Source organism: Hordeum vulgare, chromosome 7H (assembly GCF_904849725.1).
Source record: "Hordeum vulgare subsp. vulgare chromosome 7H, MorexV3_pseudomolecules_assembly, whole genome shotgun sequence".
NCBI classification, from domain to species: domain Eukaryota; kingdom Viridiplantae; phylum Streptophyta; class Magnoliopsida; order Poales; family Poaceae; genus Hordeum; species Hordeum vulgare.
The window spans coordinates 19,665,023-19,737,111 of record NC_058524.1 but is presented as its reverse complement, the minus strand read 5'-3'; the positions used below and the strand labels follow the sequence as shown (position 1 = coordinate 19,737,111).

General features: G+C 42.5%; 1 protein-coding gene and 3 long non-coding RNA genes across 4 annotated transcripts; all 4 read left to right on the top strand.

Moving 5' to 3' along the window:
- The first annotated feature begins 9,545 nt into the window (after positions 1 to 9,545).
- Positions 9,546 to 10,257, top strand: LOC123413394. The gene is made up of 3 exons (XR_006613745.1): positions 9,546 to 9,790; positions 9,871 to 9,939; positions 10,030 to 10,257. It is a non-coding gene; the product is annotated as an uncharacterized LOC123413394 (long non-coding RNA).
- Positions 10,258 to 31,714: 21,457 nt separating this feature from the next.
- Positions 31,715 to 32,397, top strand: LOC123413633. Its single transcript, XR_006613784.1, has 3 exons — positions 31,715 to 31,963; positions 32,043 to 32,111; positions 32,202 to 32,397. It is a non-coding gene; the product is annotated as an uncharacterized LOC123413633 (long non-coding RNA).
- A 4,908-nt stretch (positions 32,398 to 37,305) lies between these two features.
- Positions 37,306 to 38,102, top strand: LOC123412524 (leaf-specific thionin-like). Its single transcript, XM_045105475.1, has 3 exons — positions 37,306 to 37,558; positions 37,639 to 37,707; positions 37,798 to 38,102. The coding sequence occupies exons 1-3, from the start codon at positions 37,324 to 37,326 to the stop codon at positions 37,896 to 37,898; spliced, it is 405 nt and encodes a 134-aa protein (XP_044961410.1). The 5' UTR covers positions 37,306 to 37,323; the 3' UTR covers positions 37,899 to 38,102.
- A 26,132-nt stretch (positions 38,103 to 64,234) lies between these two features.
- Positions 64,235 to 65,047, top strand: LOC123412403. The gene is made up of 3 exons (XR_006613494.1): positions 64,235 to 64,491; positions 64,572 to 64,640; positions 64,731 to 65,047. It is a non-coding gene; the product is annotated as an uncharacterized LOC123412403 (long non-coding RNA).
- The last annotated feature ends 7,042 nt before the right edge of the window (positions 65,048 to 72,089 follow it).

Below are 72,089 nucleotides of genomic sequence, written 5' to 3'. Positions count from 1 at the left end.
GTCTGAAGTACTTGTTCACTCAACCGGAGCTGAACCTGCGTCAACAAAGATGGATGGAGCGTATAGCAGATTTTGACTGTAGTATATCATATACCCCTGGCAAGGCTAATGTAATGGCTGATGCCTTAAGTCGCAAGTCTTACTGCAACCACCTCCAGGTTCATGAGGTTCACGATCGTCTGCAAGAGGAATTCCGTAAGCTGAACCTCCACATTGTTCCTCAGGGTTACCTTGTTCCTCCCCCTGAAGAGTATCAAAAGATGAACCTTCGTGTTGTTAATTAGGGTTCCCTCAGTAACCTAGTGGTTGAACCAGATCTTGTGAGCTCCATAAAGAATATACAAAACTTTGACGATGATGTCGACAGGATTAAGAGCTATATTGCAAAGGGTAAACCCTCCTTTTTCACTGTTGATGAAGGTGGCGCCTTGTATTTCAAGGGTCGCCTATTCGTTCCAAATAAGAAGGAAAATCTCAGGATGACTGGGAAGGTGATGGAAGAAGCTCATGACACACCATTGTCTATTCACCCGGGTAGTACCAAGATGTACCAAGACATCCGGCAAAGATTCTGGTGGCCCAATATGAAACAAGACATTGCACGCTATGTGGCAGAATGTGATATATGCCGGCGTATCAAGGCAGAACACCAAAAGCCTGCGGGAACTCTGCAACCTATCTCTATTCCCGAGTGGAAATGGGATCACGTTGAAATGGACTTTGTCACTGGTTTTCCCAGGTCTCAGAAAGGTAATGATGCTATTCTTGTCGTCATTGATCGACTGTCCAAAGTTGCACATTTCCTGGCCGTCAAAGAAACGATTAATGCTAGTCAGCTGGCAGATCTTTATATGTCAAGAGTTGTTTCACTTCACGGTATTCCGTTGGTAATCAGTTCGGACCGTGGCAGCTTGTTTACTTCGAAGTTCTGGGAAAGTTTTCAGAAGGCTATGGGGACTCATCTGTCCTTCAGCACTGCATTTCATCCTCAATCCCAGGGACAAGTTGAACGAGTCAACCAAATTCTCGAGGACATGCTTCGAGCTTGTGTCATTTCTTTCGGTAAGAAATGGGAGGAATCTCTCCCGTATGCCGAGTTCTCTTACAACAATAGCTATCAAGCTAGCCTGAAGATGGCCCCTTTCGAAGTATTGTATGGGCGGAGGTGTCGGACTCCTATGAATTGGTCAGAAACTGGGGAACGATCACTCTTCGGTCCGGATATTATTCAACATGCCGAAGATCAAGTCCGCATTATTCATGAGAATCTGAAGGCTGCTCAGTCTCGTCAGAAGAGTCAGTATGACCGTCATCATCAAGATATGGTCTATCAACCTGGCGAAAAGGCTTATCTTCGTGTCACACCAATGAGAGGTGCACACCGTTTCGGAATCAAGGGCAAGTTAGCTCCTCGTTATATTGGTCCTTTCACTGTTCTCGAAAGGCGTGGAAGAGTGGCTTATCAATTGGAACTGCCGGCGAACCTTTCTCAGGTTCACGATGTCTTCCATGTTTCTCAGCTCCGTCGCTGCTTCAAGGACCCTATTCGAGCAGTGGATCACGATATGCTTGAGCTACAACAAGACCTCTCTTATAAAGAGCATCCGGTCCGCATTCTCGACCAAGCTGAACGTAAAACTCGTCGCAAGGTCACCAAGTTCCTTAAGGTGCAGTGGTCAAATCACTCTGAAGATGAAGCCACTTGGGAACGCGAGGATCATCTTCGTGATGAATACCCCGGGCTCTTTCCATCTACCTCTTAATTCTCGGGACGAGAATTCTTGTTAGTAGGGGAGAATTGTGACATCCTCGACTTTTGCTACAGTGATTATTGTAATTAAGCTACAGTGATCAATCGCTAACGATGCCACGTCATCGGATTCCCATCTCAGACCCGCGTAGATTCGCGTCTGTCCGGATCGATGATTTGAAAGAAAATGGAAGCACTTTATCGGTTCATTACAAGTGTTAAAAGGATATATATGTAAGGGGAAAGTATTAAAGAAATAATAATAAAATAAAGAAAAGAAAACTGAAAGAAAGGATTAATAAAAAGAAAAGGAAAAAGGTAAAACAAAATAAAAACAAATCAAAAAAAAAAAAGAAAAAAAGAGAAAGCCCCCCCCCAGCCGGCCCAAACTGGGCCAAGTGGCCCAGCCGGCCCCCCCCGCCAAACCCTAATCGCCCCCCTGGCGACCCCCCACTCCCCTCGCTCTCCCTCCCATTCCCACGCCGCCGCCGCCGCCAGCCCCCCTCGTGGGGGGGGCCCCACCCCCACGCCGCCACCTCACCCTCCCTCCCTCTCTCTCGGCCCCCCCACCCCCGAGATCCCGTCGCCCCCTCCACACCCCATCGCCCCATCTCCCTCCCACGACCGACACCTCCCCATCTCGCCCCTCCCTGGCCGCCCCTCATCCCACCGGCCGGCGGCCACCCCTCCCCGCCGGCAGCCCTCTACCCCGCCGGCCTCCTCCCTCCACCGCCTCCTCCTCCCCCACGGCCTCCTCCCCACCCCACGGCCCCCCTTCCTTCCCCGGTGGCCCCTCCCCTCGCCCCGCCGGCCGAGCCCCTCCTCCCCGCCGGCCGAGCCCCTCCCTCCTCGCCGGCGAGCCACCCACCCCGCCGGCAGGGGGCCCCGGTTGCCTCGGCCTCCACCTCGCCGGCCACCTCGGCCCCCCCCATCTCGGCGGCCGGCCCCTTCCGGGAGGTCCCTCTCCGGCGGCCCTCTCTACGGTGGCCGCCCCTCACCGCCGGCGGCTCCATCTCCGGGGGGCCCTCCTCACCGGCTCCTCCTCGCCGGCACACCCGTCTCCACCGTCTTCTACGTGCGAACTCCGGCTTCACCGGGCCGTCACGTCACCGTCGGTGAGCCCCTCCTCGGGCTCCTCCCACCTTGTCGTTCCCCTCGACGTCACGGTTCCGTTCCGGCAAACGGGGCCTCGATCCGTCGACGGTGGACTCCGGTAGAAGGATTCGAAGTTGGTGTTCTTCTAGGTGGAGTAGCAAAAGAACTTCTCTGTTAACAGAGAGATGAGAGATGAGTGTTGAGAGAAAAGATAAATGAAAAAGAATAAGTGGTGTATTAGATGCGTATGTATGTATGTATGTATGAGATGTGATGTATGTATTTGTGTATTTGGATAATTAGAGGAATACGGTATTTGAACGGTTAGGTATCTAATAAAAATAAATGAGGAAATAACGTTAGGCCACTTACCGGTGGGGCCAATGCACCGCTGTCAATGACAGGGAGGCCCCGCGCGATAATTAAAAATAATGTTTTTCTTAAATAAATAAATAAATAGATATATTAGTTAAAATAATTAATTAACATAATTAGAGTATGACACGTGGGTCCCTCGTTGAATTAATCTGATTAATAAATAATTAATCTTAAATAAAACTTGTGCCTATGACGTTCGGGACCCGCTGGTCAGTTGACCGGTCAAACGTTGATGTCAGCCTGACATCGCGATGATGTCATAATAGGATTTTACTAAATCTTTTAAATCTGTTTTTAATTCTTAAATAATTAATAAAACTTTAAAAATTAATATTAAATAATCCGTAAGTCAGATCGAAATAATTTCAACATGAAAGTTGATCAGCAAAGCGAGACGAACCCGGATACACGGCCCGTTCGTCTGTCACGCGTCCCTAGCATAGCAAACATGGAACTTTTCCATCGTTTCCAGTGTAACCGGTAGTAGCCCGAGACCCGGAAAATATCGTCAGATATTCTTCCGACCCGTCTATGACGGATGTTCCTGCGTTAGCTCATGCCTAGCCTGCATATTTCCATGTCATGCTTTGTGTTGCATCGGTGCTATTATTTATTGTTCTTCCCCCTCTTCTTACCGGTAGACCCCGAGACTGACGCTGCTGCCGGGTACATCTACGACCCTGCCGATCAGTCATTTGCCGCAGAGCAGCAAGGCAAGCAAACTCTCCTTGATCATTCCTATATCGCCTATGTCTTTCTTCCTACTGCTTGCATTAGTATTTTGCTACTGTTGTAGTTAGCTCCTATATCTGATGCATAGCCTGTTTTTGATGAACTGCTACTTTCAGTCCTGTACCTTTAATATGCTTAGTATAGGTGGAGCAGTCATCCCCTCTGACCCCGTAGATCAGTTGCCCCGCTTGTTTCCAAATCTCGATCTCTGATCGACGAGCCAGACCCGACACAGCACGTTCACCCCCCTTCGTTGTACGACGCTACAGGGATACTATCGGGTACCGAGGGTGACACCTCGCTAAGTACTCCTGATGATATCTCTGTAGTATAGCTAGTCGGTCGTGGTTATCGAGGGTGATTCCTCTTTCACCATTCCCGATGACGTCTCTGTCGTGCCACCCCGCGAGTGTGGGACCCCCGAGGGTGATTCCTCTAAGCCCACCTTGCCGGGTACGTCGTTCGGAATCCAACGAGGGTGATACCTCGGATTCCCCCCGATGTTACAACCACACAGTTACTCGACCATGTTACTGGGATCTTCGGTGATTAGTTGTAAGACGGGTGGATTCCCGCGAGACTGTGTTGTTGGCCTAATTAAAATGCTAATGGATTTGGGTATTTGATCTGGGTTGGTCGGAGACCTTTTCGCACTAACCGGCTATGCGGGAAGAATTATGGGTACTCGGCGTCGCGGTATCAGCCGAAGCTTTTCAGATGCCAGCAGTGTAGCGGCGCGCGCCCGAGTGGTCCCAAGATGCATCGCGCTTGTGATTAAGGGATGCTAGGACTGACGTCGGCCGCCCACGCCACGTGCAGGAGCGTGAAGGGGAACTGGGCCCATGAACCCTTTGTGCTTAGGATTTAGACCGGCGGGCTGGCCTCTCTGATTAGTCTTAGGTGGGGCTGCGACGTGTCGATATTCCGAGGCCGGGCAGGACCCAGAAAAGTATGTCCGGCCAGAGTGTTATCGAGCGTGACGGGACATGTGGTGCACCCCTGCAGGGATGAAAATTAACTATTCGGATAGCCGTGTCCACGGTTACAGGACGACTTGGAGTTGTGCCCCGATCTTATACAACTACAATTGTTACTTAACTGGAATTAGTTTGCCTCGGGATTGCTTCCTCGCAGGGAGTCGAGGGAGGATCTTTAGGCGTGACCTCACTTTAATATTGCTGCAACAATATGACTATTATTGTGTTACCCCTGTTCTACTCTCGTCTATTGCTGCAAGACCCTGAAGATGCTAGTCTTCGATAGGACTAGGCCTTCTCTCTCTATTCTCGCATTGCTGCAGTCAGTCCACATATAAACCCCCTTCTTTGATACTGGTGCATTATTAGAATAGTTCTGACGTAAGACTTGCGAGTACTTTGGATGAGTACTCACCGCTGCCTTGCTCCCCCCTTGTTCCCTTGTTCCGGTTGCTGCGACCAGATGATGAAGCCCAGGAGATGGAGGTCCCCGCCACCGACGACTGCTACCCCGACGGTGCCTACTACTACGTGGAGGCCGCTGATGATCAGGAGTAGTTAGGAGGTTCCCAGGCAGGAGGCCTCGCCTCGTTCGATCGTTGTATCTTTTGTGCTAGCCTTCTCTAAGGCACCCCCATGTTGTTTTATGTCTGTACTCAGATATTTGTTGCTTCCGCTGACTCGTGTGTTTATCGAGCTTTCGTATTCTAGCCCTCGAGGCCCCTGGCTTGTAATATGAAGCTGATGTTATTTTATTTGTGTCTAGAGTTGTGTTGTGATATCTCCCCGTGAGTCCTTGGGTTTGATCGTACGCATTTGCGTGTATGATTAGCGTACGATTAAGCCGAGGGAGTCACAACCACACAGTTACTCGACCATGTTACTGGGATCATTGGTGATTAGTTGTAAGACGGGTGGATTCCCGTGAGACTGTATTGATGGCCTAATTAAAATCCTAATGGATTTGGGAATTTGATCTGGGTTGGTCGGAGACCTTTTCGCACTAACCGGCTACGCGGGAAGAATTATGGGTACTCGGCGTCGCGGTATCAGCCGAAGCTTTTCAGATGCCAGCAATGTAGCGGCGCGCGCCCGAGTGGTCCCGAGATGCATCGTGCTTGTGATTAAGGGATGCTAGGACTGACGTCGGCCGCCCACGCCACGTGCAGGAGCGTGAAGGGGAACTGGGCCCACGAACCCTTTGTGCTTAGGATTTAGACCGGCGGACTGGCCTCTCTGATTAGTCTTAGGTGGGGCTGCGACGTGTCGATATTCCGAGGCCGGGCAGGACCCAGAAAAGTATGTCCGGCCAGAGTGTTATCGAGCGTGACGGGACATGTGGTGCACCCCTGCAGGGATGAAAATTAACTATTCGGATAGCCGTGTCCATGGTTACAGGACGACTTGGAGTTGTGCCCCGATCTTTTACAACTACAATTGTTACTTAAGTGGAATTAGTTTGCCTCGGGATTGCTTCCTCGCAGGGAGTCGAGGGAGGATCCTTAGGCGTGACCTCACTTTAATATTGCTGCAACAATATGACTATTAATGTGTTACCCCTGTTCTACTCTCGTCTATTGCTGCAAGACCCTGAAGATGCTAGTCTTCGATAGGACTAGGCCTTCTCTCTCTATTCTCGCATTGCTGCAGTCAGCCCACATATAACCCCCCTTCTTTGATACTGATGCATATTTAGAATAGTTCTGATGTAAGACTTGCGAGTACTTTGGATGAGTACTCACCGCTGCTTTGCTCCCCCCCCTTGTCCCCTTGATCCGTTTGGTAAGACCAGATGATGGAGCCCAGGAGATGGAGGTCCCCGCCGCCGACGACTGCTGCCCCGACGGTGCCTACTACTACGTGGAGGCCGCTGATGATCATGAGTAGATAGGAGGTTCCCAGGCAGGAGGCCTCGCCTCGTTCGATCGTTGTATTTTTTGTGCTAGCCTTCTCTAAGGCACCCCATGTTTTATGTCTGTACTCAGATATTTGTTGCTTCCGCTGACTCGTGTGTTTATCGAGCTTACGTATTCTAGCCCTCGAGGCCCCTGGCTTGTAATATGAAGCTGATGTTATTTTATTTGTGTCTAGTATTGTGTTGTGATATCTTCCCGTGAGTCCTTGGGTTTGATCGTACACATTTGCGTGTATGGTTAGCGTACGATTAAGCCGAGGGCGTCACATATGGATAGGAAAGAGTCCACAAAATTTTTGACAGAAAACACGAATGTAGAAATGACACTTCCTTCACAAAGTGTTGTTCATGGCAGTATAGGAAAAGGCATATACTAGAGAGAGTATTATGTGAAACCATTTGATGTTCATGATAGAAACGATATTATAACGTTTCTAGCCGGCCCCTTACATGCACGTATGTAGTACAACAAACAAGTGTTGCTTAATAAATGAAATATCATCCTTCGATCGGTAGGTACTATATGTCTATCATGTTACGACGCTATACAAGAGATGGTCCTAAACTAACTCAACACCCAAATGAAGTAATAAATTAATTGGTAGTATGCCAAAGAGGTCACACCAATCTGATTCATATTTTTCATGCGTACATTGATGGGGATGCTAGAAATATACAATTAATGAACGAAAACTTGTTATGTTGAATCATGTAGTTTTGAATATATGGAGTGGTATGTGTCAATAAGTTAGTGGAATAAAACATCTATACCTACTATGAAAATAAATACGTACGTACGCATCGTACCACTTGGTCCTACCGTCACGCTATAGTTATCAATATAGTTGCGCGTGGCTGGAAAAAAATTGCTTGCGTGGTACTCGAATACACGAGCCCCCATGAGGGATGCCAAAGTAATGCTCGAGTGACCAAGTGATACATGACATGTTTTTGATTACAAGACATGATTTCATTGATACTATTAGAAGTGTAGGACGTATATCGAGATAAAAAAGAAACACAAGGGACTCATTGAATTTTGCAGCTACAGTCCTATCTAGGTTGCATAGAGTGAATCCCACATATTCAAATATTCTTTGCAAGTTGTTTCGAACATCAAGAGGGCACTAAGGAAATCAAAGAACGGAAAAAAGAAATAAACTCTTGATTGAGGGATACTCGGGCTTCTGTGCATGGTGACTTGGCAATTAGATCGCAATAAAGGAGGGGGATTTGTAGGCTCTTGGACTTTCATAGATAGTTATTAAAGGGGAATATGTTCTACCCCATATAAAGGAAAAGAAAAAAAACATGGACAACGTGTCCACGACTAGTTACAAAATACCAAAAAAATGCAATATGGATTTCATTAGGACCATTTAGAGCTTTGCCTACATGCGTATATGTACAAGATGTTACATGCAAAATATTTTTGGATAATTACAATGGTATTATAATGTAATATATTTACGTATGTTGTAACTTTTGGGACAACTGATATTTTCTTGCGCTAAAATTTATATCCTTCTGATTCATATTAATCATTGCAGCTTTAGTACAACTTTAGTAATTAATATGTACTAGAGAGAGTATTATCTGAAACCATTTGATGTTCATGATAGAAAAGGTTAGGCATCTTGGGTCTCTTATGGTTATAATTTTTGTTTGTTTTATACATGTTGGTGATGATGTACGCGATAATAATGTACGACAGAATATTCTATGTGACTATGTGTAATTTCTTGGCTCTCAATTTTTTTCATTACTATTTTTTATTATCTAAGCACACAATTTATCGGCCCCAACACCTAAGCATGCATGTGCAGTTGTTAGACGACCCCTTTCATACACATATCTAGTAGAACAAACAAGTGGTGGTTAACAAATCAAATATCATCGTACGATTGTTGGATAATGTTTATCTCTATGTTGTTACGATTCTATATACGAGTTAGTCCTAAACAAACCCAACAACCCAAATGAAATAACAGATTAATAGGTAGTATGTTTCACAGGTTACACAAATCCAACTCATAATTTCTCGTGCATACATTGATGGGTATGCTCAAAAAATACAGTTAATGAGAAAAAACTTGTTATATTCGCTCATGCTGTTTTAAATATGTGCAGTCATATGTGTCGATAAGTCGGTTGAAGATTACATAAATAATAATCAAATTTGAGTCGATGGCAGAATCATAAAAATTATCTAGAGTACACCAAGTTTTAGGTGAAGTACTCGACATGGAACATATACTAGTAGTCACCCCAGATTCACTCAAACTTGTGCATTGATTCTATTCATTATGAATCTCATGAATCAAGGATAGAAGATAAGCACAAAGCTTCTTTAATCTACTTATTGATCCAACATGTACGATTGGTCATGCATTATAATAAGTGTAGTGACGTGATCACTCTTTCCTCTAGGCCAGCCTGGTGTATGAGTGTGACTGACATGCATTAAGGTCGTAAACAATGTTAATGACAATAATTGCACGTCCATATGAGATGCCTGCACTGCCATTACTAGTTAATTATTCGTGTTTGTGTGCTGGAAGTAAAACCAGACCACAATAATAAATAATTGTTCATTCAATAACTTCGGGCAATGTGTCTGGTGTCACCATGGAATACTTCCTATAAATAGAGATCATCCTAGACTAGATTCATCAGTTGGTTTTCTGATAAATACATACAAGGTCAATATGGAAACCATAAGTCTTAAGAGTATCATTATTGGAGTACTCATGCTAGGACTAGTCCTTCAACAGACCCATATAGAGGCCAAGAGTTGTTGTTGTTCCACCACGACAAGAAACTGCTATAATGTATGTCGTGTCACGGGTTCCTCTCGGCCTACGTGTGCAAGCTTATGTGGTTGCAAGATTTTGGAAAAATGTGTGCCTCCATGTGACCGCTTGAACCTTGTCACAGACGGAGGTAAATTCTGAATCCATCCTTCTCGTTATCGTTCATATCATGAGTAAAAATTTCCATTTACACACATATTTCTTTTATAGACGACGCAAAATCCATTGAGTACTGCAAGTTGGGATGCGTGTCCTCATTGTGCGGGAACATCAACGCTGGTAAGCTAAAGACGTTATAGACCATTCGTTGCATATTATTATTCACTTTGAGTTAGTGATTGTTTCTAATGGAAACAATTCTCCACTCAGTTGTTGCGAGTCAAGAAGTGAACGATGTCAAAGATCATTGCAAAACTGGATGCTACCATCTCTGCACTAAGGATTATGAATTTGGCGAAGTCCTTGCTTAAGAAAGTGTGAGAATCGACATTTCATGTTGAATATACGGGAGTGTCAATGTTATATTGAATAACTGGATAACATGTTCAATCCAGTGTGTCAATTTATTTCTACTTGTAAGTGTCTCGGTGATGCGATATTATTGATAATGTGCTCATCGTTTTGTAAGAAATCGTATGTCATATCCAATATAACGTGATGTATTATTATAATGTGTGGTTGTGTGGTAAATGATAATTTAATTATTTTCTCCTTTTCCATTTATATTACTAGTCATCAACCAGTGCGACTGCACGACCTCGTCATTTATGTTTCAAATCATTTGGAGGAGTGTTATTATTTGAGCATCAGAAGGTCATATCAAAATTTTAAATCATTAGGACATATCTAGATAGTACCTCCTTCATAAAGTTCCTTTCTGGACAAACACTTTGGAAATTAGCTGAGAAATACTTACTAGGCTAATGATGCTGAATTTTGACATGATGACCTAATATGGATAAGAAAGAGTCCACAAAATTTTTGACGGAAAACATGAATGTAGAAATGACACTTCCTTCACAAAGTGTTGTTCATGGCAGTATAGTGTCGGGACCCCGATCCTAAGCCATAGGAATCCAGCCTGTAACACATCGCATCCCTTTGTGGTCTCACGCACGGTTAACTCCACGGCTGCAGCCTTTCCTTAGCCGGGACCGTTTGCGTCTTTTGACTCACGTATGCGATAGTGTCGCTAGCAATCCAATGTCAAAGAACCTGGATCGACATGTGTAGTCATAAACCAAAGTGGCAGTTCCGCACAAGGACAGGCATACATGACCCAACAAAGCAGGTGTCGGTCATCAACGAACGTAGATGAGTCGTAGCAAGCTACAAGGACTCTATTACGTCGCGTGACATTTCTCCAAAGGGGACAGACACAGCAGCTAAGAAGGACACATGTCGGTCAACCAATGTGTCCAGAGCAGTAGCGAACTACCAAGGCTCGTTGGATCACAAAGGGGCATTTCCTTGTAAGGAGTGCTACGAAAGTTCACGACTAGGTAATCAACCCCATACATATCAAGTACGACACACGTACGCATGGCATATCGATATGTATAGATACATCGATGGCATCACAACATAACCATAAACATACAACCTTTATTTAAGAGGCTCGGAAGAGCCACACACATAATATTACACATTAAGGGTCTCTCGACCCATAATAGCAGTCATACAATTACAAGCCAGCGGAAGAGTTATAAACTGTCTGGGTACAGACAGAGCAACTAGAAGGCATATGGCCTGACTATACTACAGAGCCGACGTAGGGCCGGATCGTAGCTGGGACACCAGCTACTCGTCATCGTCGATGTCTACGAAGAACCCTCCATTAGGGTCATTAGCAACCTCTGCAACATTTATTAAACAAACATGAGTACGAAGATACTCAGCAAGACTTTAGGAGAACTAACTACTCATGCAAGGTATCAAAAGGTATTGTGGGGTTTCATGCGGGAAGCCAGCATTTGACTCGTGGCTAGACAACTTGCATTTTTAAATAATTTTGATAACTTGATTTCTCGCACACGAGTCCACTAACACCACAACAATACACTATCGTGGAATCATTCCGTCTCCGTACGGAAATGCCGTCCACGACACTCACGCTTATCTTGACAATTTTATGAGTAGCCATTGAAGTTATCTATGAACAACATATGTTTCCAAGTAGTCCATATCCGCGGACGCGGCTATTCGAATAGATCATACCCTACAGGGGTGTACTTCGTCACACACGCTCCCGCCACTTATCGCCATGTGCCCGTCATGCACCTCGGCAACCTTCAAACGGAAGCCCAGCGAGGGAGTCGGCCACGACCGTTAACCACATTAGTACCTAGTCCAGGTTTATCGCCTATCTGAGAGTAACCCGTACGGAAGTCCGGCCGAGGTTTCCGCCACGGCCTCAAACGATGTGCGCAGGGTTCCCAAGCTCACCATCCGGGTGCCACTTGGTACACCGTGCCACTGCCTACCGCATCACGGTCCACCTCTCAGGTCAGCACCATGCACAGCCTCCAGCATTACTATAAACACCAGAAACTACTTGCAACTCCTGGACCGAGTACTACGCGATTAATAGGCCCAGCGGGGTCATATTTCAGGGCCCAGCATGTGGTAGTATCTAGTCTTGGATTACATACACGGAACTCAGTTCCTAAGGACGGTTCCAATGAAACAACCCGCCATGTACTCCTACACAGCCTTTCACCGGTGCCTTTACCAAATCAAGTTCAACACACGACCTTTTCTCACCGAACACATTCCACATTTCTGTTCATCTCCCAGATGACAGACCATACACAACTCTAAGCATAGCATGCATAGCAGGATAAGGCACATCATAGCTCAAGCAACTACCAGGTATGCTAGGTTGCAAGGTTCGGCTATTTACTGTGACAAGGTTAAGTCATGCAAAGGAAGTGGGTCCAACTATCGTGGCAAAAGCAGTTGAAGCATTTGATCCTAATGCAATAATTAGGTGCAGGAGCAAGAACATAGGTGTTATCGGGATGATCAAAAGGGTTGCTTGCCTTGTTGCTCAGAGGAGGAACGATATCCGTCAGACGGATATTCGGTGGAATCCGGGGGTGCGGAGCCTACCGAAATGAATGGTAACATTCAATAACAATCACATGCAATCCAAATGATGCATGAGCATGGCATGAGAATGCAAGTGATAAGTTATTATAACCAAGATGTTTTAGGTTTGGAGTTGATTTGAATCACATTCGAATAGCAATTCAAACGGTATTCTCGGATACCGGTTTAATTGATTCGACCTGATGCTCAGATCAACCTAATGTTAACATGCATGAAATGTCATGTTATGGTACTGATTTATATCTAGGGCAGTGTGTGATCATTGCATTTATAATGAAATTTGGATATTTTTGCAAATTCCATTTATAAAGTGATTAAAAGAATTGAATTAATCCTTATTTCAAAATTTAGGGTCCTCTCACTTTTTCAAACATAGTGAAAATAGCATAATCAGAATCCTTGAATTTTTCTGACACTTTTTCATATATAATTTATTTTCATTGGAGTTACAGATTAATTTCTATGATTTTTGCCAATTTTAGCAATTTCCTGAATTAGTTTTAAACTGAAAATTCCATTTATTGCATCAGGCTGACGTCAGCAGGTCAGCCGACCTGTTCAGGTCAAACCTGACAGGGGGGCCCCACTGGTCAGCCTCTCTGGGACTAATCCCGCGCTGACCAGCCCCTAATTGGGGTTTGACCAGGCGTGGGGCCCTCTGTCAGCGACTGATTAAGTCACTAATCGGCTGGGTTAGCTTGCCACGTCGACCTCCACCGGCGGCGAGGTCGTCCTCGCCGGCGGGGAGCCTCCGGCGACCACCAGCACGGCGGAGGGGCTCGGAAACGGTGCACAGGGGGCCAAATGCTGCACGGAGAGCACCAGAGGAACGACACGTCTCCCGCAGCTTCGTTTCTGCGCCTAGCCGGGGCTGATCTGGCCGGAGATGACGCCGGCGACGAGCTTGGCGGCGGCCAAGGCTCGGGCGTCATCGGGCTCTTTGAATTAGAGGGATCTACGCTCGGTTCTTAGCTGCTACGGCATCTACACGTCGTCCTGGAGCTGTTGGTGCCCTCGGAAGGATGAGCTGGACATCGGAGGGCTATCGGCGACGAGCGGCAGCGGCGGTCCTCGTCGGGCTCAGGTGAAACTAGGGCTAGAGGAGGGGATCGAGGGGGAAAACTTAGGGAAAATGACCGCATGCTCACGGGGAGTGCAGAGCAGAGCTCAGACGGCTCGGGGAAGGCCTGGGGGCGACGAATTAATGGGAGAGGTTCGGCGGCCGGAGGTGGAAGACGACAGCGTTGCGGGCGTTGCAGGGCGCGAGGGAGCTTCGGCTTCTGCAGAGACGACCAGGGCGACGAGGCGGAGCTAATGGCGTGCTCTAGGAGGGGATCCTATGGCCAGGGGCACGGCCAGCTCGAGCTCGAGCTCGGCTCTAATGGCGGCAGCAGGGAGAAGGAGGAGATCCGGGAGGAGGGGAAGAACCGAGGCGGGGAATGGATAGGGGAAGCTCTGGGGAGCTTATCCCCGCCGTCGCCAGCGCGAACCGGCGGCCAGGCAGGCACGCAGGTGCGTGGCCGCGTCGGAGGAGGCGGCGGCCACCTCCTGCTGCCTACTGGCGCGAGGGAGGGGACGAGCGGCGAGATGGGCCGGGCCTGGCTTGGGCGACAGGTAAGATTTTTTCCATTTTCTCTTTTTTTTGTTTTTTCTGTTTTGCTATTTATTGCTTTTCTAATTATTTCAGCTCCAAAAAAAAAGTAAAACTATTTTAGACCTCCTGAAATATTTGTTATAACATCCCCACTCATTTCCAAGGTTTTCAACATTTTTGGAAAATTATAGTTTCTGATTTCAATTTTTTTAAATTTGAAACCAGTGGCTTTTGCATTTATTTAAAATGCTTAAAGTGTCAAGAAAATAGTTTTCTCCAATGCTCATTTACTTTCATGATTTATCAGAAAGTTTGAACATTTCTTGAGGCCATTTTGGGTTCATTGATTTTGAACTAGTTTGAGATTTCCTTTAATTGAAATGGTGGCTAGGGTTTTGAGTTTTTCCTTTGGCACTTTGTTGTTTTTGTTGAAACTTCTTAGATGCACATGCAAAGAAGACATGAGCACAATGCTATCTTGCTTAAGGGTTAGGGATGTGACATATAGGAAAAGGCATATCCTTGTATTATTTTTGAACTAGACAAGGAAATATTTTGACATACTTGAGGAATATATGACCCAAACAATTTATGAGAATTATTTGGGAATTTGGGACTGACAAAAATATTGTCTGCTTCAAAACTAAGAGAAAATAGGATTTATTCCTTTATTAGAAAAAGGAATATTACCACCAAAAAGAATTTAGCTATGGGAAAAGATGGAAATGAAATGATATTGGGAAGCATTTGAGAATGACAAGTCACTTTTGGAGACTAGGAAGAGATGATCTTCCCAAGATTCCAGGCCATAGAGCCACATAAAAGATAGTTCAACTAGATTCCAGGACTTAGTGGAAGCACAAGGAGGCATTTTATTCTACAACTAATTACCACACATACCAATTCATTTCAAATATACACGCAATATGCAAGATATGTGTAGATACAACATGACATCATAACATAACAGTACACCACAATATATATTTAGAAAGCTCTGAAGAGCCAATGTACTATAATGTTACAATGAGGGGGTTACATGGCCCAACATTCAGACGATAGAAACATCAAGCAGACGTTACATGTGTGGGTACAGAATCTACTATAAATGGATGGAAGAGCGTGGAAAGCTACAACGACCCAACCAAAGGAGCCAGACCACAATCTGGGTTACCAATCTAATCCTTCGATGTCAACATCAATATGAAAACATAAACTAAACAACGTCTATCTCTACAAAAATATAAATAACCAACAGTTGAATCATGTTGTCCTAATGCATTGAAATGAGAGGAAGAGCGAGATAGTGGGATTGTATCGAAATGTTCAAGGGGGTTGCTTTCTTGACAGTTCCAAAGATAACCATGAGTCATCGATAGTGTCAACGATCACAATGTCGGAACCATCACCTACCAATAGGGAACAACACCAGCAAACATTAAAAGAACAAAATTTACTTCAGGGAAATGCAACACTATGCCGTATGAACATGACATGGCAATATGATGTTGTTTGCGCTAATGCATCTAGCGACAAGATTAAATGAAGTTGGTTCGATCCAAAGGTTCAAAGTCAAAGTCCATATGTGATTATTTAAATGTCATTTATTTGAATGTCCTAAAAAGAGGACACACGTTGTTCTAACCTGCATGAAAATGCCATAAACAGATTCATTGGAATATTATGTTAATTCTTCATATATAATTTAATTTCTAGTGAGTTACGTTTTACTTTCTATGATTTTCCGAAATGCCATAAACAGATTCATTGGAATTTTCAAAGTTTATAACTTTTTCTGAAATGTAATATTGTGTTCATTTCTATTGTAATTTCTTAGACTCACATGTGACCCCGCTAGTCATTAAATCCATCCCAATTAACTTTCAACTGTAACAGGGTTGACTATTTGTGCCACATCATCCTCACATATGAACCCTCCTTCTCATAAGCGCATTTAAAATGCATGAACTAGTCACTAACGGGAAGCCGTAGCTATTTGTAACTACTTATTCCAAAAGCGATAGATTTTTATTAAGTCATGTGAAGCATATTTACAAACTAACAAGATCAACAAAGTACCATGAGAATCATCAAAATATATATCATAGTTCAAAATATAGGCCTAAGTTACATACGTAAAAATGAAATAGTAACTCACCTCGTAATAAACAGAAAGCAGTACTGAATTTTTGGCTTTTCTTTCAGCAGATAGTTATTAACATGCAATGGTACAAATGAGATCGAGTGAAAACTATAATATTTATACCATGAAAAGCATCAAAACAAAAATCTACTAAAAAGATAAGAAAACATAAGCTATCGACTGAAAGAGTGGCATGAGTCAGTGTTAATAATTGATCCGAAACATTTTGGTTATCACGATAGAAAAGGTTAAGCATCTTGGTTGTCTTATGCTTAGATTATTTGTTCTTTGTTTAGATGTTGATGACGATGTACAAATTAATATTGTTTTGGTTTTATGTACGCAAGAATAATCTATGCGTCTAAGTGTACTTTCTTGGATGTCACATTTTTTCATTATTATTTTCAATATTGTAAGGTCGTAAATAATTGGCCCCATCATCTAACCATACATGGGTGGTTTCTAGCCGGCCCCTTACATGCACGTATGTAGTACAACAAACAAGTGCTGGTTAATAAATGAAAAATCATCCTTCGATCGGTAGGTACTATATGTCTATCATGTTACGACGCTATACAAGAGATGGTCCTAAACTAACTCATCACCCAAATGAAGTAATAGATTAATTGGTAGTATGCCAAAGAGGTCACACCAATCTGATTCATATTTTTCATGCATACATTGATGGGGATGCTAGAAATATACAATTAATGAACGGAAACTTGTTATGTTGAATCATGTTGTTTTGAATATATGGAGTGGTATGTGTCAATAAGTTAGTGGAATAAAACATCTATACCTACTATGAAAATTAATACGTATGTACGCATCGTTCCACTTGGTCCTTCCGTCTAGGTTGCATATAGGGAATCCCACAGATTTAAATATTCTTTGCAAGTTCTTTCGAACATCAAGAGGCCACTAAGGAAATGAAAGAACGGAAAAAAGAAATAAACTCTTGATTGAGGGATACTCGGGCTTCTGTGCATGGTGACTTGGCAATTATATCGCAATAAAGGAGGGGGATTTGTAGGCTCTTGGACTTTCATAGATAGTTATTAAAGGGGAATATGTTCTACCCCATATAAATGAAAAGAAAAAAACATGGGCAACGTGTCCACGACTAGTTACAAAATACCAAAAAATGCAATATGGATTTGATTAGGACCATTTAGAGCTTTGTCTACATGCATATATGTACAAGATGTTACATGCAAAATATTTTTGGATAATTACAATGGTGTTATAATGTTAATATATTTAGGTATGTTGTAACTTTTGGGACAACTGATATTTTCTTGTGCTCAAATTTCTATCCTTGTGATTCATATTAATCATTGCAGCTTTAGTACAACTTCAGTAATTAATATGTACTAGAGAGAGTATTATATGAAACCATTTGGTGTTCATGATAGAAAAGGTTAGGCATCTTGGGTCTCTTATGGTTATATTTTTTGCTTGTTTTATACATGTTGGTGATGATGTACGCGATAAAAATGTACGACAGAATATTCTATGTGACTATGTGTAATTTCTTGGCTCTCAATTTTTTTTCATTAGTATTTTTTATTATCTAAGCACACAATTTATCGGCCCCAACACCTAAGCATGCATGTGCGGTTGTTAGACGACCCCTTATGTAGTAAAACAAACAAGTGGTGAAATAATAGATTAATAGGTAGTATGTTTCACAGGTCACACAAATCCAACTCATAATTTCTCGTGCATACATTGATGGGTATGTTCAAAAAATACAGTTAATGAGAAAAAACTTGTTATATTCGCTCATGCTGTTTTAAATATGTGCAGTCATATGTGTCGAAAATTCGGTTGAATATAACATAAATAATAATCAAATTTGAGTTGGTGGTAGAATCATAAAAATTATCTAGAGTACACCAAGTTTTAGGTGAAGTACTCTACATGGAACATATACTAGTAGTCATCCCAGATTCAATCAAACTTGTGCATTGATTCTATTCATTATGAATCTCATGAATCAAGGATATAATATAAGCACAAAGCTTCTTTAATCTACTTATTGATCCAACATGTATGATAGATCATGCATTATAATAAGAGTAGTGACGTGATCACTCTTTCCTCTAGGCCAGCCTGGTGTATGAGTGTGACGGGCATGCATTAAGGTTGTAAACAATGTTGATGACAATAATTGCACGTCCATATGAGATGCCTGCACCGCCATTACTAGTTAATTATTCGTGTTTGTGTGCTGGAAGTAAAACCAGACCACAATAATAAATAATTGTTCATTCAATACCTTCGTGCAATGTGGCATGTTTGGTGTCACCATGGAATACTTCCTATACTAGATTCATCAGTTGGTTTTCTGATAAATACATACAAGGTGAATATGGAAACCATAAGTCTTAAGAGTATCATTATTGGAGTACTCATGCTAGGACTAGTCCTTCAACAGACCCATATAGAGGCCAAGAGTTGTTGTTGTTCCACCACGACAAGAAACTGCTATAATGTATGTCGTGTCACGGGTTCCTCTAGGCCTACATGTGCAAGCTTATGTGGTTGCAATATTTTGGAAAAATGTGTGCCTCCATGTGACCACTTCAACCTTGTCACGTGTGACGCCCTCGGCTTAATCGTACACTAAACATTCACGCAAATGCGTACGATCAAACCCAAGGACTCACAGGGAGATATCACAACACAACTCTAGACACAAATAAAATAACATCAGCTTCATATTACAAGCCAGGGGCCTCGAGGGCTAGAATACGAAAGCTCGATAAACACACGAGTCAGCGGAAGCAACAATATCTGAGTACAGACATAAATCAACATGGGGTGCCTTAGAGAAGGCTAGCACAAAAGATACAACGATCGAACGAGGCGAGGCCTCCTGCCTGGGAACCTCCTAACTACTCCTGATCATCAGCGGCCTCCAGGTAGTAGTAGGCACCGTCGGGTAGCAGTCGTCGGTGGCGGGGACCTCCATCTCCTGGGCTTCATCATCTGGTCGCAGCAAACGGATCAAGGGGACAAGGGGGAAGCAAAGCAGCGGTGAGTACTCATCCAAAGTACTCGCAAGTCTTACATCAGAACTATTCTAATTATGCATCAGTATCAAAGAAGGGGGTTATATGTGGACTGACTGCAGCAATGCGAGAATAGAGAGAGAAGGCCTAGTCCTATCGAAGACTAGCATCTTCAGGGTCTTGCAGCAATAGACGAGAGTAGAACAGGGGTAACACATTACTAGTCATATTGTTGCAGCAATATTAAAGTGAGGTCACGCCTAAAGATCCTCCCTCGACTCCCTGCGAGGAAGCAATCCCGAGGCAAACTAATTCCAGTTAAGTAACAATTGTAGTTGTATAAGATCGGGGCACAACTCCAAGTCGTCCTGTAACCGTGGACACGGCTATCCGAATAGTTAATTTTCATCCCTGCAGGGGTGCACCACATGTCCCGTCACGCTCGATAAAACTCTGGCCGGACATACTTTTCTGGGTCCTGCCCGGCCTCGGAATATCGACACGTCGTAGCCCCACCTAAGACTAATCAGAGAGGCCAGCCCGCCGGTCTAAATCCTAAGCACAAAGGGTTCGTGGGCCCAGTTCCCCTTCACGCTCTTGCACGTGGCGTGGGCGGCCGAAGTCAGTCCTAGCATCCCTTAATCACAAGCGCGATGCATCTCGGGACCACTCGGGCGCGCACCGCTACACTGCTGCCATCTGAAAAGCTTCGGCTGATACCGCGACGCCGAGTACCCATAATTCTTCCCGCGTAGCCGGTTAGTGCGAAAAGGTCTCCGACCAACCCAGATCAAATACCCAAATCCATTAGCATTTTAATTAGGCCAGCAACACAGTCTCGCGGGAAATCCACCCGTCTTACAACTAGTCACCGAAGATCCCGGTAACATGGTCGAGTAACTGTGTGGTCGTAACATCGGGGGGAATCCGAGGTATCACCCTCGTTGGATCCCGAACGATGTACCCGTCAAGGTGGTCTTAGAGGAATCACCCTCGGGGGTCCCACACTCGCGGGGTTGCACGACAGAGGCGTCATCGGGAATTGTGAAAGAGGTATCACCCTCGATAACCACGACCGACTAGCTATACTACAGAGATATCATCAGGAGTACTTAGCAAGGTGTCACCCTCGGTACCCGATAGTATCTCTGTAGCGTCGTACAACGAAGGGAGGTGAATGTGCTGTGTCGGGTCTGGCTTGTCGATCAGAGATCGAGATTTGAAAACAAGCGGGGCAACTGATCTACGGGGTCAGAGGGGATGACTGCTCCACCTATACTAAGCATATTTAAAGTACAGGACTGAAAGTAGCAGTTCATCAAAAACAGGCTATGCATCAGATATAGGAGCTAACTACAACAGTAGCAAAATACTAATGCAAGCAGTAGGAAGAAAGACATAGGCGATATAGGAATGATCAAGGGGAGTTTGCTTGCCTTGCTGCTCTGGAGCAAAGGACTGATCGGCAGGGTCGTAGATGTACCCGGCAGCAGCGTCAGTCTCGGGGTCTACCAGTAAGAAGAGGGGGAAGAAACAATAAATAATAGCACCGATGCAACACAAAGCATGACATGGAAAGATGCAGGCTAGACATGAGCTAACGCAGCAACATCCGTCATAGACGGGTCGGAAGAATATCTGACGATATTTTCCGGGTCTCGGGCTACTACCGGTTATACTGGAAACGATGGAAAAGTTCCATGTTTGCTATGCTAGGGACGCGTGACAGACGAACTGGCCGTGCATCCGGGTTCATCTCGCTTTGCTGATCAACTTTCATGTTGAAAATATTATGATCTGACTTACGGATTATTTTATATTAATTTTCAAAGTTTTATTAATTATTTAGGAATTAAAAACAGATTTAAAAGATTTAATAAAATCCTATTATGACATCATCGCGATGTCATGCTGACACACATTTGACTGGTCAACTGACCAGCGGGTCCCGAACGTCATAGGCACAAGTTTTATTTAAGATTAAATATTATTTAATCAGATTAGTTTAGTGGGGGACTCGCGTGTCATACTCTAATTATGTTCATAATTATTTTAACTAATATATCTATTTATTTATTTAATAAAACATTATTATTTTTTTATTTATATTAACTCTCGCGTGGGGCCTCCCTGTCATAGACAGAGGGTGCATTGGCCCCACCGGTAAGTGACCCTAGGCCATTTACTCATCTTTTTTATTAGATACCTAACCGTGCAAATACCGTATTCCTCTAAATATCCATATACGCAAATACATACATCACATCTCATACATACATACATACATACGCATTTAATACATCATTTGTTTTTATTCATTTTTCTTTTCTCTCACAACACTCTTCTCTCTCTGTGTGTTAACAGACACAGAACTCTCTGCTAAATCCACCTAGAAGAACCAAAAGTTCAAATCCTCCTACCGGAGTCTACCATCGACGGATCGAGGTCCCGTTTGCCGGAACGGAACCGGGACGGCGAGGTGATCGACATGGTGGGAGGAGCCCGAGGAGGGGCTCACCAACGGTGACGAGACGGGCCGGTGAAGCCGGAGTTCGCACGAAGGTGACGGTGGAGACGGCGACGCGGCTCCAGTGATGAAGGGGACGGTGATGATGGTGACGCGCCGGCAAGGGGGAACCGGCCGGATCCGGCGAGGAAGAGGCGTAGGGGAGGCCCGGTGGGGGAGGGGCTCGCCGGCGTGGTGAAGGGGCCGAGGGGAGCCGGTCTCCTTGCCCGGTCCCTCCTGGACCGAGCGGGAGGAAGGGGGCGCAATGGGGAGGAGGGGCCCCTCGGTGAGGAGAGGCAGGGGGCCGCCGGTGGGATGGAGGGCCGAGGTGATGCTGCAGGCCGGCGCGATGGAGGGAGGGGGGCTCGCCGGCCGGCGAGTGGGAGGCCGACGGGGGGGGCGAGATCCGGCGCATGAGGGAGAGGAGAGGCGACGCGGGGAAGGTGCGTCCCGACGGGGAGGGCGCGGGTGCTCGCTGGGAGGGGAGGCGACGGGAGGAGAGGAGGGTCGGGGAGGTCTGGGGGTCAGCTTGTGGGTTGCAGGGGGAAGGGACTCGGTCCCTGGGGGGAGGCGAGCCAAGAGGAGGGGGGCGATGCGGGGAAAGTGGGGGGGGGGGCAGGGACGATTGGATCGAGGGGAGGGAGTGGGGGATCTGGCGTGGGAGTGGGGGCTCTCGTGGGGGTGGGGGGCGAGAGGTGGGGAGTGGCGGCGCCCAGGGGGGCTGACGAGGGAAGGAGGGTCTTGCGAGGGGGTGGGCTAGGGTTCCCAGCGGTACTGGTGGGTGGCCTGGCCGGCTGGGCCACTAGGCCCAGTTGGGCCAGGTGTGGGGGGTTCGGTTGTTTGCCTTTTTTTTCATTCTTTTACTTTCTAACATTCTATCATTATTATTTTCTTATATATTTATATCTTTCTGTTCTAACTATATAGGACTTTTAATACAATTAAAAATGTCCGATTCGTTTTTATAACATATTAGGGAATTTCAACAACTCTCCCGACATTTTTACTTAACATCACGAAACGTTTCTCGTTCGACTTTATTCGTAAATTTCGAACTCGACTGGTTTTTTCGACTACCACGAGATCCACGATAGAATTTATGATGACGTGGCTTCACTAGCGTGGGATTACTGTCGCTTGACTACAGGAGTTACTGTAGCACCAATCCGAGGATGTCACAACTCTCCCCCACTAACAAGAATTCTCGTCCCGAGAATTAAGGGGTAGAAGGCAAGAGTTCGGGGTATTCATCACGAAGATGATTCTCGCGTTCCCAAGCGGCTTCAGCTCTAGAATGAGTTGACCACTGCACCTTAAGGAACTTGGTGACTTTGCGACGAGTCTTACGTTCGGCTTGGTCGAGAATGCGGACCGGATGCTTCTTATAAGAGATGTCTTGTTGCAGCTCAAGCATACCATGATCCACTGCTCGAATAGGATCCTTGAAGCAGCAACGGAGCTGAGAACACGGAAGACATCGTGAACCTGAGAAAGGTTCGCCGGCAGTTCCAATTGATAAGCCACTCTTCCACGCGTTTCGAGAACAGTGAAAGGACCAATATAGCGGGGAGCTAACTTGCCCTTGGTTACAAAACGGTGTGCGCCTCTCATTGGGGTGACACGAAGATAAGCCTTTTCGCCAGGTTGATAGACCATATCTTGATGATGACGGTCATACTGACTTTTCTGACGAGACTGAGCAGCCTTCAGATTCTCATGAATAATGCGGACTTGATCTTCAACATGTTGGGTAACATCTGGACCATAGAGTGATCGGTACTTTGAACGGTGGCTCGGGAATTTCATACGAAGCCAAGTATAAGGGATACCTTGGCATCAAAGGTGTACAGGAGAGTCAGGTTTCAATCCTGTGGAACTTTGGGTTATGGGTCCACCATGTGGCCCGAGAGTAGGTAGAGGGGTGACATACTATACGGTCTTGGTAATAAGACATGTCAGAGGATAACCTGTCAGTTATGTTGGCAACATCGTCGATACCAAGGGCGGGGAACGAATAGAACCATTTTCCTGCTCGTTGAAACGAGGCGGGCCAATAGGCAAGGTTCTCGTCCACCGGTGGCTACCGGAATGTTATCCATAATAGTAGCAGTGTCTTACCGACAGAGTCGTAAACCAAGAATTTTACCTAAGCAGGGGATTAACACTGCTTAGATAAGTTATGCCACAATAAAAATCATACAAACCAATGGGAGGGAAAATGTGTTCACACACACACAAGTATTAGAGTATACCATTCCCGAGGAAATCATAGAGTATGGTATACATGATAGGTCATCCAACACATAACCATCTTGGTAAAGAGACAAGAAGAATCCACATGTTTATCCATACCATGCGGTTTGGATAATTGATTAGGAACAATTTAGCATCGCGCTTCCAATGTTCCTGTTGAAATTTAAATTACCACATCCGTGCTTTGGGGTAGTATCGACATGGTCCTCAGATAAAGGTTGGACTTATGGGTATACAAGAGGAAACAGGAGGGACAACTTACAAAGCTAAGTCATACAATTTCCTCATGGTAGAATGGCGAACCTTACATATGGAAGGATTTATAACAATAGGTCCTCCGACCCAGTGTGCCAGACAAGACATCATTGTACCGGTTTTCCCAAGACCAAAGTTATAATTATTGGGAAATGTTCCAACCATCATATCTGCCAGAGAATTAGATCTGATTGGTGTCGGGACACCTCACACTCAAGATGACTGAGAAGAAAAATAAAGATGCAAGATTCTCATGATATGAACTACACAAGCAATTCTTGAATCAAGAGTTTGATTTAATACATATGAACACAATATCAAGACATTCGTGCCCACATAGAATTTGTACGTCAAAATGCAACTGGGTTCTCATTTGGTCACCATCATCGAGGATAACAAGGCTCCATGTGTAAGTATGGATTAGCTCTTATGGAAGAACTTATTTTCCTTGATCAAATGAGTCAGTAGCTTGACGTGCTAAGAGAAATTATATGGAGTGAAGATAGCAAATCTTCAAAACATATAACACTTCGCACATGCGTGAATGATTTGGTATTTCACGAGAGGAAGCGAAACAAAACTTTCCATATTCACGGCGGAAAGAGTGCACGTGAACTTTGGGAAATACACTCCTACTATCCACATATTCTTCATGAGCTAGGCACAAGGATAATGATTTCAAGAGCTTCATTGTGGTACATAGAGGAGTTGAGGGTGTGGCTGATAGGCTCAACAGCAATCCCTTAAGGTTTTACCAGTGTTGAACTTCCAAAATTTATAATATTAAGGAGATAGCATTTGTCAAATCAAATGGTATAATGTCGTATGCTCGAGGGAACAACAACAATTAAACATTGGTCGAAGGGTGCACTCGGAAATACGGGTTGAGTAGCACAACCAATGCTAAAATGATGAGTCAACACCCAACACACCAAGAAGGAAACAATCAGTTGTTAACCTCAAGGGGATAGGGTTGACAGAAGTATGGGAACCACACATCAGAGTTCATTTGTCGGTATACCGGTTAGAAACAACACGGGACCAAGAAATGAATGGTGATGGCAAGAAGTATTACTATATCAAGAATTCTTAATACGCGTGCAATTTTCACGACATTCTTGACATACCAGATAGTAATACTCCAAGGTAGAAGATAACATAAGCTGGATAGAGAGTAACACAAAGGACAACACAAAACATGAACACGTTTGTGTTGGAGGGAAAGCAACACGGGTGTCGATGATAATACAAATCATCGAGGGAAAGGGATGGTATTTCTCAACATGCATTCAATTGTTACCCTCCAAGAGCTTCAAATGCTGATGGTGATCACGACACATTTGTCGAGAAATTTCATGAAGATGTAATCGTTTAGCGACGACATCAAGCAAGGGAATGATGAAATAAGAGGTTGTCGGAAACACAGATAAGACTGCTCGCTTAGAATTGAGATTGCCTTTCAAAACAACCAACATGAGGTGGAAAGCTCGATGCAAGCTTAACGCACAGTTGGAATTGTGTTCGAGGGATGAAGGTTATAGATAGCATGATCGAGCTCCAACATGGCGATGATGACATAGCTTAACAGCTTGGAATGACAAGATCGAGTACAAACTCGTAAACAAGGAAGATTACTAAAAATTGTTGAATCGCAATGCGTATTGGATTCAGAAGTCGATGTACTCGCGTGTCCAACAACTCAAACACGAGGCAACAGGAATTAAGGAAAATATCATAGTTGATGAGGAGCTCACAAGAAGTTCCATAGCTCCGCGATATCCTCGAGCTACAAGGAATAATACTCGGAGGTAGATCAACTTTACGGTTTGGACCGGCGTGTCGATCTGAAGAAGACAAGTACTTTAACTCGTCCGAGAATGAAATCAAGGTACGACAACATGGTCGGAACCACGACCGCAAAGGATAAGATCACAGATCCCATATTTGAACTACAGAATGAATTGATTATTTATACGAGAAGTTTCTATGATAGGATCAACGTCGTTTCCATGGGCATGAACACAGAGTTCAAGGTCGACTCCCATTTCATCAATGCATCACCTGCCATTTATTCCTCGCCTTTGATCAGGTTGTACCTTTGAAAGAATATACGACAAAGCGCCAGAAGAGTAAGACTCATGCAAACCTTTCGAGTCATCTTGATATAGGAAGGCATAGGATCAACCCGTCGGGGCATCTTAATTAACATATACCATACACTTCAAGAGTAATTAACACATGCTTGACAACAGCGCATGGCCGACAAAAGTATAGGATAGAATTTACCAGAGGGAGAAGACACAATTTACCAATGGCATCATGTGTCAGGGGAAGCAATCCCAGGAATTTTCTAAAGCAAAGGATGTCGTCGGATAATAACTCGGAATGAGTCTGATAATCCACAATGATCTGATGTGAGTAACGGTACTCAAACAGAGGAATATAGGATGCAATGCATCGTGTTAATAGAACATCTGAAAAATATCGATACTTAATTACCAAAGGAATTATGATTTCCAGGTTGGCGTATCATAATCAGATGCTCTAATCAAATACAAGCCTCCCCCTCGTGGGGGGCCCCACCCCCACCGACGCAGGCCCCCACCTCTCTCTCTCCCGTAACTCCCTGCCCACGAGAGCCCCCCACCCCACGCCAGATCCCCCACACCCACCCCCCACGAGCCCTCCTCTCCTCCCTTCGCCCCCCCCTCAGATCCACTTCCTCCCCTGGCCGGCGAGCCTTCTCCCGTCGGCGAGCTCCCCCGTCGCCCCCCCCCACGGCCTCCTCCTCCCTGGCCGACGAGCCCTCCCGCCGGCGAGCCCCCCCGTCAGCAGCTCCCTCTCACCCGTGCCCCTCCTCTCCACCTCCTCCCCCTCCCGTCGGGTCCCTCCCGCCGGCGGCCCCCAGATCTCCCGCCGGCCGAGGCCCCTTGTTCTCCCACCGCGGCACCACCCCCCCTGGAGACCGACCCTAGGAGCCCCCCCGGCCGAGCCCCTCCCCGTCGGCGGCTCCATCCCGGGGGCCCTCCTCACCGGGGCCCCTCTCGGTGAACCTCCGGCCGGCTCCTCCTCGCCGGCACGACCGAGTGTCCTCACCGGCATCACCACCACCGTGTCATCACCGCCGTCAACCCCGTCCTTCCCGCGAACTACGGCTTCACCGGCCCCTCCCGTCAACGTCGGTGAGCCCCTCCTCGGGCTCCTCCCACCATGTCGTTCTCCTCGCCGCCCCGGTTCCGTTCCGGCAAACGGGACCCCGATCCGTCGACGGTAGACTCCGGTAGGAAGGATTGAACATTTGGTTCTCCTATGTTGAGTTAGCAGAGAGTTGTTTCTCTGTTGTCTGTTGACAGAGAGGGAGATGAGAGTTTTGAGAGAAAAAAAATAAAAATAAATGATGTATTAGATGCGTATGTATGTATGTATTGTCGGGACCCCGATCCTAAGCCATAGGAATCCAGCCTGTAACACATCGCATCCCTTTGTGGTCTCACGCACGGTTAACTCCACGGCTGCAGCCTTACCTTAGCCGGGACCGTTTGCGTCTTTTGACTCACGCATGCGATAGTGTCGCTAGCAATCCAATGTCAAAGAGAGGAAGAGTGAGACAGTGGGATTGTATCGAAATGTTCAAGGGGGTTGCTTGCTTGACAGTTCCGAAGATTACCATGAGTCTTCAGTAGTGTCAACAATCACAACGTCGGAACCATCATCTACCAACAGGGAACAACACCGGCAAACAGAAAAAGAACAAAATTTACTTCACGGAAATGCAACACTATGATGTGTGAACATGACATGGCAATATGATGTTGTTTGCGCTAATGCATCAAGCAACAAGATTAAATGAAGTTGGTTCAATCCAAAGTTTCATAGTCAAACACCATATGTGATTATTTAAATGTCATTTATTTGAATGTCCTAAAAAGAGGACACACGTTGTTCTAACATGCATGAAAATGCCATAAACAGATTCATTGGAATATTATGTTAATTCTTCATATGTAATTTAATTTCACGTGAGTTACGTTTTACTTTCTATGATTTTCTGAAATGCCATAAACAGATTCATTGGAATTTTCAAAGTTTATTACTTTTTCTGAAATGTAATATTGTGTTCATTTATATTGTAATTTCTTAGACTCACATATGACCCCGCTAGTCATTAAATCCATCCCAATTAACTTTCAACTGTAACAGGGTTGACTATTTGTGCCACATCATCCTCACATATGAACCCTCCTTCTCATAAACGCATTTAAAATGCATGAACTAGTCACTAACGGGAAGCCGTAGCTATTTGTAACTACTTATTCCAAAAGCGATAGATTTTTATTAAGTCATGTGAAGCATATTTACAAACTAACAAGCTCATCAAAGTACCATGAGAAGCATCAAAATATATAACACAGTTCAAAATATAGACCTAAGTTACATACGTAAAAATGAAATAGTAACTCACCTCGTAATAAACAGAAAGCAGTACTGAATTTTTGGCTTTCCTTTCAGCAGATAGTCATTAACAGGCAATGGTACAAATGAGATCGAGTGATAAATATAAAATTTATACCATGAAAAGCATCAAAACAAAAATCTACTAAAAAGATAAGAAAACATAAGGTATCGACTGAAAGAGTGACATGAGTCAGTGTTAATAATTGATCCGAAACATTTTGGTTATCACGATAGAAAAGGTTAAGCATCTTGGTTGTCTTATGCATAGATTATTTGTTCTTTGTTTAGATGTTGTTGATGATGTACACATTAATATTGTTTTGGTTTTATGTACGCGAGAATAATCTATGTGTCTAAGTGTACGTTATTGTATGTCGCATTTTTTCATTATTATTTTCAATATGGTAAGGTCGTAAATAATTTGCCCCATCACCTAACCGTACATGGGTGGTTGCTAGCCGGCCCCTTACATGCACGTATGTAGTACAACAAACAAGTGCTGGTTAATAAATGAAATGTCATCCTGCGATCGGTAGGTACTATATGTCTATCATGTTACGACGCTATACAAGAGATGGTCCTAAACTAACTCAACACCCAAATGTAGTAATAGATTAATTGGTAGTATGCCAAAGAGGTCACACCAATCTGATTCATATTTTTTCACGCGTACATTGATGGGGATGCTAGAAATATACAATTAATGAACGGAAACTTGTTATGTTGAATCATGTAGTTTTGAATATATGGAGTGGTATATGTGTCAATAAGTTAGTGGAATAAAACATCTATACCTACTATGAAAATAAATACGTACGTACACATCGTTCCACTTGGTTCTACCGTCATGCTATAATTTTGAATATAGATGCGCGTGGCTGAAAAAAATCGCTTGCGTGGTACTCGAATACACGAGCCCCCATGAGGGATGCCAAAGTAATGCTCGAGTGACCAAGTGATACATGACATGTTTTTGATTACAAGACATGATTTCATTGATACTATCAGAAGTGTAGGACGTATACCCTGATAAAAAGAAACACAAGGGACTCATTGAATTTCGCAGCTATAGTCCCATCTAGGTTGCATATAGGGAATCCCACCAATTCAAATATTCTTTGCAAGTTGTTTCGAACATCAAGAGGGCACTAAGGAAATCAAAGAACGGAAAAAAGAAATAAACTCTTGATTGAGGGATACTCGGGCTTCTGTGCATGGTGACTTGGCAATTAGATCGCAATAAAGGAGGGGGATTTGTAGGCTCTTGGACTTTCATAGATAGTTATTAAAGGGGAATATGTTCTACCCCATATAAAGGAAAAGAAAAAAAACATGGACAACGTGTCCACGACTAGTTACAAAATACCAAAAAATGCAAGATGGATTTGATTAGGACCATTTAGAGCTTTGCCTACATGCGTATATGTACAAGATGTTACATGCAAAATATTTTTGGATAATTACAATGGTGTTATAATGTTAATATATTTACGTATGTTGTAACTTTTGGGACAACTGATATTTTCTTGCGCTAAAATTTATATCCTTCTGATTCATATTAATCATTGCAGCTTTAGTACAACTTTAGTAATTAATATGTACTAGAGAGAGTATTATCTGAAACCATTTGATGTTCATGATAGAAAAGGTTAGGCATCTTGGGTCTCTTATGGTTATAATTTTTGTTTGTTTTATACATGTTGGTGATGATGTACGCGATAATAATGTACGACAGAATATTCTATGTGACTATGTGTAATTTCTTGGCTCTCAATTTTTTTCATTACTATTTTTTATTATCTAAGCACACAATTTATCGGCCCCAACACCTAAGCATGCATGTGCGGTTGTTAGACAACCCCTTTCATACACATATGTAGTAGAACAAACAAGTGGTGGTTAACAAATCAAATATCATCGTACTATTGTTAGATAATGTTTCTCTCTATGTTGTTACGATGCTATATACGGGTTGGTCCTAAACGAACCCAACAACCCAAATGAAATAACAGATTAATAGATAGTATGTTTCACAGGTTACACAAATCCAACTCATAATTTCTCGTGCATACATTGATGGGTATGCTCAAAAAATACAGTTAATGAGAAAATACTTGTTATATTCGCTCATGCTGTTTTAAATATGTGCAGTCATATGTGTCGATAAGTCGGTTGAAGATTACATAAATAATAATCAAATTTGAGTCGATGGTAGAATCATAAAAATTATCTAGAGTACACCAAGTTTTAGGTGAAGTACTCGACATGGAACATATACTAGTAGTCACCCCAGATTCACTCAAACTTGTGCATTGATTGTATTCATTATGAATCTCATGAATCAAGGATAGAAGATAACCACAAAGCTTCTTTAATCTACTTATTGATCCAACATGTACGATAGGTCATGCATTATAATAAGTTTAGTGACGTGATCACTCTTTCCTCTAGGCCAGCCTGGTGTATGAGTGTGACCGACATGCATTAAGGTCGTAAACAATGTTAATGACAATAATTGCACGTCCATATGAGATGCCTGCACTGCCATTACTAGTTAATTATTCATGTTTGTGTGCTGGAAGTAAAACCAGACCACAATAATAAATAATTGTTCATTCAATACCTTCGGGCAATGTGGCATGTCTGGTGTCACCATGGAATACTTCCTATAAATAGAGATCATCCTAGACTAGATTCATCAGTTGGTTTTCTGATAAATACATACAAGGTGAATATGGAAACCATAAGTCTTAAGAGTATCATTATTGGAGTACTCATGCTAGGACTAGTCCTTCAACAGACCCATATAGAGGCCAAGAGTTGTTGTTGTTCCACCACGACAAGAAACTGCTATAATGTATGTCGTGTCACGGGTTCCTCTCGGCCTACGTGTGCAAGCTTATGTGGTTGCAAGATTTTGGAAAAATGTGTGCCTTCATGTAACCGCTTGAACCTTGTCACAGACGGAGGTAAATTCTGAATCCATGCTTCTCGTTATCGTTCATATCTTGAGTAAAAATTCCATTTACATACATATTTCTTTTATAGACGGCGCAAAATCCATTGAGTACTGCAAGTTGGAATGCATGTCCTCATTGTGCGAGAACATCAACGCTGGTAAGCGAAATACATTATGGGCCATTCGTTGCATATTATTATTCACTTCGAGTTAGTGATTGTTTCTAATGGAAACAATTCTCCACTTAGTTGTTGCGAGTGAAGAAGTGAACGATGTCAAAGATCATTGCAAAACTGGATGCTACCATCTCTACACTAAGGATTATGAATTTGGCGAAGTCCTTCCTTAAGAAAGTGTGACAGTCGACATTTCATGTTGAATATACGGGAGTGTCAATGTTATATTGAATAACTGGATAACATGTTCAATCCAGTGTGTCAATTTATTTCTTCTTGTAAGTGTCTCGGTGATGCGATATTATTGATAATGTGCTCATCGTTTTGTAAGAAACGTATGTCATATCCAATATAATGTGTTGTATTATTATAATGTGTGGTTGTGTGGTAAATCATAATTAAAATATTTTCTCCTTTTCCATTTATATTACTAGTCATCAACCAGTGCGACTGGACGACCTCGTCATTCATGTTTCAAATCATTTGGAGGAGTGTTATTATTTGAGCATCAGAAGGTCATAAAATTTTTTGAAATCTTTAGGATATGCCTAGACAGTACCTCCTTCACAAAGTTCCTTTCTCGAGAGACACTTTGGAAATTAGCTGAGAAATATTTAATAGGCAAATGATGCTGAATTTTGACATGCTGCCGTAATATGGATAGGAAAGAGTCCACCAAATTTTTGACGGAAAACACGAATGTAGAAATGACACTTCCTTCACAAAGTGTTATTCATGGCAGTATAGGAAAAGGCATATCTTTGTATTATTTTTGAACTAGACAAGGAAATATTTTGACATACGTGATGAATATATGATCCAAACAATTTATGAGAGTTATTTGGGAATGTGGGGGAGACAAAAATATAGTTTGCTTCAAAACTAAGAGCAAATTGGATTTATTCCTTTATTAAAAAAAGGAATATTACCATCAAAAAGAATTTGGCTATGGGATAAGATGGAAATGACATGATATTGGGATGCATTTGAGAATGACAAGTCACTTTTGGAGACTAGGAAGAGATGATCTTCCCAAGATTCCATGCCATAGAGCCACAGAAAAGATAGTTCAACTAAATTCCACTACATGGAAGCAAAAGGAGGCATTTTATTATAGAGCTAATTTCGACACATACCAATTCATTTTAAATATACACGCAATATGCAAGATATGTGTAGATACAACATGAAATCATAACATAACTGTACAACAAAATATATATTTAGAAGGCTCCGAAGAGCCAATGTAGTATAATGTTACAAGCAGGGGGTCACATGGCCCAACATTCGGACGATACAAACATCAAGCAGAAGTTACATGTGTGGGTACAGAAATCTACTATAAATGGATGGAAGAGCCTGGAAAGCTACAACGGCCCAACCAAAGGAGCCACACCACTATCTGGGTTACCAAGCTAATCCTTCGATGTCAATATCAATATGAAAACATAAACTAAACAACGTCTATCTCTGCAAAAATGTAAATAACCAACAGTTGAATCATGTTGTCCTAATGCATTGAAATGAGAGGAAGAGTGAGACAGTGGGATTGTATCGAAATGTTCAAGGGTGTTGCTTGCTTGACAGTTCCGAAGATTACCATGAGTCTTCAGTAGTGTCAACAATCACAACGTCGGAACCATCATCTACCAACAGGGAACAACACCGGCAAACAGAAAAATAACAAAATTTACATCACGGAAATGCAACACTATGATGTGTGAACATGACATGGCAATATGATGTTGTTTGCGCTAATGCATCAAGCAACAAGATTAAATGAAGTTGGTCCGATCCAAAGTTTCAAAGTCAAACACCATATGTGATTATTTAAATGTCATTTATTTGAATGTCCTAAAAAGAGGACACACGTTGTTCTAACATGCATGAAAATGCCATAAACAGATTCATTGGAATATTATGTTAATTCTTCATATATAATTTAATTTCATGTGAGTTACGTTTTACTTTCTATGATTTTCTGAAATGCCATAAACAGATTCATTGGAATTTTCAAAGTTTATAACTTTTTCTGAAATGTAATATTGTGTTCATTTCTATTGTAATTTCTTAGACTCACATATGACCCCGCTAGTCATTAAATCCATCCCAATTAACTTTCAACTGTAACAGGGTTGACTATTTGTGCCACATCATCCTCACATATGAACCCTCCTTCTCATAAACGCATTTAAAATGCATGAACTAGTCACTAACGGGAAGTCGTAGCTATTTGTAACTACTTATTCCAAAAGCGATAGATTTTTATTAAGTCATGTGAAGCATATTTACAAACTAACAAGATCATCAGAGTACCATGAGAAGCATCAAAATATATAACACAGTTCAAAATATAGGCCTAAGTTACATACGTAAAAATGAAATAGTAACTCACCTCGTAATAAACAGAAAGCATTACTGAATTTTTGGCTTTCCTTTCAGCAGATAGTCATTAACAGGCAATGGTACAAATGAGATCGAGTGATAAATATAAAATTTATACCATGAAAAGCATCAAAACAAAAATCAACTAAAAAGATAAGAAAACATAAGGTATCGACTGAAAGAGTGACATGAGTCAGTGTTAATAATTGATCCGAAACATTTTGGTTATCACCATAGAAAAGGTTAAGCATCTTGGTTGTCTTATGCTTAGATTATTTGTTCTTTGTTTAGATGTTGTTGATGATGTACACATTAATATTGTTTTGGTTTTATGTACGCGAGAATAATCTATGTGTCTAAGTGTACGTTATTGTATGTCGCATTTTTTCATTATTATTTTCAATATGGTAAGGTCGTAAATAATTTTCCCCATCACCTAACCATACATGGGTGGTTGCTAGCCGGCCCCTTACATGCACGTATGTAGTACAGCAAACAAGTGTTGGTTAATAAATGAAATGTCATCCTGCGATCGGTAGGTACTATATGTCTATCATGTTACGACGCTATACAAGAGATGGTCCTAAACTAACTCAACACCCAAATGTAGTAATAGATTAATTGGTAGTATGCCAAAGAGGTCACACCAATCTGATTCATGTTTTTTCACGCGTACATTGATGGGGATGCTAGAAATATACAATTAATGAACGGAAACTTGTTATGTTCAATCATGTAGTTTTGAATATATGGAGTGGTATATGTGTCAATAAGTTAGTGGAATAAAACATCTATACCTACTATAAAAATAAATACGTACGTACGCATCGTTCCACTTGGTTCTACCGTCACGCTATAATTTTAAATATAGATGCGCGTGCCTGAAAAAAAATCGCTTGCGTGGTACTCGAATACACGAGCCCCCATGAGGGATGCCAAATTAATGCCCGAGTGACCAAGTGATACATGACATGTTTTTGATTACAAGACATGATTTCATTGATACTATCAGAAGTGTAGGACGTATACCCTGATAAAAAGAAACACAAGGGACTCATTGAATTTCGCAGCTATAGTCCCATCTAGGTTGCATATAGGGAATCCCACCAATTCAAATATTCTTTGCAAGTTGTTTCGAACATCAAGAGGCCACTAAGGTAATCAAAGAATAGAAAAAAGAGAAGAGGAGATGCCTCGCAAGCCGCACCATTGAATTCAATTAACACCGATTCTTGATTACTACAAAGAAATAAACTCTTGATTGATGGATACTCGGGCATCCATGGATGGTGACTTGGCAATGTGATCGCAATAAAGGAGGGGGATTTGTAGGCTCTTGGGCTTTCATAGAGAACTATTAAAGAGGAAGATGTTCTATCCCATCTAAAGGAAAATAAAGAAAACATGGACAACGTGTCCATGACTAGTTACAAAATACCAACACATTGCAATATGGATTTGATTAGAACCATTTAGAGCTTTGCCTACATCCATATATGTACAAGATGTTACATGCAAAATATTTTTGGATAATTACAATGTTGTTATAATGTTAATATATTTAGGTATGTTGTAACTTTTGGGACAACTGATATTTTCTTGTGCTCAAATTTCTATCCTTCTAATTCATATTAATCATTGCAGCTTTAGTACAACTTCAGTAATTGATATGTACTAGAGAGAGTATTATGTGAAACCATTTGGTGTTCACGATAGAAAAGGTTAGGCATCTTGGGTCTATTATCGTTATATTTTTTGTTTGTTGTATACATGTTGGTGATGATGTACGCGATAATAACGTACGACAGAATGATCTATGTGACTATGTGTAATTTCTTGGCTCTCAATTTTTTTATTAGTATTTTTTATTATCTAAGCACACAATTTATTGGCCCCAACACCTAAGCATGCATGTGCGGTTGTTAGACGACCCCTTTCATACGCGTATGTAGTACAACAAACAAGTGGTGCTTAACAAATCAAATATCATCGGACGATCGTTAGGTAATGTTTATCTCTATGTTGTTACGATGCTATATAAGAGTTGGTCCTAAACGAACCCAACAACCCAAATGAAATAACAGACTAATTGGTAGTATGTTGCACAGGTCACACAAATTCGACTCATAATTTCTCGTGCATACATGGATGGGTATGTTCGAAAAATACAGTTAATGAGAAAAACTTGTTTTATTCGATCATGCTGTTTTAAATATGTGCAATCATATGTGTCGATAAGTCAGTTGAAGTTAACATAAATAATAATAAAATTTGAGTCAGTGGTAGAATCATAAAAATTATCTAGAGTACACCAAGTTTTAGGTGAAGTACTCTACATGGAACATATACCAGTAGTCATCCCAGATTCAATCAAACTTGTGCATTGATTCTATTCATTATGAATCTCACGAATCAAGGATAGAAGATAATCATAAAGCTTCTTTAATCTACTTATTGATCCAACATGTACACTAGGTCATGCATTATAATAAGTGTTGTGACATGATCACTCTTTCCTCTAGGCCATTCGTGTTTGTGTATGAGTGTGACAGGCATGCATTAAGGTCGTAAACAATGTTATTGACAATAATTGCACGTCTATATGAGATGCCTGCACCGCCATTACTATTTAATTATTCGTGTTTGTGTGCTGGATGTAAAACCAGACCACAAAAATAAAGAATTGTTCATTCAATACCTTCGTGCAATGTGGCATGTCTGGTGTCACCATGGAATACTTCCTATAAATAGAGAGCATCCGAGACTAGATTCATCAGTTGGTTTTCTGATAAATACATACAAGGTGAATATGGAATCCATAAGTCTTAAGAGTATCATTATTGGAGTGCTCATGCTAGGACTAGTCCTTCAACAGACCCATATAGAGGCCAAGAGCTGTTGTTGTTCCACCACGACAAGAAACTGCTATAATGTATGTCGTGTCACCGGTTCCTCTCGGCCTACATGTGCAAGTTTATGTGGTTGCAAGATTTTGGAAAAATGTGTGCCTCCATGTGACCGCTTCAACCTTGTCACGGACGCAGGTAAATTCTGAATCCATCCTTCTCGTTATCGTTCATATCATGAGTAAAAATTTCCATTTACATACATATTTGTTTTATAGACGAAGCAAAATCCATTGAGTTCTGCAAGTTGGGATGCATGTCCTCATTGTGCGGGAACATCAACTCTGGTAAGCTAAAGACGTTATGGACCATTCGTTGCATATTATTATTCACTTTGAGTTAGTGATTGTTTCTAATGGAAACAATTCTCCATTCAGTTGTTGCGAGTCAAGAAGTGAACGATGTCAAAGATCATTGCAAAACTGGATGCTACCATCTCTGCACTAAGGATTATGAATTTGGCGAAGTCCTTGCTTAAGAAAGTGTGACAGTCGACATTTCATGTTGAATATACGGGAGTGTCAATGTTATATTGAATAACTGGATAACATGTTCAATCCAGTGTGTCAATTTATTTCTGCTTGTAAGTGTCTCGGTGATGCGATATTATTGATAATTAATGTGCTCATCGTTTTGTAAGAAACGTATGTCATATCCAATATAATGTGATGTATTATTATAATGTGTGGTTGTGTGGTAAATGATAATTTAATTATTATCTCCTTTTCCATTTATATTACTAGTCATCAACCAGTGCGACTGCACGACCTCGTCATTCATATTTCAAATCATTTGGAGGAGTGTTATTATTTGAGCATCAGAAGGTCATATCAAAATTTGAAATCATTAGGACATGTCTAGACAGTACCTCCTTCAAAAAGTTCCTTTCTGGACAAACACTTTGGAAATTAGCTGAGAAATATTTACTAGGCTAATGATGCTAAATTTTGACACGATGCCCTAATATGGTGTGACATCCTCGAGTTTTGCTATAGTAATGATTGTAATTAAGCGACACTGATCCCGCGCTAATGATGCCACGTCATCGGAAGTGATATCAATGATCTCGTGTTGGTTGAAACCGAATCAAATTCGAAGCATTAAAATAAAGTCAGACGAGAAAAGGGCCACCCCATCCCTCAAACCCTAGCGCCTCCCCCTGGCGAGGGAGCCCCTCTCGCTCCCTCCCCTCCCACCGAGCGCCGCCAGCCTCCCCCTCGTGGGGGGCCCCACCCCCACCGACGCAACCCCCCACCTCTCTCTCTCCCGTAACTCCCTGTCCACGAGAGCCCCCCACCCCACGCCAGATCCCCCACACCCACCCCCCACGAGCCCTCCTCTCCTCCCTTCGCCCCCCCCTCAGATCCACTTCCTCCCCTGGCCGGCGAGCCTTCTCCCGTCGGCGAGCTCCCCCGTCGCCCCCCCCACGGCCTCCTCCTCCCTGGCCGGCGAGCCCCCCCGTCAGCAGCTCCCTCTCACCCGTGCCCCTCCTCTCCACCTCCTCCACCTCCCGTCGGGTCCCTCCCGCCGGCGGCCCCCAGATCTCCCGCCGGCCGAGGCCCCTTGTTCTCCCACCGCGGCACCACCCCCCCTGGAGACCGACCCTAGGAGCCCCCCCGGCCGAGCCCCTCCCCGTCGGCGGCTCCATCCCGGGGGCCCTCCTCACCGGGGCCCCTCTCGGTGAACCTCCGGCCGGCTCCTCCTCGCCGGCACGACCGACCGTCCTCACCGGCATCACCACCACCGTGTCATCACCGCCGTCAACCCCGTCCTTCCCGCGAACTACGGCTTCACCGGCCCCTCCCGTCAACGTCGGTGAGCCCCTCCTCGGGCTCCTCCCACCATGTCGTTCTCCTCGCCGCCCCGGTTCCGTTCCGGCAAACGGGACCCCGATCCGTCGACGGTAGACTCCGGTAGGAAGGATTGAACATTTGGTTCTCCTATGTTGAGTTAGCAGAGAGTTGTTTCTCTGTTGTCTGTTGACAGAGAGGGAGATGAGAGTTTTGAGAGAAAAAAAATAAAAATAAATGATGTATTAGATGCGTATGTATGTATGTATTGTTGGGACCCCGATCCTAAGCCATAGGAATCCAGCCTGTAACACATCGCATCCCTTTGTGGTCTCACGCACGGTTAACTCCACGGCTGCAGCCTTACCTTAGCCGGGACCGTTTGCGTCTTTTGACTCACGTATGCGATAGTGTCGCTAGCAATCCAATGTCAAAGAACCCGGATCGACATGTCTAGTCATAAACCAAACTGGCAGTTCCGCACAAGGACAGGCATACATGACCCAACAAAGTAGGTGTCGGTCATCAACGAACGTAGACGAGTCGTAGCAAGCTACAAGGACTCCATTACGTCGCGCGACATTTCCCCAAAGGGGACAGACAGAACAGCTAAGAAGGACACATGCCGGTCAACCAATGTGTCCGGAGCAGTAGCGAACTACCAAGGCTCGTTGGATCACAAAGGGGCATTTCCTTGTAAGGAGTGCTACTAAAGTTCACGACTAGGTATTCGAACCCCATACATATCAAGTAAGACACACGTACGCATGGCATACCGATATGTATAGATACATTGATGGCATCACAACATAACCATAACCATACAAGCTTTATTTAAGAGGCTCGGAAGAGCCACACACATATTATTACACATTAAGGGTCTCACGACCCATAATAGCAGTCATACAATACAAGCCAGCGGAAGAGTTATAAACTGTCTGGGTACAGACAGGGCAACTAGTAGGCACGTGGCCTGACTATACTACAGAGCCGACGTAGGGCCAGATCGTAGCTGGGACACCAGCTACTCGTCGTCGTCGATGTCTACGAAGAACCCTCCATTAGGGTCATTAGCAACCTCTGCAACATTTATTAAGCAAACATGAGTACGAAGGTACTCAGCAAGACTTTAGGAGAACTAACTACTCATGCAAGGTATCAAAAGGTATTGTGGGGTTTCATGCGGGAAGCCAGCATTTGACTCGTGGCTAGACAAACTTGCTTTTTGAAATTAGTTTTGACAACTTGATTTCTCGCACACGAGTCCACTAACACCACAACAATACACTATCGTGGAATCATTCCGTCTCCATACGGAAATGCCGTCCACGACACTCACGCTTATATTGACAATTTTATGAGTAGCCATTGAAGTTATCTATGAACAACATATGTCTCCAAGTAGTCCATATCCGCGGACGCGGCTATTCGAATAGATCATAACCCTGCAGGGGTGTACTTCGTCATACACGCTCTCGCCACTTATCGCCATGTGCACGTCATGCACCTCGGCAACCTTCAAGCGGAAGCCCAGCGAGGGAGTCGGCCACGACCGTTAACCACACTAGTACCTAGTCCAGGTTTATCGCCTATCTGAGAGTAACCCGTACGGAAGTCCGGCCGAGGTTTCCGCCACGGCTTCAAACGATGTGCGAAGGGTTCCCAAGCCCACCATTCGGGTGCCACTTGGTACACTGTGCCACTGCCTACCGCATCACGGTCCACCTCTCAGGTTAGCACCATGCACGGCCTCCAGCATTACTATAAACACCAGAAACAACTTGCAACTCCTGGACCGAGTACTACACGATAAATAGGCCGAGCGGGGTCATATTTCAGGGCCCAGCATGTGGTAGTATCTAGTCTTGGATTACATACAGGAACTCAGTTCCTAAGGACGGTTCCAATGAAACAACCCGCCATGTACTCCTACACAGCCTTTCACCGGTACCTTTACCAAATCAAGTTCAACACACGACCTTTGCTCACCGAACACATTCCATATTTCTGTTCATCTCCCAGATGACAGGCCAGACACAACTCTAAGCATAGCATGCATAGCAGGATAAGGCACATCATAGCTCAAGCAACTACCAGGTATGCTAGGTTGCAAGGTTCGGCTATTTACTGTGACAAGGTTAAGTCATGCAAAGGAAGTGGGTCCAACTATCGTGGTAAAGCAGTTGAAGCATTTGATCCTAATGCAATAAATAGGTGCAGGAGCAAGAACATAGGAGTTATCGGGATGATCAAAAGGGTAGTGACGTGATCACTCTTTCCTCTAGGCCAGCCTGGTGTATGAGTGTGACTGACATGCATTAAGGTCGTAAACAATGTTAATGACAATAATTGCACGTCCATATGAGATGCCTGCACTGCCATTACTAGTTAATTATTCGTGTTTGTGTGCTGGAAGTAAAACCAGACCACAATAATAAATAATTGTTCATTCAATAACTTCGGGCAATGTGTCTGGTGTCACCATGGAATACTTCCTATAAATAGAGATCATCCTAGACTAGATTCATCAGTTGGTTTTCTGATAAATACATACAAGGTCAATATGGAAACCATAAGTCTTAAGAGTATCATTATTGGAGTACTCATGCTAGGACTAGTCCTTCAACAGACCCATATAGAGGCCAAGAGCTGTTGTTGTTCCACCACGACAAGAAACTGCTATAATGTATGTCGTGTCACGGGTTCCTCTCGGCCTACGTGTGCAAGCTTATGTGGTTGCAAGATTTTGGAAAAATGTGTGCCTCCATGTGACCGCTTGAACCTTGTCACAGACGGAGGTAAATTCTGAATCCATCCTTCTCGTTATCGTTCATATCATGAGTAAAAATTTCCATTTACACACATATTTCTTTTATAGTCGACGCAAAATCCATTGAGTACTGCAAGTTGGGATGCATGTCCTCATTGTGCGGGAACATCAACGCTGGTAAGCTAAAGACGTTATAGACCATTCGTTGCATATTATTATTCACTTTGAGTTAGTGATTGTTTCTAATGGAAACAATTCTCCACTCAGTTGTTGCGAGTCAAGAAGTGAACGATGTCAAAGATCATTGCAAAACTGGATGCTGCCATCTCTGCACTAAGGATTATGAATTTGGCGAAGTCCTTGCTTAAGAAAGTGTGAGAATCGACATTTCATGTTGAATATACGGGAGTGTCAATGTTATATTGAATAACTGGATAACATGTTCAATCCAGTGTGTCAATTTATTTCTACTTGTAAGTGTCTCGGTGATGCGATATTATTGATAATGTGCTCATCGTTTTGTAAGAAACGTATGTCATATCCAATATAACGTGATGTATTATTATAATGTGTGGTTGTGTGGTAAATGATAATTTAATTATTTTCTCCTTTTCCATTTATATTACTAGTCATCAACCAGTGCGACTGCACGACCTCGTCATTTATGTTTCAAATCATTTGGAGGAGTATTATTATTTGAGCATCAGAAGGTGATATCAAAATTTTAAATCATTAGGACATATCTAGATAGTACCTCCTTCATAAAGTTCCTTTCTCGACAAACACTTTGGAAATTAGCTGAGAAATACTTACTAGGCTAATGATGCTGAATTTTGACATGATGACCTAATATGGATAGGAAAGAGTCCACAAAATTTTTGACGGAAAACATGAATGTAGAAATGACACTTCCTTCACAAAGTGTTGTTCATGGCAGTATAGTGTCGGGACCCCGATCCTAAGCCATAGGAATCCAGCCTGTAACACATCGCATCCCTTTGTGGTCTCACGCACGGTTAACTCCACGGCTGCAGCCTTTCCTTAGCCGGGACCGTTTGCGTCTTTTGACTCACGTATGCGATAGTGTCGCTAGCAATCCAATGTCAAAGAACCCGGATCGACATGTGTAGTCATAAACCAAAGTGGCAGTTCCGCACAAGGACAGGCATACATGACCCAACAAAGCAGGTGTCGGTCATCAACGAACGTAGATGAGTCGTAGCAAGCTACAAGGACTCTATTACGTCGCGTGACATTTCCCCAAAGGGGACAGACACAGCAGCTAAGAAGGACACATGTCGGTCAACCAATGTGTCCGGAGCAGTAGCGAACTACCAAGGCTCGTTGGATCACAAAGGGGCATTTCCTTGTAAGGAGTGCTACCAAAGTTCACGACTAGGTAATCGAACCCCATACATATCAAGTACGACACACGTACGCATGGCATATCGATATGTATAGATACATCGATGGCATCACAACATAACCATAAACATACAACCTTTATTTAAGAGGCTCGGAAGAGCCACACACATAATATTACACATTAAGGGTCTCTCGACCCATAATAGCAGTCATACAATTACAAGCCAGCGGAAGAGTTATAAACTGTCTGGGTACAGACAGAGCAACTAGAAGGCATATGGCCTGACTATACTACAGAGCCGACGTAGGGCCGGATCGTAGCTGGGACACCAGCTACTCGTCATCGTCGATGTCTACGAAGAACCCTCCATTAGGGTCATTAGCAACCTCTGCAACATTTATTAAACAAACATGAGTACGAAGATACTCAGCAAGACTTTAGGAGAACTAACTACTCATGCAAGGTATCAAAAGGTATTGTGGGGTTTCATGCGGGAAGCCAGCATTTGACTCGTGGCTAGACAACTTGCATTTTTAAATAATTTTGATAACTTGATTTCTCGCACACGAGTCCACTAACACCACAACAATACACTATCGTGGAATCATTCCGTCTCCGTACGGAAATGCCGTCCACGACACTCACGCTTATCTTGACAATTTTATGAGTAGCCATTGAAGTTATCTATGAACAACATATGTCTCCAAGTAGTCCATATCCGCGGACGCGGCTATTCAAATAGATCATACCCTACAGGGGTGTACTTCGTCACACACGCTCCCGCCACTTATCGTCATGTGCCCGTCATGCACCTCGGCAACCTTCAAACGGAAGCCCAGCGAGGGAGTCGGCCACGACCGTTAACCACACTAGTACCTAGTCCAGGTTTATCGCCTATCTGAGAGTAACCCGTACGGAAGTCCGGCCGAGGTTTCTGCCACGGCCTCAAACGATGTGCGCAGGGTTCCCAAGCCCACCATCCGGGTGCCACTTGGTACACCGTGCCACTGCCTACCGCATCACGGTCCACCTCTCAGGTCAGCACCATGCACGGCCTCCAGCATTACTATAAACACCAGAAACTACTTGCAACTCCTGGACCGAGTACTACGCGATTAATAGGCCGAGCGGGGTCATATTTCAGGGCCCAGCATGTGGTAGTATCTAGTCTTGGATTACATACACGGAACTCAGTTCCTAAGGACGGTTCCAATGAAACAACCCGCCATGTACTCCTACACAGCCTTTCACCGGTGCCTTTACCAAATCAAGTTCAACACACGACCTTTTCTCACCGAACACATTCCACATTTCTGTTCATCTCCCAGATGACAGACCATACACAACTCTAAGCATAGCATGCATAGCAGGATAAGGCACATCATAGCTCAAGCAACTACCAGGTATGCTAGGTTGCAAGGTTCGGCTATTTACTGTGACAAGGTTAAGTCATGCAAAGGAAGTGGGTCCAACTATCGTGGCAAAAGCACTTGAAGCATTTGATCCTAATGTAATAATTAGGTGCAGGAGCAAGAACATAGGTGTTATCGGGATGATCAAAAGGGTTGCTTGCCTTGTTGCTCAGAGGAGGAACGATATCCGTCAGACGGATATTCGGTGGAATCCGGGGGTGCGGAGCCTACCGAAATGAATGGTAACATTCAATAACAATCACATGCAATCCAAATGATGCATGAGCATGGCATGAGAATGCAAGTGATAAGTTATTATAACCAAGATGTTTTAGGTTTGGAGTTGATTTGAATCACATTCGAATAGCAATTCAAACGGTATTCTCGGATACCGGTTTAATTGATTCGACCTGATGCTCAGATCAACCTAATGTTAACATGCATGAAATGTCATGTTATGGTACTGATTTATATCTAGGGCAGTGTGTGATCATTGCATTTATAATGAAATTTGGATATTTTTGCAAATTCCATTTATAAAGTGATTAAAAGAATTGAATTAATCCTTATTTCAAAATTTAGGGTCCTGTCACTTTTTCAAACATAGTGCAAATAGCATAATCAGAATCCTTGAATTTTTCTGATACTTTTTCATATATAATTTATTTTCATTGGAGTTACAGATTAATTTCTATGATTTTTGCAAATTTTAGCAATTTCCTGAATTAGTTTTAAACTGAAAATTCCATTTATTGCATCAGGCTGACGTTAGCAGGTCAGCCGACCTGTTCAGGTCAAACCTGACAGGGGGGCCCCACTGGTCAGCCTCTCTGGGACTAATCCCGCGCTGACCAGCCCCTAATTGGGGTTTGACCAGGCGTGGGGCCCTCTGTCAGCGACTGATTAAGTCACTAATCGGCTGGGTTAGCTTGCCACGTCGACCTCCACCGGCGGCGAGGTCGTCCTCGCCGGCGGGGAGCCTCCGGCGACCACCAGCACGGCGGAGGGGCTCGGAAACGGTGCACAGGGGGCCAAATGCTGCACGGAGAGCACCAGAGGAACGACACGTCTCCCGCAGCTTCGTTTCTGCGCCTAGCCGGGGCTGATCTGGCCGGAGATGACGCCGGCGACGAGCTTGGCGGCGGCCAAGGCTCGGGCGTCATCGGGCTCTTTGAATTAGAGGGATCTACGCTCGGTTCTTAGCTGCTACGGCATCTACACGTCGTCCTGGAGCTGTTGGTGCCCTCGGAAGGACGAGCTGGACATCGGAGGGCTATCGGCGACGAGCGGCAGCGGCGGTCCTCGTCGGGCTCCGGTGAAACTAGGGCTAGAGGAGGGGATCGAGGGGGAAAACTTAGGGAAAACGACCGCATGCTCACGGGGAGTGCAGAGCAGAGCTCACGGCTCGGGGATGGCCTGGGGGCGACGAATTGATGGGAGAGGTCCGGCGGCCGGAGGTGGAAGACGACAGCGTTGCGGGCGTTGCAGGGTGCGAGGGAGCTTCGGCTTCTGCAGAGACGACCAGGGCGACGAGGCGGAGCTAATGGCGTGCTCTAGGAGGGGATCCTATGGCCAGGGGCACGGCCAGCTCGAGCTCGAGCTCGGCTCTAATGGCGGCAGCAGGGAGAAGGAGGAGATCCGGGAGGAGGGGAAGAACCGAGGCGGGGAATGGATAGGGGAAGCTCTGGGGAGCTTATCCCCGCCGTCGCCAGCGCGAACCGGCGGCCAAGCAGGCACGCAGGTGCGTGGCCGCGTCGGAGGAGGCGGCGGCCACCTCCTGCTGCCTACTGGCGCGAGGGAGGGGACGAGCGGCGAGATGGGCCGGGCCTGGCTTGGGCGACAGGTAAGATTTTTTCCATTTTGTCTTTTTTTTGTTTTTTCTGTTTTGCTATTTATTACCTTTCTAATTATTTCAGCTCCAAAAAAAAAGTAAAACTATTTTAGACCTCCTGAAATATTTGTTATAACATCCCCACTCATTTCCAAGGTTTTCAACATTTTTGGAAAATTATAGTTTCTGATTTCAATTTTTTTAAATTTGAAACCAGTGGCTTTTGCATTTATTTAAAATGCTTAAAGTGTCAAGAAAATAGTTTTCTCCAATGCTCATTTACTTTCATGATTTATCAGAAAGTTTGAACATTTCTTGAGGCCATTTTGGGTTCATTGATTTTGAACTAGTTTGAGATTTCCTTTAATTGAAATGGTGGCTAGGGTTTTGAGTTTTTCCTTTGCCACTTTGTTGTTTTTGTTGAAACTTCTTAGATGCACATGCAAATAAGACATGAGCACAATGCTATCTTGCTTAAGGGTTAGGGATGTGACATATAGGAAAAGGCATATCCTTGTATTATTTTTGAACTAGACATGGAAATATTTTGACATACTTGAGGAATATATGACCCAAACAATTTATGAGAATTATTTGGGAATTTGGGACTGACAAAAATATTGTTTGCTTCAAAACTAAGAGAAAATAGGATTTATTCCTTTATTAGAAAAAGGAATATTACCACCAAAAAGAATTTAGCTATGGGCAAAGATGGAAATGAAATGATATTGGGAAGCATTTGAGAATGACAAGTCACTTTTGGAGACTAGGAAGAGATGATCTTCCCAAGATTCCAGGCCATAGAGCCACATAAAAGATAGTTCAACTAGATTCCAGGACTTAGTGGAAGCACAAGGAGGCATTTTATTCTACAACTAATTACCACACATACCAATTCATTTCAAATATACACGCAATATGCAAGATATGTGTAGATACAACATGACATCATAACATAACAGTACACCACAATATATATTTAGAAAGCTCTGAAGAGCCAATGTACTATAATGTTACAATGAGGGGGTTACATGGCCCAACATTCAGACGATAGAAACATCAAGCAGACGTTACATGTGTGGGTACAGAATCTACTATAAATGGATGGAAGAGCGTGGAAAGCTACAACGACCCAACCAAAGGAGCCAGACCACAATCTGGGTTACCAATCTAATCCTTCGATGTCAACATCAATATGAAAACATAAACTAAACAACGTCTATCTCTGCAAAAATATAAATAACCAACAGTTGAATCATGTTGTCCTAATGCATTGAAATGAGAGGAAGAGCGAGATAGTGGGATTGTATCGAAATGTTCAAGGGGGTTGCTTTCTTGACAGTTCCAAAGATAACCATGAGTCATCGATAGTGTCAACGATCACAATGTCGGAACCATCACCTACCAATAGGGAACAACACCAGCAAACATTAAAAGAACAAAATTTACTTCAGGGAAATGCAACACTATGCCGTATGAACATGACATGGCAATATGATGTTGTTTGCGCTAATGCATCTAGCGACAAGATTAAATGAAGTTGGTTCGATCCAAAGGTTCAAAGTCAAAGTCCATATGTGATTATTTAAATGTCATTTATTTGAATGTCCTAAAAAGAGGACACACGTTGTTCTAACCTGCATGAAAATGCCATAAACAGATTCATTGGAATATTATGTTAATTCTTCATATATAATTTAATTTCAAGTGAGTTACGTTTTACTTTCTATGATTTTCCGAAATGCCATAAACAGATTCATTGGAATTTTCAAAGTTTATAACTTTTTCTGAAATGTAATATTGTGTTCATTTCTATTGTAATTTCTTAGACTCACATGTGACCCCGCTAGTCATTAAATCCATCCCAATTAACTTTCAACTGTAACAGGGTTGACTATTTGTGCCACATCATCCTCACATATGAACCCTCCTTCTCATAAGCGCATTTAAAATGCATGAACTAGTCACTAACGGGAAGCCGTAGCTATTTGTAACTACTTATTCCAAAAGCGATAGATTTTTATTAAGTCATGTGAAGCATATTTACAAACTAACAAGATCATCAAAGTACCATGAGAATCATCAAAATATATATCATAGTTCAAAATATAGGCCTAAGTTACATACGTAAAAATGAAATAGTAACTCACCACGTAATAAACAGAAAGCAGTACTGAATTTTTGGCTTTTCTTTCAGCAGATAGTTATTAACATGCAATGGTACAAATGAGATCGAGTGAAAACTATAATATTTATACCATGAAAAGCATCAAAACAAAAATCTACTAAAAAGATAAGAAAAGATAAGCTATCGACTGAAAGAGTGGCATGAGTCAGTGTTAATAATTGATCCGAAACATTTTGGTTATCACGATAGAAAAGGTTAAGCATCTTGCTTGTCTTATGCTTAGATTATTTGTTCTTTGTTTAGATGTTGATGACGATGTACAAATTAATATTGTTTTGGTTTTATGTACGCAAGAATAATCTATGCGTCTAAGTGTACTTTCTTGGATGTCACATTTTTTCATTATTATTTTCAATATTGTAAGGTCGTAAATAATTGGCCCCATCATCTAACCATACATGGGTGGTTTCTAGCCGGCCCCTTACATGCACGTATGTAGTACAACAAACAAGTGCTGGTTAATAAATGAAAAATCATCCTTCGATCGGTAGGTACTATATGTCTATCATGTTACGACGCTATACAAGAGATGGTCCTAAACTAACTCATCACCCAAATGAAGTAATAGATTAATTGGTAGTATGCCAAAGAGGTCACACCAATCTGATTCATATTTTTCATGCATACATTGATGGGGATGCTAGAAATATACAATTAATGAACGGAAACTTGTTATGTTGAATCATGTTGTTTTGAATATATGGAGTGGTATGTGTCAATAAGTTAGTGGAATAAAACATCTATACCTACTATGAAAATTAATACGTATGTACGCATCGTTCCACTTGGTCCTTCCGTCACGCTATAGTTATCAATATAGTTGCGCGTGGCTGAAAAAAATTCGCTTGCGTGGTACTCGAATACACGAGCCCCCATGAGGGATGCCAAAGTAATGCTCGAGTGACCAAGTGATACATGACATGTTTTTTATTACAAGACATGATTTCATTGATATTATTAGAAGTGTAGGACGTATATCGTGATAAAAAAGAAACACAAGGGACTCATTGAATTTTGCAGCTATAGTCCCATCTAGGTTGCATATAGGGAATCCCACAGATTTAAATATTCTTTGCAAGTTCTTTCGAACATCAAGAGGCCACTAAGGAAATGAAAGAACGGAAAAAAGAAATAAACTCTTGATTGAGGGATACTCGGGCTTCTGTGCATGGTGACTTGGCAATTATATCGCAATAAAGGAGGGGGATTTGTAGGCTCTTGGACTTTCATAGATAGTTATTAAAGGGGAATATGTTCTACCGCATATAAATGAAAAGAAAAAAACATGGGCAACGTGTCCACGACTAGTTACAAAATACCAAAAAATGCAATATGGATTTGATTAGGACCATTTAGAGCTTTGTCTACATGCATATATGTACAAGATGTTACATGCAAAATATTTTTGGATAATTACAATGGTGTTATAATGTTAATACATTTAGGTATGTTGTAACTTTTGGGACAACTGATATTTTCTTGTGCTCAAATTTCTATCCTTGTGATTCATATTAATCATTGCAGCTTTAGTACAACTTCAGTAATTAATATGTACTAGAGAGAGTATTATATGAAACCATTTGGTGTTCATGATAGAAAAGGTTAGGCATCTTGGGTCTCTTATGGTTATATTTTTTGCTTGTTTTATACATGTTGGTGATGATGTACGCGATAAGAATGTACGACAGAATATTCTATGTGACTATGTGTAATTTCTTGGCTCTCAATTTTTTTTCATTAGTATTTTTTATTATCTAAGCACACAATTTATCGGCCCCAACACCTAAGCATGCATGTGCGGTTGTTAGACGACCCCTTATGTAGTAAAACTAACAAGTGGTGAAATAATAGATTAATAGGTAGTATGTTTCACAGGTCACACAAATCCAACTCATAATTTCTCGTGCATACATTGATGGGTATGTTCAAAAAATACAGTTAATGAGAAAAAACTTGTTATATTCGCTCATGTTGTTTTAAATATGTGCAGTCATATGTGTCGAAAAGTCGGTTGAATATAACATAAATAATAATCAAATTTGAGTTGGTGGTAGAATCATAAAAATTATCTAGAGTACACCAAGTTTTAGGTGAAGTACTCTACATGGAACATATACTAGTAGTCATCCCAGATTCAATCAAACTTGTGCATTGATTCTATTCATTATGAATCTCATGAATCAAGGATATAATATAAGCACAAAGATTCTTTAATCTACTTATTGATCCAACATGTACGATAGATCATGCATTATAATAAGAGTAGTGACGTGATCACTCTTTCCTCTAGGCCAGCCTGGTGTATGAGTGTGACGGGCATGCATTAAGGTTGTAAACAATGTTGATGACAATAATTGCACGTCCATATGAGATGCCTGCACCGCCATTACTAGTTAATTATTCATGTTTGTTTGCTGGAAGTAAAACCAGACCACAATAATAAATAATTGTTCATTCAATACCTTCGTGCAATGTGGCATGTTTGGTGTCACCATGGAATACTTCCTATACTAGATTCATCAGTTGGTTTTCTGATAAATACATACAAGGTGAATATGGAAACCATAAGTCTTAAGAGTATCATTATTGGAGTACTCATGCTAGGACTAGTCCTTCAACAGACCCATATAGAGGCCAAGAGTTGCTGTTGTTCCACCACGACAAGAAACTGCTATAATGTATGTCGTGTCACGGGTTCCTCTAGGCCTACATGTGCAAGCTTATGTGGTTGCAATATTTTGGAAAAATGTGTGCCTCCATGTGACCACTTCAACCTTGTCACGTGTGACGCCCTCGGCTTAATCGTACACTAAACATTCACGCAAATGCGTACGATCAAACCCAAGGACTCACGGGGAGATATCACAACACAACTCTAGACACAAATAAAATAACATCAGCTTCATATTACAAGCCAGGGGCCTCGAGGGCTAGAATACGAAAGCTCGATAAACACACGAGTCAGCGGAAGCAACAATATCTGAGTACAGACATAAATCAACATGGGGTGCCTTAGAGAAGGCTAGCACAAAAGATACAACGATCGAACGAGGCGAGGCCTCCTGCCTGGGAACCTCCTAACTACTCCTGATCATCAGCGGCCTCCAGGTAGTAGTAGGCACCGTCGGGTAGCAGTCGTCGGTGGCGGGGACCTCCATCTCCTGGGCTTCATCATCTGGTCGCAGCAAACGGATCAAGGGGACAAGGGGGAAGCAAAGCAGCGGTGAGTACTCATCCAAAGTACTCGCAAGTCTTACATCAGAACTATTCTAATTATGCATCAGTATCAAAGAAGGGGGTTATATGTGGACTGACTGCAGCAATGCGAGAATAGAGAGAGAAGGCCTAGTCCTATCGAAGACTAGCATCTTCAGGGTCTTGCAGCAATAGACGAGAGTAGAACAGGGGTAACACATTACTAGTCATATTGTTGCAGCAATATTAAAGTGAGGTCACGCCTAAAGATCCTCCCTCGACTCCCTGCGAGGAAGCAATCCCGAGGCAAACTAATTCCAGTTAAGTAACAATTGTAGTTGTATAAGATCGGGGCACAACTCCAAGTCGTCCTGTAACCGTGGACACGGCTATCCGAATAGTTAATTTTCATCCCTGCAGGGGTGCACCACATGTCCCGTCACGCTCGATAAAACTCTGGCCGGACATACTTTTCTGGGTCCTGCCCGGCCTCGGAATATCGACACATCGCAGCCCCACCTAAGACTAATCAGAGAGGCCAGCCCGCCGGTCTAAATCCTAAGCACAAAGGGTTCGTGGGCCCAGTTCCCCTTCACGCTCTTGCACGTGGCGTGGGCGGCCGAAGTCAGTCCTAGCATCCCTTAATCACAAGCGCGATGCATCTCGGGACCACTCGGGCGCGCGCCGCTACACTGTTGGCATCTGAAAAGCTTCGGCTGATACCGCGACGCCGAGTACCCATAATTCTTCCCGCGTAGCCGGTTAGTGCGAAAAGGTCTCCGACCAACCCAGATCAAATACCCAAATCCATTAGCATTTTAATTAGGCCAGCAACATAGTCTCGCGGGAAATCCACCCGTCTTACAACTAGTCACCGAAGATCCCGGTAACATGGTCGAGTAACTGTGTGGTCGTAACATCGGGGGGAATCCGAGGTATCACCCTCGTTGGATCCCGAACGATGTACCCGTCAAGGTGGTCTTAGAGGAATCACCCTCGGGGGTCCCACACTCGCGGGGTTGCACGACAGAGGCGTCATCGGAAATGGTGAAAGAGGAATCACCCTCGATAACCACGACCGACTAGCTATACTACAGAGATATCATCAGGAGTACTTAGCAAGGTGTCACCCTCGGTACCCGATAGTATCTCTGTAGCGTCGTACAACGAAGGGGGGTGAATGTGCTGTGTCGGGTCTGGCTTGTCGATCAGAGATCGAGATTTGAAAACAAGCGGGGCAACTGATCTACGGGGTCAGAGGGGATGACTGCTCCACCTATACTAAGCATATTTAAAGTACAGGACTGAAAGTAGCAGTTCATCAAAAACAGGCTATGCATCAGATATAGGAGCTAACTACAACAGTAGCAAAATACTAATGCAAGCAGTAGGAAGAAAGACATAGGCGATATAGGAATGATCAAGGGGAGTTTGCTTGCCTTGCTGCTCTGCAGCAAAGGACTGATCGGCAGGGTCGTAGATGTACCTGGCAGCAGCGTCAGTCTCGGGGTCTACCGGTAAGAAGAGGGGGAAGAAACAATAAATAATAGCACCGATGCAACACAAAGCATGACATGGAAAGATGCAGGCTAGACATGAGCTAACGCAGCAACATCCGTCATAGACGGGTCGGAAGAATATCTGACGATATTTTCCGGGTCTCGGGCTACTACCGGTTATACTGGAAACGATGGAAAAGTTCCATGTTTGCTATGCTAGGGACGCGTGACAGACGAACTGGCCGTGCATCCGGGTTCATCTCGCTTTGCTGATCAACTTTCATGTTGAAAATATTATGATCTGACTTACGGATTATTTTATATTAATTTTCAAAGTTTTATTAATTATTTAGGAATTAAAAACAGATTTCAAAGATTTAATAAAATCCTATTATGACATCATCGTGATGTCATGCTGACACACATTTGACTGGTCAACTGACCAGCGGGTCCCGAACGTCATAGGCACAAGTTTTATTTAAGATTAAATATTATTTAATCAGATTAGTTTAGTGGGGGACCCGCGTGTCATACTCTAATTATGTTAATAATTATTTTAACTAATATATCTATTTATTTATTTAATAAAACATTATTATTTTTTATTTATATTAACTCTCGCGTGGGGCCTCCCTGTCATAGACAGAGGGTGCATTGGCCCCACCGGTAAGTGACCCTAGGCCATTTACTCATCTTTTTTATTAGATACCTAACCGTGCAAATACCGTATTCCTCTAAATATCCATATACGCAAATACATACATCACATCTCATACATACATACATACATACGCATTTAATACATCATTTGTTTTTATTCATTTTTCTTTTCTCTCACAACACTCTTCTCTCTCTCTGTGTTAACAGACACAGAACTCTCTGCTAACTCCACCTAGAAGAACCAAAAGTTCAAATCCTCCTACCGGAGTCTACCGTCGACGGATCGAGGTCCCGTTTGCCGGAACGGAACCGGGACGGCGAGGTGATCGACATGGTGGGAGGAGCCCGAGGAGGGGCTCACCGATGGTGACGAGACGGGCCGGTGAAGCCGGAGTTCGCACGAAGGTGACGGTGGAGACGGCGACGCGGCTCCAGTGATGAAGGGGACGGTGATGATGGTGACGCGCCGGCAAGGGGGAACCGGCCGGATCCGGCGAGGAAGAGGCGTAGGGGAGGCCCGGTGGGGGAGGGACTCGCCGGCGTGGTGAAGGGGCCGAGGGGAGCCGGTCTCCTTGCCCGGTCCCTCCTGGACCGAGCGGGAGGAAGGGGGCGCAACGGGGAGGAGGGGCCCCTCGGTGAGGAGAGGCAGGGGGGCCGCTGGTGGGATGGAGGGCCAAGGTGATGCTGCAGGCCGGCGCGATGGAGGGAGGGGGGCTCGCCGGCCGGCGAGTGGGAGGCCGACGGGGGGGGGGGGGCGAGATCCGGCGCATGAGGGAGAGGAGAGGCGACGCGGGGGAGGTGCGTCCCGACGGGGAGGGCGCGGGCGCTCGCTGGGAGGGGAGGCGACGGGAGGAGAGGAGGGTCGGGGAGGTCTGGGGGTCAGCTTGTGGGTTGCAGGGGGGAAGGGACTCGGTCCCTGGGGGGAGGCGAGCCAAGAGGAGGGGGGCGATGCGGGGAAAGTGGGGGGGGGGGGCAGGGACGATTGGATCGAGGGGAGGGAGTGGGGGATCTGGTGTGGGAGTGGGGGCTCTCGTGAGGGTGGGGGGCGAGAGGTGGGGAGTGGCGGCGCCCAGGGGGGCTGACGAGGGAGGGAGGGTCTGGCGAGGGGGTGGGCTAGGGTTCCCAGCGGGACTGGTGGGTGGCCTGGCCGGCTGGGCCACTAGGCCCAGTTGGGCCAGGTGTGGGGGGTTCGGTTGTTTGCCTTTTTTTTCATTCTTTTACTTTCTAACATTCTATCATTATTATTTTCTTATATATTTATATCTTTCTGTTCTAACTATATAGGACTTTTAATACAATTAAAAATGTCCGATTCGTTTTTATAACATATTAGGGAATTTCAACAACTCTCCCGACATTTTTACTTAACATCACGAAATGTTTCTCGTTCGACTTTATTCGTAAATTTCGAACTCGACTGGTTTTTTCGACTACCACGAGATCCATGATAGAATTTATGATCAGGTGGCTTCACTAGCGTGGGATTACTGTCGCTTGACTAGAGGAGTTACTGTAGCACCAATCCGAGGATGTCACAACTCTCCCGCACTAACAAGAATTCTCGTCCCGAGAATTAAGGGGTAGAAGGCAAGAGTTCGGGGTATTCATCACGAAGATGATTCTCGCGTTCCCAAGCGGCTTCAGCTCTAGAATGAGTTGACCACTGCACCTTAAGGAACTTGGTGACTTTGCGACGAGTCTTACGTTCGGCTTGGTCGAGAATGCGGACCGGATGCTTCTTATAAGAGATGTCTTGTTGCAGCTCAAGCATACCATGATCCACTGCTCGAATAGGATCCTTGAAGCAGCAACGGAGCTGAGAACACGGAAGACATCGTGAACCTGAGAAAGGTTCGCCGGCAGTTCCAATTGATAAGCCACTCTTCCACGCGTTTCGAGAACAGTGAAAGGACCAATATAGCGGGGAGCTAACTTGCCCTTGGTTACAAAACGGTGTGCGCCTCTCATTGGGGTGACACGAAGATAAGCCTTTTCGCCAGGTTGATAGACCATATCTTGATGATGACGGTCATACTGACTTTTCTAACGAGACTGAGCAGCCTTCAGATTCTCATGAATAATGCGGACTTGATCTTCAACATGTTGGGTAACATCTGGACCATAGAGTGATCGGTACTTTGAACGGTGGCTCGGGAATTTCATACGAAGCCAAGTATAAGGAATACCTTGGAATCAAAGGTGTACAGGAGAGTCAGGTTTCAATCCTGTGGAACTTTGGGTTATGGGTCCACCATGTGGCCCGAGAGTAGGTAGAGGGGTGACATACTATACGGTCTTGGTAATAAGACATGTCAGAGGATAACCTGTCAGTTATGTTGGCAACATCGTCGATACCAAGGGCGGGGAACGAATAGAACCATTTTCCTGCTCGTTGAAACGAGGCGGGCCAATAGGCAAGGTTCTCGTCCACCGGTGGCTACCGGAATGTTATCCATAATAGTAGCAGTGTCTTACCGACAGAGTCGTAAACCAAGAATTTTACCTAAGCAGGGGATTAACACTGCTTAGATAAGTTATGCCACAATAAAAATCATACAAACCAATGGGAGGGAAAATGTGTTCACACACACACAAGTATTAGAGTATACCATTCCCGAGGAAATCATAGAGTATGGTATACATGATAGGTCATCCAACACATAACCATCTTGGTAAAGAGACAAGAAGAATCCACATGTTTATCCATACCATGCGGTTTGGATAATTGATTAGGAACAATTTAGCATCGCGCTTCCAATGTTCCTGTTGAAATTTAAATTACCACATCCGTGCTTTGGGGTAGTATCGACATGGTCCTCAGATAAAGGTTGGACTTATGGGTATACAAGAGGAAACAGGAGGGACAACTTACAAAGCTAAGTCATACAATTTCCTCATGGTAGAATGGTGAATCTTACATATGGAAGGATTTATAACAATAGGTCCTCCGACCCAGTGTGCCAGACAAGACATCATTGTACCGGTTTTCCCAAGACCAAAGTTATAATTATTGGGAAATGTTCCAACCATCATATCTGCCAGAGAATTAGATCTGATTGGTGTCGGGACACCTCACACTCAAGATGACTGAGAAGAAAAATAAAGATGCAAGATTCTCATGATATGAACTACACAAGCAATTCTTGAATCAAGAGTTTGATTTAATACATATGAACACAATATCAAGACATTCGTGCCCACATAGAATTTGTACGTCAAAATGCAACTGGGTTCTCATTTGGTCACCATCATCGAGGATAACAAGGCTCCATGTGTAAGTATGGATTAGCTCTTATGGAAGAACTTATTTTCCTTGATCAAATCAGTCAGTAGCTTGACGTGCTAAGAGAAATTATATGGAGTGAGGATAGCAAATCTTCAAAACATATAACACTTCGCACATGCGTGAATGATTTGGTATTTCACGAGAGGAAGCGAAACAAAACTTTCCATATTCACAGCAGAAAGAGTGCACGTGAACTTTGGGAAATACACTCCTACTATCCACATATTCTTCATGAGCTAGGCACAAGGATAATGATTTCAAGAGCTTCATCGTGGTACATAGAGGAGTTGAGGGTGTGGCTGATAGGCTCAACAGCAATCCCTTAAGGTTTTACCAGTGTTGAACTTCCAAAATTTATAATATTAAGGAGATAGAATTTGTCAAATCAAATGGTATAATGTCGTATGCTCGAGGGAACAACAACAATTAAACATTGGTCGAAGGGTGCACTCGGAAATACGGGTTGAGTAGCACAACCAATGCTAAAATGATGAGTCAACACCCAACACACCAAGAAGGAAACAATCAGTTGTTAACCTCAAGGGGATAGGGTTGACAGAAGTATGGGAACCACACATCAGAGTTCATTTGTCGGTATACCGGTTAGAAACAACACGGGACCAAGAAATGAATGGTGATGGCAAGAAGTATTACTATATCAAGAATTCTTAATACGCGTGCAATTTTCACGACATTCTTGACATACCAGATAGTAATACTCCAAGGTAGAAGATAACATAAGCTGGATAGAGAGTAACACAAAGGACAACACAAAACATGAACACGTTTGTGTTGGTGTGAAAGCAACACGGGTGTCGATGATAATACAAATCATCGAGGGAAAGGGATGGTATTTCTCAACATGCATTCAATTGTTACCCTCCAAGAGCTTCGAATGCTGATGGTGATCACGACACATTTGTCGAGAAATTTCATGAAGATGTAATCGTTTAGCGACGACATCAAGCAAGGGAATGATGAAACAAGAGGTTGTCGGAAACACAGATAAGACTGCTCGCTTAGAATTGAGATTGCCTTTCAAAACAACCAACATGAGGTGGAAAGCTCGATGCAAGCTTAACGCACAGTTGGAATTGTGTTCGAGGGATAAAGGTTATAGATAGCATGATCGAGCTCCAACATGACGATGATGACATAGCTTAACAGCTTGGAATGACAAGATCGAGTACAAACTCGTAAACAAGGAAGATTACTAAAAATTGTTGAATCGCAATGCGTATTCGATTCAGAAGTCGATGTACTCGCGTGTCCAACAACTCAAACACGAGGCAACTGGAATTAAGGAAAATATCATAGTTGATGAGGAGCTCACAAGAAGTTCCATAGCTCCGCGATATCCTCGAGCTACAAGGAATAATACTCGGAGGTAGATCAACTTTACGGTTTGGACCGGCGTGTCGATCTGAAGAAGACAAGTACTTTAACTCGTCCGAGAATGAAATCAAGGTACGACAACATGGTCGGAACCACGACTGCAAAGGATAAGATCACAGATCCCATATTTGAACTACAGAATGAATTGATTATTTATACGAGACGTTTCTATGATAGGATCAACGTCGTTTCCATGGGCATGAACACAGAGTTCAAGGTCGACTCCCATTTCATCAATGCATCACCTGCCATTTATTCCTCGCCTTTGATCAGGTTGTACCTTTGAAAGAATATACGACAAAGCGCCAGAAGAGTAAGACTCATGCAAACCTTTCGAGTCATCTTGATATAGGAAGGCATAGGTTCAACCCGTCGGGGCATCTTAATTAACATATACCATACACTTCAAGAGTAATTAACACATGCTTGACAACAGCGCATGGCCGGCAAAAGTATAGGATAGAATTTACCAGAGGGAGAAGACACAATTTACCAATGGCATCATGTGTCAGGGGAAGCAATCCCAGGAATTTTCTAAAGCAAAGGATGTCGTCGGATAATAACTCGGAATGAGTCTGATAATCCACAATGATCTGATGTGAGTAACGGTACTCAAACAGAGGAATATAGGATGCAATGCATCGTGTTAATAGAACATCTGAAAAATATCGATACTTAATTACCAAAGGAATTATGATTTCCAGGTTGGCGTATCATAATCAGATGCTCTAATCAAATACAAGCCTCCCCCTCGTGGGGGGCCCCACCCCCACCGACGCATGCCCCCACCTCTCTCTCTCCCGTAACTCCCTGCCCACGAGAGCCCCCCACCCCACGCCAGATCCCCCACACCCACCCCCCACGAGCCCTCCTCTCCTCCCTTCGCCCCCCCCTCAGATCCACTTCCTCCCCTGGCCGGCGAGCCTTCTCCCGTCGGCGAGCTCCCCCGTCGCCCCCCCCCCCCCACGGCCTCCTCCTCCCTGGCCGGCGAGCCCTCCCGCCGGCGAGCCCTCCCGCCGGCGAGCCCCCCCGTCAGCAGCTCCCTCTCACCCGTGCCCCTCCTCTCCACCTCCTCCCCCTCCCGTCGGGTCCCTCCCGCCGGCGGCCCCCAGATCTCCCGCCGGCCGAGCCCCTTGTTCTCCCACCGTAGCACCACCCCCCCTGGAGACCGACCCTAGGAGCCCCCCCGGCCGAGCCCCTCCCCGTCGGCGGCTCCATCCCGGGGGCCCTCCTCACCGGGGCCCCTCTCGGTGAACCTCCGGCCGGCTCCTCCTCGCCGGCACGACCGACCGTCCTCACCGGCATCACCACCACCGTGTCATCACCGCCGTCAACCCCGTCCTTCCCGCGAAATACGGCTTCACCGGCCCCTCCCGTCAACGTCGGTGAGCCCCTCCTCGGGCTCCTCCCACCATGTCGTTCTCCTCGCCGCCCCGGTTCCGTTCCGGCAAACGGGACCCCGATCCGTTGACGGTAGACTCCGGTAGGAAGGATTGAACATTTGGTTCTCCTATGTTGAGTTAGCAGAGAGTTGTTTCTCTGTTGTCTGTTGACAGAGAGGGAGATGAGAGTTTTGAGAGAAAATAAATAAAAATAAATGATGTATTAGATGCGTATGTATGTATGTATTGTCGGGACCCCGATCCTAAGCCATAGGAATCCAGCCTGTAACACATCGCATCCCTTTGTGGTCTCACGCACGGTTAACTCCACGGCTGCAGCCTTACCTTAGCCGGGACCGTTTGCGTCTTTTGACTCACGTATGCGATAGTGTCGCTAGCAATCCAATGTCAAAGAGAGGAAGAGTGAGACAGTGGGATTGTATCGAAATGTTCAAGGGGGTTGCTTGCTTGACAGTTCCGAAGATTACCATGAGTCTTCAGTAGTGTCAACAATCACAACGTCGGAACCATCATCTACCAACAGGGAACAACACCGGCAAACAGAAAAAGAACAAAATTTACTTCACGGAAATGCAACACTATGATGTGTGAACATGACATGGCAATATGATGTTGTTTGCGCTAATGCATCAAGCAACAAGATTAAATGAAGTTGGTTCGATCCAAAGTTTCATAGTCAAACACCATATGTGATTATTTAAATGTCATTTATTTGAATGTCCTAAAAAGAGGACACATCGTTGTTCTAACATGCATGAAAATGCCATAAACAGATTCATTGGAATATTATGTTAATTCTTCATATGTAATTTAATTTCATGTGAGTTACGTTTTACTTTCTATGATTTTCTGAAATGCCATAAACAGATTCATTGGAATTTTCAAAGTTTATTACTTTTTCTGAAATGTAATATTGTGTTCATTTATATTGTAATTTCTTAGACTCACATATGACCCCGCTAGTCATTAAATCCATCCCAATTAACTTTCAACTGTAACAGGGTTGACTATTTGTGCCACATCATCCTCACATATGAACCCTCCTTCTCATAAACGCATTTAAAATGCATGAACTAGTCACTAACGGGAAGCCGTAGCTATTTGTAACTACTTATTCCAAAAGCGATAGATTTTTATTAAGTCATGTGAAGCATATTTACAAACTAACAAGCTCATCAAAGTACCATGAGAAGCATCAAAATATATAACACAGTTCAAAATATAGGCCTAAGTTACATACGTAAAAATGAAATAGTAACTCACGTCGTAATAAACAGAAAGCAGTACTGAATTTTTGGCTTTCCTTTCAGCAGATAGTCATTAACAGGCAATGGTACAAATGAGATCGAGTGATAAATATAAAATTTATACCATGAAAAGCATCAAAACAAAAATCGACTAAAAAGATAAGAAAACATAAGGTATCGACTGAAAGAGTGACATGAGTCAGTGTTAATAATTGATCCGCAACATTTTGGTTATCACGATAGAAAAGGTTAAGCATCTTGGTTGTCTTATGCATAGATTATTTGTTCTTTGTTTAGATGTTGTTGATGATGTACACATTAATATTGTTTTGGTTTTATGTACGCGAGAATAATCTATGTGTCTAAGTGTACGTTATTGTATGTCGCATTTTTTCATTATTATTTTCAATATGGTAAGGTCGTAAATAATTTGCCCCATCACCTAACCGTACATGGGTGGTTGCTAGCCGGCCCCTTACATGCACGTATGTAGTACAACAAACAAGTGCTGGTTAATAAATGAAATGTCATCCTGCGATCGGTAGGTACTATATGTCTATCATGTTACGACGCTATACAAGAGATGGTCCTAAACTAACTCAACACCCAAATGTAGTAATAGATTAATTGGTAGTATGCCAAAGAGGTCACACCAATCTGATTCATATTTTTTCACGCGTACATTGATGGGGATGCTAGAAATATACAATTAATGAACGGAAACTTGTTATGTTGAATCATGTAGTTTTGAATATATGGAGTGGTATATGTGTCAATAAGTTAGTGGAATAAAACATCTATACCTACTATGAAAATAAATACGTACGTACACATCGTTCCACTTGGTTCTACCGTCATGCTATAATTTTGAATATAGATGCGCGTGGCTGAAAAAAATCGCTTGCGTGGTACTCGAATACACGAGCCCCCATGAGGGATGCCAAAGTAATGCTCGAGTGACCAAGTGATACATGACATGTTTTTGATTACAAGACATGATTTCATTGATACTATCAGAAGTGTAGGACGTATACCCTGATAAAAAGAAACACAAGGGACTCATTGAATTTCGCAGCTATAGTCCCATCTAGGTTGCATATAGGGAATCCCACCAATTCAAATATTCTTTGCAAGTTGTTTCGAACATCAAGAGGCCACTAAGGTAATCAAAGAATAGAAAAAATAGAAGAGGAGATGCCTCGCAAGCCGCACCATTGAATTCAATTAACACCGAATCTTGATTACTACAAAGAAATAAACTCTTGATTGATGGATACTCGGGCATCCATGGATGGTGACTTGGTAATTTGATCGCAATAAAGGAGGTCGATTTGTAGGCTCTTGGACTTTCATAGAGAACTATTAAAGGGGAAGATGTTCTATCCCATCTAAAGGAAAATAAAGAAAACATGGACAACGTGTCCATGACTAGTTACAAAATACCAACATATTGCAATATGGATTTGATTAGAACCATTTAGAGCTTTGCCTACATGCATATATGTACAATATTTTTGGATAATTACAATGTTGTTATAATGTTAATATATTTAGGTATGTTGTAACTTTTGGGACAACTGATATTTTCTTGTGCTCAAATTTCTATCCTTCTAATTCATATTAATCATTACAGCTTTAGTACAACTTCAGTAATTAATATGTACTAGAGAGAGTATTATGTGAAACCATTTGGTGTTCACGATAGAAAAGGTTAGGCATCTTGGGTCTATTATCGTTATATTTTTTGTTTGTTGTATACATGTTGGTGATGATGTACGCGATAATAACGTACGACAGAATGATCTATGTGACTATGTGTAATTTCTTGGCTCTCAATTTTTTTATTAGTATTTTTTATTATCTAAGCACACAATTTATCGGCCCCAACACCTAAGCATGCATGTGCGGTTGTTAGACGACCCCTTTCATACGCGTATGTAGTACAAGAAACAAGTGGTGCTTAACAAATCAAATATAATCGGACGATCGTTAGGTAATGTTTATCTCTATGTTGTTACGATGCTATATACGAGTTGGTCCTAAACGAACCCAACAACCCAAATGAAATAACAGACTAATTGGTAGTATGTTGCACAGGTCACACAAATCCGACTCATAATTTCTCGTGCATACATGGATGGGTATGTTCGAAAAATACAGTTAATGAGAAAAACTTGTTTTATTCGATCATGCTGTTTTAAATATGTGCAATCATATGTGTCGATAAGTCAATTGAAGTTAACATAAATAATAATAAAATATGAGTCAGTGGTAGAATCATAAAAATTATCTAGAGTACACCAAGTTTTGGGTGAAGTACTCTACATGGAACATATACCAGTAGTCATCCCAGATTCAATCAAACTTGTGCATTGATTCTATTCATTATGAATCTTACGAATCAAGGATAGAAGATAATCACAAAGCTTATTTAATCTACTTATTGATCCAACATGTACAATAGGTCATGCATTATAATAAGTGTTGTGACATGATCACTCTTTCCTCTAGGCCATTCTGGTGTATGAGTGTGACGGGCATCCATTAAGGTCGTAAACAATGTTATTGACAATAATTGCACGTCTATATGAGATGCTTGCACCGCCATTACTATTTAATTATTCGTGTTTGTGTGCTGGATGTAAAACCAGACCACAAAAATAAAGAATTGTTCATTCAATACCTTCGTGCAATGTGGCATGTCTGGTGTCACCATGGAATACTTCCTATAAATAGAGAGCATCCGAGACTAGATTCGTCAGTTGGTTTTCTCATAAATACATACAAGGTGAATATGGAATCCATAAGTCTTAAGAGTATCATTATTGGAGTGCTCATGCTAGGACTAGTCCTTCAACAGACCCATATAGAGGCCAAGAGCTGTTGTTGTTCCACCACGACAAGAAACTGCTATAATGTATGTCGTGTCACCGGTTCCTCTCGGCCTACATGTGCAAGCTTATGTGGTTGCAAGATTTTGGAAAAATGTGTGCCTCCATGTGACCGCTTCAACCTTGTCACGGACGCAGGTAAATTCTGAATCCATCATTCTCGTTATCGTTCATATCATGAGTAAAAATTTCCATTTACATACATATTTGTTTTATAGACGAAGCAAAATCCATTGAGTTCTGCAAGTTGGGTTGCATGTCCGCATTGTGCGGGAACATCAACGCTGGTAAGCTAAAGACGTTATGGACCATTCGTTGCATATTATTATTCACTTTGAGTTAGTGATTGTTTCTAATGGAAACAATTCTCCACTTAGTTGTTGCGAGTCAAGAAGTGAACGATGTCAAAGATCATTGCAAAACTGGATGCTACCATCGATGCTACCATCTCTGCACTAAGGATTATGAATTTGGCGAAGTCCTTGCTTAAGAAAGTGTGACAGTCGACATTTCATGTTGAATATACGGGAGTGTCAATGTTATATTGAATAACTGGATAACATGTTCAATCCAGTGTGTCAATTTATTTCTGCTTGTAAGTGTCTCGGTGATGCGATATTATTGATAATTAATGTGCTCATCGTTTTGTAAGAAACGTATGTCATATCCAATATAATGTGATGTATTATTATAATGTGTGGTTGTGTGGTAAATGATAATTTAATTATTATCTCCTTTTCCATTTATATTACTAGTCATCAACCAGTGCGACTGCACGAACTCGTCATTCATCTTTCAAATCATTTGGAGGAGTGTTATTATTTGAGCATCAGAAGGTCATATCAAAATTTGAAATCATTAGGACATATCTAGACAGTACCTCCTTCATAAAGTTCCTTTCTGGACAAACACTTTGGAAATTAGCTGAGAAATATTTACTAGGCTAATGATGCTAAATTTTGACATGATGCCCTAATATGGATAGGAAAGAGTCCACAAAATTTTTGACGAAAAACACGAATGTAGAAATGACACTTCCTTCACAAAGTGTTGTTCATGGCAGTATAGGAAAAGGCATATCCTTGTATTATTTTTGAACTAGACAAGGAAATATTTTGACATACTTGAGGAATATATGACCCAAACAATTTACAAGAATTATTTGGGAATTTGGGACTGACAAAAATATTGTTTGCTTCAAAACTAAGAGAAACTAAGAGAAAGGAATATTACCACCAAAAAGAATTTGACTATGGGAAAAGATGGAAATGAAATGATATTGGGAAGCATTTGAGAATGACAAGTCACTTTTGGAGACTATGAAGAGATGATCTTCCCAAGATTCCAGGCCATAGAGCCCAATAAAAGATAGTTCAACTAAATTCCAGGACTTAGTGGAAGCACAAGGAGGCATTTTATTCTACAACTAATTTCCACACATACCAATTTATTTCAAATATACACGCAATATGCAAGATATGTGTAGATACAACATGACATCATAACATAACAGTACACCACAATATATATTTAGAAAGCTCTGAACAGCCAATGTAGTATAATGTTACAATGAGGGGGTCACATGGCCCAACATTCAGACGATACAAACATCAAGCAGAAGTTACATGTGTGGGTCCAGAATCTACTATAAATGGACGGAAGAGCGTGGAAAGCTACAACGACCCAACTAAAGGAGCCAGACCACTATCTGGGTTACCAATCTAATCCTTCGATGTCAACATCAATATGAAAACATAAACTAAACAACGTCTATCTCTGCAAAAATATAAATAACCAACAGTTGAATCATGTTGTCCTAATGCATTGAAATGAGAGGAAGAGCGAGATAGTGGGATTGTATCGAAATGTTCAAGGGGGTTGCTTTCTTGACAGTTCCGAAGATAACCATGAGTCTTCAATAGTGTCAACGATCACAATGTCGGAACCATCACCTACCAACAGGGAACAACACCAGCAAAGAGAAAAAGAACAAAATTTACTTCACGAAAATGCAACACTATGATGTATGAACGTGACATGGCAATATGATGTTGTTTGCGCTAATGAATCTAGCGACAAGATTAAATGAAGTTGGTTCGAACCAAAGGTTCAAAGTCAAAGTCGTGATTATTTAAATGTCATTTATTTGAATGTCCTAAAAAGAGGACATACGTTGATCTAAAATGCATGAAAATGCCATAAATAGATTCATTGGAATATTATGTTAATTCTTCATATATAATTTAATTTCATGTGAGTTACGTTTTAATTTCTATGATTTTCCGAAATGCCATAAACAGATTCATTGGAATTTTCAAATTTTATAACATTTTCTGAAATGTAATATTGTGTTCCTATTTTTTTTAATTTCTTAGACTCACATGTGACCCTGCTAGTCATTAAATCCATCCCAATTAACTTTCAACTGTAACAGAATTGACTATTTCTGCCACATCATGCTCACGTATGAACCCTCCTTCTCATAAACTCTTTTAAAATGCATGAGCTAGTCACTAACACTAGTCACTAACGGGAAGCCGTAGCTATTTGTAACTACTTATTCCAAAAGCAATAGATTTTTATTAAGTCGTGTGAATCATATTTACAAACTAACAAGATCATCAATGTATCATGAGAATCATCAAAATATATATCATAGTTCAAAATATAGGCCTAAGTTACACACGTAAAAATGAAATCGTAACTCACCTCGTAATAAACAGAAAGCAGTACTGAATTTTTGGCTTTCCTTTCAGCAGAGAGCCATTAACATGCAATGGTACAAATGAGATCGAGTGAAAAATATAATATTTATACCATGAAAAGCATCAAAACAAAAATCTACTAAAAAGATAAGAAAACATAAGGTATCGACTTAAAGAGTGGCATGAGTCAGTGTTAATAATTGATCCGAACATTTTGGTTATCACGACAGAAAAGGTTAAGCATCTTGGTTTTCTTATGCTTAGATTATTTGTTCTTTGTTTAGATGTTGATGACGATGTACACATTAATATTGTTTTGGTTTTTTGTACGCAAGAATAATCTATGCATCTAAGTGTACTTTCTTGGATGTTGTATTTTTTCATTATTATTTTCAATATTGTAAGGTCGTAAATAATTGGCCCCATCACCTAACCATACATGGGTGGTTTCTAGCCGGCCCCTTACATGCACGTATGTAGTACAACAAACAAGTGCTAGTTAATAAATGAAATATCATCCTTCGATCGGTAGGTACTATATGTCTATCATGTTACTACGCTATACAAGAGATGGTCCTAAACTAACTCAACACCCAAATGAAGTAATAGATTAATTGGTAGTATGCCAAAGAGGTCACACCAATCTGATTCATGTTTTTTCGTGCGTACATTGATGGGGATGCTAGAAATATACAATTAATGAACGGAAACTTGTTATGTTGAATCATGTAGTTTTGAATATATGGAGTGGTATGTGTCAATAAGTTAGTGGAATAAAACATCTATACCTACTATGAAAATTAATACGTATGTACGCATCGTTCCACTTGGTCCTACCGTCACGCTATAGTTATCAATATAGTTGCGCGTGGCTGGAAAAAAATCGCTTGCGTGGTACTCGAATACACGAGCCCCCATGAGGGATGCCAAAGTAATGCTCGAGTGACCAAGTGATACATGACATGTTTTTGATTACAAGACATGATTTCATTGATACTATTAGAAGTGTAGGACGTATACCCTGATAAAAAGAAACATAAGGGACCCATTGAATTTTGCAGCTATAGTCCCATCTAGGTTGCATAGAGGGAATCCCACAGATTCAAATATTCTTTGCAAGTTGTTTCGAACATCAAGAGGCCACTAAGGAAATCAAAGAACGGAAAAAAGAAATAAACTCTTGATTGAGGGATACTCGGGCTTCTGTGCATGGTGACTTGGCAATTAGATCGCAATAAAGGAGGGGGGTTTGTAGGCTCTTGGGCTTTCATAGATTATTATTAAATGGGAATATGTTCTACCCCATATAAAGGAAAAGAAAAAAAAACATGGACAACGTGTCCACGACTAGTTACAAAATACCAAAAAATGCAATATGGATTTGCTTAGGACCATTTAGAGCTTTGCCTACATGCGTATATGTACAAGATGTTAATGCAAAATATTTTTGGATAATTACAATGGTGTTATAATGTTAATATATTTAGGTATGTTGTAACTTTTGGGACAACTGATATTTTCTTGTGCTAAAATTTCTATGCATCTGATTCATATTAATCATTGCAGCTTTAGTACAACTTTAGTAATTAATATGTAGTAGAGAGAGTATTATCTGAAACCATTTGGTGTTCATGATAGAAAAGGTTAGGCATCTTGGGTCTCTTATGGTTATATTTTTTGTTTGTTTTATACATGTTGGTGATGATGTACGCGATAACGACAGAATATTCTATGTGACTATGTGTAATTTCTTGGCTCTCAATTTTTTCATTAGTATTTTTTATTATCTAAGCACAATATTTATCGGCCCCAACATCTAAGCATGCATGTGCGGTTGTTAGACGACCCCTTTCATACACGTATGTAGTAGAACAAACAAGTGGTGGTTAACAAATCAAATATCATCGTACTATTGTTAGATAATGTTTCTCTCTATGTTGTTACGATGCTATATACGGGTTGGTCCTAAACGAACCCAACAACCCAAATGAAATAATAGATTAATAGGTACTATGTTTCACAGGTCACACAAATCCAACTCATAATTTCTCGTGCATACATTGATGGGTATGCTCAAAAAATACAGTTAATGAGAAAAAACTTGTTATATTCGCTCATGCTGTTTTAAATATGTGCAGTCATATGTGTCGATAAGTCGGTTGAATATTACATAAATAATAATCAAATTTGAGTCGATGGTAGAATCATAAAAATTATCTAGAGTACACCAAGTTTTAGGTGAAGTACTCTACATGGAACATATACTAGTAGTCATCCCAGATTCAATCAAACTTGTGCATTGATTGTATTCATTATGAATCTCATGAATCAAGGATAGAAGATAAGCACAAAGCTTCTTTAATCTACTTATTGATCCAACATGTACGATAGGTCATGCATTATAATAAGTTTAGTGACGTGATCACTCTTTCCTCTAGGCCAGCCTGGTGTATGAGTGTGACTGACATGCATTAAGGTCGTAAACAATGTTAATGACAATAATTGCACGTCCATATGAGATGCCTGCACTGCCATTACTAGTTAACTATTCATGTTTGTGTGCTGGAAGTAAAACCAGACCACAATAATAAATAATTGTTCATTCAATACCTTCGGGCAATGTGGCATGTCTGGTGTCACCATGGAATACTTCCTATAAATAGAGATCATCCTAGACTAGATTCATCAGTTGGTTTTCTGATAAATACATACAAGGTGAATATGGAAACCATAAGTCTTAAGAGTATCATTATTGGAGTACTCATGCTAGGACTAGTCCTTCAACAGACCCATATAGAGGCCAAGAGTTGTTGTTGTTCCACCACGACAAGAAACTGCTATAATGTATGTCGTGTCACGGGTTCCTCTCGGCCTACGTGTGCAAGCTTATGTGGTTGCAAGATTTTGGAAAAATGTGTGCCTTCATGTAACCGCTTGAACCTTGTCACAGACGGAGGTAAATTCTGAATCCATGCTTCTCGTTATCGTTCATATCTTGAGTAAAAATTCCATTTACATACATATTTCTTTTATAGACGGCGCAAAATCCATTGAGTACTGCAAGTTGGAATGCATGTCCTCATTGTGCGGGAACATCAACGCTGGTAAGTGAAATACATTATGGGCCATTCGTTGCATATTATTATTCACTTCGAGTTAGTGATTGTTTCTAATGGAAACAATTCTCCACTTAGTTGTTGCGAGTGAAGAAGTGAACGATGTCAAAGATCATTGCAAAACTGGATGCTACCATCTCTACACTAAGGATTATGAATTTGGCGAAGTCCTTCCTTAAGAAAGTGTGACAGTCGACATTTCATGTTGAATATACGGGAGTGTCAATGTTATATTGAATAACTGGATAACATGTTCAATCCAGTGTGTCAATTTATTTCTTCTTGTAAGTGTCTCGGTGATGCGATATTATTGATAATGTGCTCATCGTTTTGTAAGAAACGTATGTCATATCCAATATAATGTGTTGTATTATTATAATGTGTGGTTGTGTGGTAAATCATAATTAAAATATTTTCTCCTTTTCCATTTATATTACTAGTCATCAACCAGTGCGACTGGACGACCTCGTCATTCATGTTTCAAATCATTTGGAGGAGTGTTATTATTTGAGCATCAGAAGGTCATAAAATTTTTTGAAATCTTTAGGATATGCCTAGACAGTACCTCCTTCACAAAGTTCCTTTCTCGAGAGACACTTTGGAAATTAGCTGAGAAATATTTAATAGGCAAATGATGCTGAATTTTGACATGCTGCCGTAATATGGATAGGAAAGAGTCCACCAAATTTTTGACGGAAAACACGAATGTAGAAATGACACTTCCTTCACAAAGTGTTATTCATGGCAGTATAGGAAAAGGCATATCTTTGTATTATTTTTGAACTAGACAAGGAAATATTTTGACATACGTGATGAATATATGATCCAAACAATTTATGAGAGTTATTTGGGAATGTGGGAGAGACAAAAATATAGTTTGCTTCAAAACTAAGAGCAAATTGGATTTATTCCTTTATTAAAAAAAGGAATATTACCATCAAAAAGAATTTGGCTATGGGATAAGATGGAAATGACATGATATTGGGATGCATTTGAGAATGACAAGTCACTTTTGGAGACTAGGAAGAGATGATCTTCCCAAGATTCCATGCCATAGAGCCACAGAAAAGATAGTTCAACTAAATTCCACTACATGGAAGCAAAAGGAGGCATTTTATTATAGAGCTAATTTCGACACATACCAATTCATTTTAAATATACACGCAATATGCAAGATATGTGTAGATACAACATGAAATCATAACATAACTGTACAACAAAATATATATTTAGAAGGCTCCGAAGAGCCAATGTAGTATAATGTTACAAGCAGGGGGTCACATGCCCCAACATTCGGACGATACAAACATCAAGCAGAAGTTACATGTGTGGGTACAGAAATCTACTATAAATGGATGGAAGAGCCTGGAAAGCTACAACGGCCCAACCAAAGGAGCCACACCACTATCTGGGTTACCAAGCTAATCCTTCGATGTCAATATCAATATGAAAACATAAACTAAACAACGTCTATCTCTGCAAAAATGTAAATAACCAACAGTTGAATCATGTTGTCCTAATGCATTGAAATGAGAGCAAGAGTGAGACAGTGGGATTGTATCGAAATGTTCAAGGGTGTTGCTTGCTTGACAGTTCCGAAGATTACCATGAGTCTTCAGTAGTGTCAACAATCACAACGTCGGAACCATCATCTACCAACAGGGAACAACACCGGCAAACAGAAAAATAACAAAATTTACATCACGGAAATGCAACACTACGATGTGTGAACATGACATGGCAATATGATGTTGTTTGCGCTAATGCATCAAGCAACAAGATTAAATGAAGTTGGTCCGATCCAAAGTTTCAAAGTCAAACACCATATGTGATTATTTAAATGTCATTTATTTGAATGTCCTAAAAAGAGGACACACGTTGTTCTAACATGCATGAAAATGCCATAAACAGATTC

Excerpts from the sequence above, each read along its gene's own strand:
- LOC123412524 (XM_045105475.1), top strand. The coding sequence starts at position 37,324 with ATGGAATCCATAAGTCTTAAGAGTATCATTATTGGAGTGCTCATGCTA. Across the intron at positions 37,559-37,638 it reads CAACCTTGTCACGGACGCAG|ACGAAGCAAAATCCATTGAG; the intron begins GTAAATTCTGAA and ends TTTGTTTTATAG. Across the intron at positions 37,708-37,797 it reads GTGCGGGAACATCAACTCTG|TTGTTGCGAGTCAAGAAGTG; the intron begins GTAAGCTAAAGA and ends TTCTCCATTCAG.